Raw genomic sequence first — 72,089 nt, forward strand, 5'->3', positions numbered from 1 at the left:
ACATCATCCATCATCACTACATATAACACCATCCATAATCACTACATATAACACCACCCATCATCACTTCATATAACGACATCGATCATCACTACATATAACACCATCCATCTACTGATCGGTAAAGTAGTTTCCGAGATTCTCGTGCAGACACACACAAACAAACAAACACACAGACATACTTCTTTGTTTTATATATATATATATATATATATATATATATATAATATATATATATATATATATATAATATATATATATATATATATATATATATATATATAAATATATATATATATATATATATATATATAAATATATATATATATATATATATATATATATATATATATATATATATATAAATATATATATATATATAAATATATATATATATATATATATATATATATATATATATATATATATATATATAAATATATATATATATATATATATATATATATATATATATATATATATATATATATATATATGCAAGATCCGATGAAAGACAGACACCATTATTCTAATCACAAGTTAAGTTTAAGTCTTAAGCACCGTTACCAAAAATATTAAGAATTTGGCATGGCAGTTCATGAATTATTTATTATCGCTTTCATCGTACCATAACATTCTCTTTGATCAAACTTTAGTGATTGATTATCTGTCTACTTCAAATTAATTCAAGTGTGTGGTCGATATTGCACTAAATGCCATGAGAGGTCGGGGACGTCTGGAGGTGTATCAGTATCCAGCAGAAACATCCTATTGTTGCCAACATCGGAAACAAACACTTAGATATTGTGTTCATTTTCCTGGCTGTACTTGATCCATTCATTTTGTCCTCGAACTCATTTCCGGACGTGAGCTGTCCAGCAGACTCGACAGGAGTGATCTTATGTGTACTCCTGAAGAGAGATCTAGACGAATGTCGAGAGAGTTTTTCCTGCATCCTCTTGTTCTCGATGAGCACAAGCATTACGATGATGAGGAAGTCGGTGATGATGAGGGTGACGTACCAAATGTCGATAAGCTTGAGGTAGGCGGTCTTAGGGATGGACTGACTGGTCTGTGTGAAGAGCGCCGCCAGCACCAGTAGGGACGTCAGTGAGACCATTATGCGATCCTGTGATAAAGTAAATCTTTAATAAGTAACAGACATACGGACATATGGATAATTTGAGGTAGTATGAAATAGACAGGCTTACGCTGGATTTCATTCTGTAACGTTTATGACAGAGGGATAATTGAAGAATGGGCGTTAAAAACTCTTTTTTGCTAAATAGGGAAAAAAATTGTTGTAATTATTTTTGAAAATTAATAAAAATTAATTCGTGTGTATGTGTATCTGTGTATCTGTACACCAAAAACAAGATTGTACTACACCGTAAAGTCGTCGAGGTCGAAGAAGAAGGTGAGGTAACAGATGGTGGCCATGAGCAAGCTGGGCACCACAGCGTTGCCGATGTAATAACCATATTGGTTCTGGAACACCAACCGCAGCTGTTGACAAGTAAACCAACTGTTACCACAATAGACAAATGAACCCTAGGAGAAGAATCAATAGAACAATTAATGTTCGAGCAGTTACATGGTAAATTATATATCAGTTAAACGAATAGTAATTCGAATTATGACAGCATAGCATTAAGGGTAAGGAACATCCTTGGAAAGTCATGGAGAATGGAGGAAAATGCATTGAGAAGAAATTCGCCAAAGAAGATTATGATATGATAGCACATTATAACAAATTCTGCATTTGACGCACTATGGCACTCTGGTTGACGACTGTGGGGAAACCGGTTTCTGACAGCCCTGAGTTGTTGAGGTAGTTGTCGTAGTAAGATTTGTCTCCCATTTTTCTTATTTACATACAATATATATATACTGTATATATATATATATATATATATATATATATATATATATATATATATATATATATATATATATATATATATATATATATATATATATGTGTGTAATATTCAGAAATTTCAGAGTAATTTCAAACGCCGCGCCATTGGCGATACTGAGTTTTCAAGGTCGTCTGAGGGAAGAGAGCGCTCCCCGCTAGCACATAGCAAGAGGTTGTGGAACTAGGCCTATATGAGATTAAATGTAATTTGCCGAATTAATAATGACGCGATTCATGAAGTTAAGGGACTATTATTGAATTTGAAATTATTTTAGATTGTTTACCAGTCTGAATAATGTTAGGGTGTCCCGAGAAAGTTATTAGTTAAGCAGAAAATATGTCACTAGGCCTAAGCTAGCGCCTTGGAGAGACGCGACGCTGGCTGGTCCTCAGTCACGTGAAAGCGATTAGACCTACAGGACATCCCTGCGCGTCCGTCCACAGAAATAGTCACGTGGTCTAGTCACCTGTGTTGCGCTATTGCAGTATAACAAGTAAGTCTCATTCGATCTCAGACAGGGCTTAGATAGGGCAGTGGGAAAGTTAACAAGAGCTAACAGTGAGTTCATTTCAGGGTTTCCGTCAGAACCCACTTGACTGCGAGAAATTGACTGTGAGAGTGATGACTGCGAGAGATTGACTGCCGTTTGAGACTGCCGTTGATGATTGAGGGTGGCGATTGTCGCCATTGGACCGATCAGTGTAGGCCTGTCACTGTTTAGCGGGGTATCAAAGGATCTCTGGAGGGAATCTAGCCGTCTGGGTGCCCAGCTGACGACGGGACGATCGTTGGGGTGATCAGCTCTCCTCTACCTCGGCTCACAATACCACATGTCTCAAGCAGCTTAGTGAAACCCTCTTGCTAACGGGAAGCTAAAGCTTCTCTCAACTGTACAAGGTCTGATTGGCTCACTCCCTTCCGCTTCATGCATGTACTGGGGGTAAAGTGAAGCCAGCTGAGTGATACAGGGCCGGACACTGGGGCCAAGAGTCAGTGGAGTCTAGAGGTACACTTTCCAAGGTGGAGAAAGGCTGATTTGGGCCTTAAACTACGGGTGCCTGTTGGTTGTGCCTTAAACGACTACGGAGTGCAGGTGGAATCTGTGTGTGTGTTAGGATAGGAAGCATGGTTCAAGGGTATTGGTGGACTCAGTAACTTCTTAATAATAGTGACAATATTTTGTGTGTAGTTAATACTATTTTTTCAGTTGCTAATGTATGCTGTGTGCATTTAATATTTCTTTATAATCTCCATCTCAGATATAACCTTTGTTCCCCAGAGTAGTGTTTAAGTTAGGTTAGGAGGTGTGTATCTGTTGGGGTAATATAATTTTGTTGAGTGCCCTGAAGGCGTATTCAGGGTGGAGTTAAAAAGCTCTGATTTTTATCCCATTTTCTCAGTGCTGGATATAACTTTGGTGAATGCCCTTAAGGCCTATTCATGGTAGAGTTATTAAGTTCTTATTTTTTTAATACCATTTCCTCAGTGATTGATATTTTGTTGAAAGCCCTTAAGGCCTGGTTCATGTGTGCAACCAACATCTCTTAATACTTTAAACTTATTATCCTCTAATGAGACATTGCCTGAGGTTCTAATAATTTCAACATCATGTATAACTTTTATTCCCCAGAGTAGCATTTTAAGTTCAGGTTAAGAAGTGAGCATATTGGTGTACCACTATTTGATTGTGTTTGTAGTGTTGGAAGGAATATAAGTGTAAATTTTACAGTGTGTCTCATTCATCCCAGTCACAGACGCTATCCTTCCACGGGTCACGGACAATTCATTTTGTTTAGTAAAGTTAAGTGCTCTTGTGCTGGTTCGGGATTTCTCACTAAGGGGCGCTTCCACTGCAATTTCCATCTAATAATCTTTAATAAACCCCAAGTCAAGTGAGAAATTAAAGTCCAGTAATTCCGACCGGTTACATACATATATATATATATATATATATATATATATATATATATATATATATATATATATATATATATATATATATATATATATATATATATATATATATATATATATATATATATATATATATATATATATATATATATATATATATATGTATGTATGTATATGTATGTATGTTGAATGCTTCGCATGTTTAATGAGACTAGATTCTATGATGTTCCATTGTCAATTGTATTACATGGTATTATTGAGGAGGCATTATCCTGAATTTTGCCAATGCTTTGTTATCCTCAAATGAATGTAAACAGAGCATTGATCTTCGGCCTGTCCTAACACTATATTTTTGTTGTTTAAGTCTAGTTACAAGATCTTTACCTGTCTGGCCTAAGTAAAACATATTACATTCCTTGCAAGGAACTTTATAAATGCAACCAATTGTGTTGTTGGGGGAGTTCTTGATTAACATTTGTTTAACAGTGCATAAGTTTTTAAATGCCACATTGACGTTACAGGTTTTTAGTTGTAAAGGAATTTGAGAGAAATTTTTGTGAAATGGTAATACTAAGAGATTCTTATGGTCATGGGTGGGCTTGGGATCAGTTCTATAAAAAGATTTCTTAGTAATGTTCAGGCATCACTACAGATCGGTAAAGTAGTTACCGAGATTCTCGTGTGGACACACTCGGTAGGACGCCACCCACCGGGAGGCTCCATATTGTCTCACTGTAGTGAATTAAGGTAGACCACATTTTTGGTTTTGCCATTAGCAGCAAGTATGTACAGATTTTTGCCAGTTCCCACTCTGGAGCATCCAACATAGAACTGTCCATGAGAGAAGCATCAAAACACTTGCTATCTATGCCAAGTTTGGTCCGGGCGTCTCATTCGCTAGGCCACAGAAGGACGCCACCCTCCGGGAAGCTCCACATTGTCTCACTGTTCACTCCCCAAAACTTCTTCCATCAATATTTCATTAACGGTGTATATAAGTTCCAGTACAACGGTACAGCAAAGTATATTTTTTTTAGCATTAAACTGCATATAACACCATTCATCATCACTATATATAACACCACCAATCATCACTACATATAACAACATCCATCATCACTACATATAACATCATCCATCATCACTACCTATAACACCATCCATCATCACTACATATAACAACATCCGTCATCATTATATATAACATCATCATCCATCATCACTACATATAACACCATCCATCATCATCAGTACATATAACACCATCCATCATCATCACTACATATAACACCATCCATCATCACTAGGTTCCGAGATTCTCGTGCGGACCCACAAACACACATACTTTGTTTTATATATATATATATATATATATATATATATATATATATATATATATATATATATATATATATATATATATATATATATATATATATATATATATATATATATATATATATATATATATATATATATATGTATATATATATGTATATATACTGTATATGTATGTATATGTATATATATATGTATATATATGTATATATATGTATATATATGTATATATGTATATATATGTATATATATATGTATATATGTGTATATATATATGTGTATATATATATATTTATATATATATATATATATATATATATATATATATATATATATATATATATATATATATATATATATATATATATATATATATATATATATATATATATATATATATATATATATATATTATACGATACTGGCCTTAAAATCGTGGAGATTTTCTCCTGTTCTGTACAGTATTTTCCATGGAGAGCGGGAGGGAGTGGTCGGAGGGGTGTTCATAATTATCTAATATATCTCAGTTGGAATTCCATTAGGTCCACTTGTCTCCATCTCATTGATGGAGGGTATCGAAGTGGACAAGCTCTTTTTGCTCTTTTGGTTCATTAGAAAATAACAGTGCTCTTTCCAGCGCTGAAAGATACCATATTATCATTAATTAGGGTGTTACCAACAGATGAGCGAAGAAAGTCGGTACCGTTGGTAGTAGAGCCAAAAATAATTTTGGTGGAAATGAAAAATTCTAGCTTCTGGTGTTGATCTGCAAACTTTTATGTTTACGTCGTCCTTTTAATGTGTACCCCTTACTCTTCAATTCAAGAATTTTGCACTGGGCCATTGCCTTCTACTGGCACAAAGAGGCAATTTTTGTCTGAGAAAGAAGGTTGTTTTTTAGTCAATGACACCAGCATGTTTGTTATAAATGAAGACCTGGATTTCCCAATTTGTGTGTGTGTGTTTGTGTGTGTTCTGTTCTGTCATATGAAACAGCAATCCGTCACTTGGAAAACAATCGCAGGTGAAAATAATATCTACCTGGACGGCGGCAGACATGTTACCATGGGCGGTGAGAGTCTCGTTGACCAGCTCGTACTCCAGCAGCCGGCGCTCTCCTGTGAACTTCACCTCCTCCTGTAATGAGTGATAGCACGAAATCAGCTATTCTGAAGATCAAGATTTTCTATTATGATGATAGTAAACGAAGGTGGTGGTTGAGTATGAGGTGTGGCGCTGAAGAAAATGGCATTATATGGAAAAAGTAATCATACAAAATTCATAATGTTATATTTTATTGTGTATGGGAGTGTGTGTAATATTAGTAATAATAATAATAATGATAATAATAATAATAATAATAATAATAATAATAATAATAATCACGTGTGTGTGTGTGTTTGTGTGTGTGTGTATTTTGGTGTTAAGGTGCAGGCACTGCTTGTTTCCTTTCGCTTTCAACTTCCGCTGCTGGCTATCCCCCGGGGTGAACGGGAAAGCAACCTTGCGTAAGTCTTCCCCTGCCAGCACACAGCCTCTTCACCATCAAGACTCCTTTTGGGCCTACTTGTGCCAGCACACAGTAACTGGGTGCCTCGCGGCCCCAGACTAAACAACAAGGGCTCTCGTAGCAGCAGTGTGTCTATCGATATGCGGACATGCCCTGGCACCTACCAACCACTGTCCCGTGGCCTTGCTGACTGATCTCGGTAGGTATAAGGTAACAGGAGTAAACCCAGAACGAAAAATCTACACTGAAGCTCCACATTAGGCAGGCATGCTTACAGAGCTCCAGTAAGACCCCAACGCAAGAATAGGCGGAAGAGGTGACAAACACGGGAACTCACCGACTACAACGGCGGATGAAGGCAATGCAAGGTGGACATGTGACAAAGGCGAAAATCAATAAAGTGGGCAATTGGAAATCCATTGCAACTCTTCCCTCTCCTCTGTAGTTGCAGCTACCTGCACCACTGGATCAGAAAAAAGCCAAGATGTGTGGTTGCACTTGTACACCTGCATCACCACATAAGTCAAATCATGCATAGCCTTCATTTAGCTCATCATACATTCAATCATTATCAGAACCCTTAAGCCCCCAAAAGTCCTATGATATCAAACGAGTGACGACGAGGACAGGCAGAGATGACTGCAGGAAATCACTAGACATAATCTGCACATAGGCAGCAGTGCAATCCGGCCTTGTCTGTGCGACTCAGCAGTCCTTTCCAGGAGTCACTCTGCTCATCCCACATACAGGGAGGGGGTAGAAAAGTTGCCCTAAACATAGCCTGTCCCCCAAAAATCAGACTTGGCAACCGCACCTAGTACGGTCATCCCAATGGAGTCGAAAAAATAAGCACATATCAAGGCAAAAACAAATTATACAACCTCTTATGGCCGTTGCATGAAATGTCAGGACGTTTTGGATACTAGCACGAATGTGTTTCCTGAAAGAAGAACCGCCCTTGTGGCAAAAGAGCTGCCTAGATATAACATTGACATAGGTATCAGTGTGACCCAGTTCCCAGATAAGGGATGACTAACAGAACAGGGGTCCGGCTATACCTTCTTCTGGAAGGGTAAAACTGCTGTGGACAGAAACGCATTCATGTGGTTGGCTTTGCCATTCGCTAGTCGATCCTACATGGGCTAACTGAAATGCCTGATAGGGTCAACAAGCACTCTGCCGGTCCCGTTTCAGCCTCTTGAGTCAACAACAAAGGGACACACTAAATAACTCATATCATTGTATCATAGCTGGATGATCATCATTCTCGATTGCGACTGACAGAAAATAGTAGTAGTAGTAGTAATAGTAGTAGTAATAGACCCTGTTGCAATGGCAATGTACGCAATAGGCCTAACAGTGCTCTAACACACAATAAAATTTGAAACAACTGAGGTCAAGCAAATGGCGTTCGCTGATGACCTTACGGGAGCAGGAAAAGTGGAGGACATCAAAAAGTGGTGGGACCTGGTAACATCACGAGGCCCACAAATAGGGTACCACCCAAACGCCAGCAAGTCCTTCCTCATTGTGAAGCCAGAACATTATGGACGGGCAATGGAGGTGTTCGGTGGAAGTGACGTCAAAATAACAAAGGATTGCCAAAGACACCTAGGCGCAGTAATTGGCACGGCGGACATCAAGACCGAGTACATAACGGGAAAGGTGAATGAGTGGGTTAGGGAGATCCAAGCTCTGTCTTAGATTGCTAACACAGAGCCACATGCGGCTTTTGCGGCATTCACCCATGGAGTCAAGCATCGCTGGAACTACCTGATGCGAACTATCCCTGATATCGGAACCCTCCTCCACCCTCTGGAGGAAGCTATCAGCGTCAATTTCATTCTCAAACTAGTGAAACACCCTCACTTAACCCCAACAGAAAGATCACTCCTTGCATTACCACCGAGACTGGGAGGAATGGGACTGACCAATCCAGAGGAGATTGCTGCCACCGAACATCAAAACTTAGTTAAGCTCACGGCAGCCCTCACGGACCACATAATAGCTCAGAACGCAACAGGGGAGGTGGATACCAGTGAAGTAAACAAGATTTAAAGGTCCATTACGACAGAACGACAGCACAGCCAAAGTGATAAGTTGCAGCAACTGTTGCTGCAAGTACCAGAGAATTTGAAAAAAAAGAAAGTAGCTATAGAGCAGGAGGTCAGCGTCTTGAATTGGTTAACTACGTTACCGATAAGGGCAAATGGTTTCAGTCTCAATAAACAAGAATTTACAGATGCCAATGCTCTAAGGTACGGAAGGCCAGTAGAAGGTTTGCCCTCCCAATGCATATGTGGCTCTTCCTATGACGTCGATCATGCCATGGTGTGCATGAGGCACGACGAAGTAAGGGATCTCACAGCAAATTTGGTGAAGGAAATCTGCCGTGATGTCAGGGTAGAACCGACCCTCCTTCCATTGCAAAGTGAGAATTTCCAAAATAGGACTTCAAACACATCCAACGAAGACCGGGTTGACGTCAGTGCTCGAGGATTCTGGACGTGGGGACAGCAAGCCTTCTTTGACATGTCACCATAACTTAGCTCTCGATGCTACACACAGGAGGAACGAGAATGACAAGATAAGGGCATACGGGGAGAGAATTCAGAATGTTGATCAAGGCAGCTTCACTCCTCTAGTGTTCAAAACCTCTGGTGGGATGGGACCAAGTGCAAGATGCTTCTACGCCAGACTCGCGGAGGTTTTATCCGAGCAGAAGCAGCAGCCCAGAAGTCATGTTACAGCCTGGATGAGGTGTCGACTATCCTTCTCTCTCCTTAGGTTGGCTTAACGATGCCTCAGGGGAAAGAGAGCATCGGCCCCAAGACCGACAACAGTTACAGATGTTGACTATGAGGCAAAAGTCACTGAATGCCGCATAGATCTGCGGCTCAACTAACTCAACACAGCTAGGATAGCTACTTATGTATTAGGATATTTAATTTTAAGGTAACAAAATGGCGGCGAAGGTATGGCTATAAGGGGAGGATGGAGGCCATTTAAAAAAAAAGTAGTAGTAGTAGTAGTGTGTGTGTGTGTGTGTGTGTGCGTGTGTGTGCGTGTGATAAGAATGTTCATGAGGTTTACTTTTTAAAGATATCAATGCAAAATTGGCAAAGGCTATATTAGTCATTCTTATTTATGATGAGTTGAATTCTTTGTAAACAAAAATACTAGAACTTATATTTGAAAGACAGATAATCTTACACTTTTAATTGGCTGATACATATATCAAAATCTCCTAAATAATACACAAACCCGAAGAATATATTTCTACAACAATTGAATACCAACCTACCTGAAGAAGCAATATCTTGCCTATTGCTTGGTCAGGAATGGAGTAGACCAGAGAACATCTCTGGGAGTCAAAAGGGTAGGCATGAAGCAGGAACTGGCACATAGCTCTTACTGTATACTGTTGCAGAAGTTTCAAAGTGCTGTTCACCCCGCGGTACAGCTCATCTAAAGTAGAAGCAAAAAAAGAAAAAAATGGATGGCATGCCTGTACAAGTATTGGAAGATATAATTAAATTGAAATTTTCAGGGACATCTTCATGGGTTTTCTATCGAGAAGTTTATCTGAATAGACGAATCATATAATTTTTAAGCTGAATAAAACTCAATATAAAATTGAAATGAAGTCCAGTGAAAAGTAATTCCCGAATAATGTAATCTAATGGATTCTGGCTAAGAGTCAGTCTGATTAACGTAAAATGAGGTTCATGTATTCGTCAACAAATGTGTATATACATATATATATATATATATATATATATATATATATATATATATATATATATATATATATATATATATATATATATATATATATATATGTAACCGGTCGGAATTTACTGGACTTTAATTTCCCACTTGAATTGGGGTTTATTAAAGATTATTAGATGGTAATGGCAGTGGAAGCGCCCCTTTGAGAAAAATCCCGAACCAGCACAAGAACACTTAAATCTACTAAACAAAATGACTTGTCCGTGACCCGTGGAAGGATAGCGTCTGTGACTGGGATGAATGAGACACACTGTCATATTTACACTTATATTCCCTCCAACACTACAAACACAATCAAATAATGGTACACCAATATGCGCACCTCTTAACTTGAACTTAAAACACTACTCTGGGGAATAAAAGTTATACATGATATTGAAATTATTAGAAACTCAGGCAACAATAAATTTAAAGTATTAAGAAATGTTGCTTGCACACATGAAACAGGCCTTAAGGGTTTTCACAGAATAATATCCACCACTGCGGAAGTGGTATAAAAATAAGAAATTATTAATTCCACCATGAATAGGTCTAAAGGGCACTCAATATAATTATGTTACACCAACAGATGCAGGCCTTAAGGGTTTTCAACAAAATAATATCAGTCACTGAGGAAATGGTATTAAAAATTAAGAAATTAAATACTCTACAAGAATAGGCCTTAAGGGCACTCAATATAATTATGTTACACCAACAGATGCACACCTCCTAACCTAACTTAAACACTACTCTGGGCAACAAAGGTTATATCAGAGATTGAAACTATAAAGAAATTTTAAATGCACACAGCATACATTAGTAACTGAAAAAATAGTATTAACTACACACAAAAATATTGTCACAATTATAAAGACGTTACTGAGCCCAATACCGGTGAACCATGCTCCCTAACCTAACACACACACAGATTCCACCTGCACTCCGTAGTCGTTTAAGGCACAACCAACAGGCACCCGTAGTTGAAGGCCCAAATCAGCCTTTCACCACCTTGGAAAGTGTACCTCTAACTCCACTGACTCTTGTCCCCAGTGTGTGACCCTGTATCACTCAGCTGGCCTCACTTTACCCCCAGTACATCCATGAAACGGAAGGGAGTGAGCCAATCAGACCTTGTACAGTTGAGAGAAGCTTTAGCTTCCCGTTAGCAAGAGGGTTTCACTAAGCTGCTCGAGACATGTGGTGTTGTGAGCCGAGGTAGAGGAGAGCTGATGACCCCAACGATCGTCCCGTCGTCAGCTGGGCACCCAGACGGCTAGATTCCCTCAAGAGATCCTTTGATACCCCGCTAAACAGTGACAGGCCTACACTGATCGGTCCAATGGCGACAATCGCCACCCTCAATCATCAACGGCAGTCTCAAACGGCAGTCAATCTCTCGCAGTCATCACTCTCACAGTCAAACTCGGGTCAAGTGGGTTCTGACGGAAACCCTGAAATGAACTCACTGTTAGCTCTTGTTAACTTTACCACTGCCCTATCTAACCCTGTCTGAGATCGAATGAGACTTACTTGTTATACTGCAATAGTGCAACACAGGTGACTAGGCCACGTGACTATTTCTGTGGACGGACGCGCAGGGATGTCCTGTAGGTCCAATCGCTTTCACGTGACTGAGGACCAGCCAGCGTCGCGTCTCTCCAAGGCGCTAGCTTAGGCCTACGTGACATATTTTCCGCCTAACTAATAACTCCTTGGTACACCCGTGACATTGTTCAGACTGATAAACGATCTATAATAATTTAAAATTCAATAATAGTCCCTTAACTTCATGAATCGCATCATTATTAATTCGGCAAATTACATTTAATATTACTTAGGCCTAGTTCCACAACCTCTCGCTATGTGCAGGGAGCGCTCTCTTCCCTCCGACGACCTTGAAAGCTCAGTATTGCCAATTGCGCAGTGTTTGAAATTACTCTGAAATTTCTGAATATTACATATATATATATATATATATATATATATATATATATATATATATATATATATATATATATATATATATATATATATATATATATATATATATATATATTATCGCCGCTGGCTTCAACTACAGTGCTGGCGTTGCCTTACCCGAACAAACATTCAATCTATCAGCCTGGAACCACGTGCGCCCCCCCCCCCCAAGCGACCTGCACAAACAAGATGCCCTGATTCTGCTGAGTGTAAGGTTTAAAGTGTGGCGTGGTCACCCGGCCTCCAAGAGGCAGATCGCCTTCTCACGTGATGCTGTGAGGACCATGAAGCCACTGCTATGAGGACCATGCAGCCACCAGCCCTCTGTGGTAAACACCAAATCCCAATCCTGGCCGAGTTTTGTGCTGGAACAATTTACACAGTACTATTGTCCCTTGGAACACCATACTGGTTCACATTGACCCGCACTTGTAAGTACAGCCAAAGTGATGACATACCCCTCAGTACTGAAATATTGTGGACTAATTATGCCTACTCGTTTCTGCCTTATCTGCAGAAATAAGACAATGCAGAATGAAATGTAACTAAGATTAATAGAGTTATGAACTTTGTATCATGTCACTGTGCTTAATAATCGATTGTAATTAAGAAGAAATCGTCTGAGACTAACGAATTATGTATCAGAAAGATCACCATGTAATACTAATGAACGCCTTGTTCTCTGCGGGTTTTGATCACATCAATAAATAGTGAATGCGTCAAAAGGCGAGTTTCAATCATTCCCTTCGACTTGCCCGTCACCTGAACGTCCTTAACCAAGGCGTTTACAGTCATGACAATACGGGAAGGCTGCCGAAGGGAATTCTCAACTACCATGAGGACAAGAGGACCATGGGACGCGCCACCAACGCCGGGAGTTTCAGCGTGGGAGAGCGCAGGTTGTCAATCAGCCACCCGCCCACAGTGGGTGGGACGTCAGCACGGGAGGCAGTGATAGCGAGTGTTGTGTGTTTGAGTGAAGTGTTTTAAATACCCGGATAGTGTCGTAAAGCTTTGGTCTGCGCGTTCGGGGCTGTGAGCGTTCCTTTCGAACAGGGAGGCCGCTCACACAGTGAGCGATGGTTTCAAAACACCCGGACAGTGTCGTAATGTTTCGGTCTGGGCGGACGGGTAGCTAGCCTTAGCTCGGACACGCACACCAGTGATATACCATAGTGTATCAAATATCACCTTAAAAAAACTATGCTAAAATTTAAATATTATTTGCAGTCATGAAATATTTACTTCTATTGAAATTTGGCTCCGAGAATTTTTTAAATTCTTATTGACATTATATTGATATTGGAAGTTTATTAAGCCAGAAGAACACAGAAAATATTAATAATAATAATAATAATAATAATAATAATAATAATAATAAAAATAATAATAATAAAAATAATAATATTTATAATAATAACAATGATAATAAGGAACCATGAAGAAATACGTAATTGAAAAGGGCCCTCCTTTGAACATTTTCACCCAACTGACAGTTCCTAGCATATCTCGAAGACCGAAGGGGGGGCAGTACTCCAGATGGGGAAACGCTAGACTAATAATTTATTTACCTGATTTACCGTCGTCTTGCAATGGCCCGAGAACTTTAGCTCATTGTCAACATACACACCTAGGTCCTTCTCACATTCAGTCTCAAATAGTGCAGTTTCTTCAACCAGTTGGGACATAAAATTATGATACGCCTCCTTACCATTGGTACACCCCAGATGGATCCTCTTGCAATTCGTGACATGGAATTGCAGTAGCCATTTCTTCGACCATTAGAGCTCACAGTGATCCTTCTGCAGCTCTTTACAGTCCGCTTGGTTCTTGATTTCCCGAAATAACTTTGCGTCATTGGCAAACATTTGTATGGAGGAGTGTACAATGTCAGGCATGTCATTTATGAAACAAACAAACAACAGCAGGCCCAATATACTGCCCTGTGGTACCCCCGTTTGTGACGGGTACAGATGATGAATTATTGTCTATATTACCATCCCGTTCCAGAGTATAGCTACCTACAACCTACTACCCAACAACAACTCTTTGGAAAAAAAATATCACCGTTTAACATATGACTTCAAGCTTATCAAAAGAAAAGGACTGGTAACAACTGTAGCACCATCACATAATGGGAACACCACAGCCGATTCAATGCCAACACGTGGTAACAATACGTTATATCCACAATAATAATAAATCACGACATTAAGGATTTACAGTTTGTATACGCAGGCTATTTCTCTGTTTTCTTAATTAAATTCACCTTAGAAAAGGACGCTCTGCATCAACATTGGACGTCAGAAGTGACAACACTTCCATTGCAAATGTCCAAAACATTCATATTTTGCATCTCTCTCTTCATTTAAAACTCTCATAACATGTTTATAAGATTACTGACTCTTTTGGGGTGTAAATATGCCGCCAGTCTCCACAACTTATTAATTAGTTCGAATCTATTCTTTATTTCCCTGCACACTATTACTAGAAATCTCTGCACCACATCTTATAATTCTCTAGCCTTTGGAAGGTGGCATGTAATTGCGATCCCGAATATATATCTGATTGACTGGAACATGTAGGGAATCATCTGTTAGATCAATACCATGCATTTGGAGTTCGATACAATATGTAAAATGGCAAAGGGAGTTTAGCAATAACCGATGCAGTTGACATATGTGTATATGTTCTGGGTACCATGTTCTATCTCCAGGAGCGACCACAATCACCTGTAGAGTTTTCGTAGGTTCTATTTACTGGACAAACAGAGATACACAAGCGAAACGGCTCTCCCTACTCTGTCTGGGGGTCAACTGGCCTCTCAGGCGACATGTGGCAATTGATACATTAGCAGCTTCCATATGTCGCTAGGCACATTAATTAAGCATGTGGGACATGATAAATACATTGCCACACGCTGCTTGCTAGGCTGAATAAATAATGTATATAAATGAAGCACATACATAATATACATACAGCATATATTATATACATACACCTCCCTCCCCCCACCCCCTATATGCTCATAGCAAAGTCTTGGACGGACCTTTTTTTTTGGATCCGTTCTGAGCGTCGAGGGACTTGATCACTGGGGAGGGTATGGGACTCAACACTGGTGGCGGGGTCAGCAGAAGGCGTTGTTACTGGGCGGAGAAAACAGCGGTTCCTCCACCACACACGACCACTGGGTAACCGCACCTGGTAGTCCCGTGACCTACCGAGACCCATGACTACGCCCACTTTGTCCCAATGTAGGGAGGTCGGGTCCTGAACACGGACTTGGGTGCCAACACTCAACGTGGAAGAAGACGGGCGAGGTCGTCGTAGCGGGCGACGACATCATGAACACGTTCGGCGGCTCGGCGATCACAATCCTCTGTCTTGGCCTGCCACTCCTTGGGGAAGGATTGAGGGTGAGCAGGGACACACGAACGAAGGGGGCGTCCATACAAGACCTGGGCAGGAGAGCGTCCGGTGTAGTTAGGTGTGTTGCGGAGTTCAAGAAGACCCCGGTCGAAGGCCTCGCAGTCAATATTCCCAGATGGGGCCACCTTAAGGATGAGGTGCTTCAGGGATTTGACAGCAGCCTCAGCGTGGCCGTTGGACTGCGGGTAATAGGGCGATGACAACACATGCCGGACTCCCCATCGGTCAAGGAACACAGCAAAGCCCCGGCTTGTGAACTGGGGCCCTCCGTCGGTTCGCAGGCGCATAGGAACGCCCACGTCACGGAAGTAGTGGCGAAACTTGCTGATGGTGGCGGCAGACGTCGTGTCATTACCGCACTTGATGACAAACGGCCAACCAGAGAGATGGTCGACGATAATAAGGAAGGACTTTCCTGACACACAGAAAAAGTCGGCCGACACAGACTCAAAGGGGCGGGTGGGGTTTTCGTCACTCATGAAGGGTTCCTGCTGCTGGCTGGGTTGTAATACTTGGCAGGGCTCACACGCACGGACAACATTGGAGATGCCGGGCCAGAACACAGTCTGTTGTGCACGTCGTTTGGTGGACTCAGCTCCACGGTGACTGTCGTGAAGGCGAGCCAAGACGTGGGAACGTGAGGCAGCAGGGACAACTACAAGTGCTCCGTACAGAACAAGGTCCCCGTCGCAGTAGAGTTCATCGCGGAGTTTCCAATACGGGGGCAGGGTGTTGTGAATGTCGTAGCTGTTGCTAGGGAATCCATTCCTCACACACTCGACGAGTCGGACGTAGGAAGGGTCATCTCGGGCCGCTATTCGAAGGTCCTCCATTGCTTTGTCGTCATCGGGTGACAGGTCCGAACGAAGGGATTGGACGGCGTGGAGAGTGACCACAGTCCTGACGGAAAGAGCGAAGTCGGCGTCGAGCACATGGTCTTCTGGAGTAGGGCGGCTGACAGGAGAGCGGGATAAGGCATCAGGGATGCAGAGCTCCTTACCGGCACGCCACACTGCTGTGAAGATGTACGCCGAGAGCTTCTCTTTCAGGCGCTGGAGGCGAGGGTTCTCAACGGCGTCCAGCGTGTAGTGGTTGAGGATCGGGACAAGCGGGCGATGGTCGGTCACTAGGTGAAAGTGTTGCAGGCCTATGAGGTAAAACCTGCACTTGGACATCGCCCAAACCACAGCCAACAGCTCCAACTCAATAGTGGCGTAGCGAGTCTCGGTGTCAGAGAGGAAACGCGAGCCACACTGGATGAGCCGGAACTGCCCTCCACCATGATCCTGCAATAGGGCGTATCCCACGCCGTACAAGCGTGAGGCATCTGTCTGCAGAACCGTCAGCAAGGCTGGGTCAAATGTGGCGAGTACAGGTGGATTAGACAGGGCCTTGTCGTGGTCGGGGGTCCACAGGAATGTCCTCTTGGGCTCATCAGGAGGCGAAGTGGTTGGGCAGCTGCGGACAAGTCCGGCGAAAACTCTGCTAACTGGTTGACGAGACCGATGAAGGACCTCAAGTCGGTGAGGTTAGCAGGGGTGGGGAAATCCGTGATGGCGCGGACCTTCTCCGGGTCAGCTGCAATACCATTCCCTGAGAGGGTGTACCCACAAAAACCACTGAAGAGCTGGCCAGAGCAAACTTGTCGGCATTTAGGGTGATGCCGTGCTTCTGGCACCTGTTGAGTACCTCGTAGATACGGCAGAGGTGATCCATGTAATCCTCATCTTATACGAGTATGTTGTCAGCCACTTTCATGCAGTTTGCCAGAAATTGTAGAGCCATATCACCTCGAAGGCAGAAAGCATCTCCTGTCGCGGCGAATCGTATGGGGCCACGGCAATAACTGTAAGTCCATGCGGGGTGATGAAAGTTGTAAGTCTTCTTTGGCAAGCTCTATCTACCAGTATCCACACAGGGCGTCCATCGTCGTGAAGAAGCGTGCCTTCGGTTTCACACTGCGTATAGCTGCAAAGGGCGTGGGAGAAGGGTGCGCAGGACGAGACACCTGGCTGTTGAGCTTGGAGAGGTCAGTGGTGATCCGAACACCACCTTTGGGTTTTGCGACGACTACCATAGGGTGACAACATGGAGACGGGTCATCGCCGGCTGGTGCAATAATTTTTTGGGCGACCATGGAGTCCAGCTCGTTTTTGACCGCCTCGCGGAAGGCCAGGGGAACCAGTCGAGGGCTGTAGATAGCGAAGGGCTTCGCGTCGTCCCTCAAGTGGATCCTTATGGGGGGGCCTACCATCTTCTTGAGAGGCTTGGATTCCAGAGCGGACTTGGTCACCAGAACGTCGCTGAATTCCTTCAGGAAGTACGTCCTAGCATCCGAAGAAGAGGTGTCACTGGCAAGAGGTAGGGTAGGGCGACAGCAGGGTCGTTGCTGCTCCCTTCGTGCACCCTGTTGGCGTGTTTTACCTCGAGAATAGGTTTTAGGAAGTCCTGGGAGATGATAGCCAACTCTTGACAATGTCTGTAGGACAGCAAAGGAATCGGGACACCGTTATGCACATCAATCCAGGCTTGACACGACCTGTTGCCAAAGGTGACCTGTGCTTGGAGTGAACCCAGGGCCGGGGTCATCTGTGAACCATCTGCCATAAAGCGGAGATCCTTGGGGGACGGTCCTAGATCACTTGGAGAGAGCCCCAAGCATTGCAAATGCTGGGGACCGATGACTGTAGCATCAGCGCCGGTGTCGGGCAACATCTGAAGACGGGATGATACACTGCCTTAGGTTACGATGACGCTGATGTGCTGGGGAACTTTGGTCCTGGGACCCGAGGGGCAGTACACCTTCCTAATATGGCTCGAGCGTTGTCCAGGGTCGTCATGCTTCTGAGAAGACGACTGTTGGCGGCCCTCACTGGTGGAAGAGCGTTGCTGCTTCCGCCGACGCTGTCCCTTGAGTTTATTAGAAGGGCAACACCTGTCGTAGTGGCCCAGACGACCGCACACATTGCACTGGACGCGTTTGGCTGGGCACCGTACTGTGAGTGACCAGTGGCCCTTATGGTCACAACTTTTGCAGGTAGACTCAGCAGCTGGACACACCTGTGTTCCGTGCTGCTTACCACAGTTGTTACAAAAGGAGCCGGGAGTGGGCGTGGTGGGCGAAGGCGGTGGAGTAGACTTCTTGTCCTTCTTGTAGCGGGTCACAGCACGTACAGCTGTAGGGGGAGCTCGGATGGCAGAGGTGGCACACCTGGCAGCCTCATAGGAGCGACATATTGTCAACACATCCTTAAGAGAAGAGGAAGAGTCGAGGGAGGTGAGGCGTTGGACAAGCTCCTCGTCCTTAACACCCATCAGGATCACCTGCTTCAACTGGGTCTCCTCGCACTGCTGGTGGTGGCCTAGACATATATCTACCTCTTCCGAGGCTCTCTTGAGTCGTACATAAAAGGCATCAAAAGTCTCGCCCTCCATCTGTCTATAGCTAAACAATTCCCTCCTGCGTAGAGCTTCATTCCGCTGCCTTTTGATGTGTCGTTGTAGAATATCCAGTACCTCCTCTACAGACAACGAAGAGGTCGGAGGTACCTGCAACGTATGTTCCAAGACACGCTGAGTTTCCAAAGGCAGGCTCATACGCAGCTGAATAAGTCGTTTAGGCTGTGACAAGCTCTGGAGATCCACCATTGTAGCATAATCAGTCCACCGTCGCCGCCATTCACGAAAAGTCTGGAAATTCATATCAGGCTTCAAGATAGGTGGTGTTTGAGCAGCCGCTTTAGGTGGGGCTGGGGGGCGTGAAGAAAGCATTGATGAGGTATCTGAACCAGTAGATACCGAGGCAGTGTTAGAGCCAGGGGCTTGGTTAACATTGAGGCGAGATATCAAAGCTTCAAACCGTGCACTGTCTTCCAATCTCCGTTGGTGGTGTCTCTCTGTCTCAGCTTGCCTTCTTTCTTCATCCTCCACACGTCTTCTAGCTTCGTCCTTACGCCTTTCATCCCTCATAAACTTCATTAAAGCAATTATCTCTGAAGACAATGCTGAAGATCGAGGTGAAAGGCTGCACGATGTGGTGGGAGGAGCTGGAGCATCCTGTTCAGCCTGGTCATCTAACTCTGCAGAGCTGTCATCCGACTGACTCATCCAGGCGTTGGCTCCACGACTGCGTAAGGCACGAGACATAATTACTTAATCTGTGTACTATGTTTTAAATCAGTGTTGACCGGTCAGCCCGTCGTATCAACAAGATCTGAGAAAAAAAAAAATATCTAAATGCACAGATAAGTAGATTACATATATAAAATATATATAAAGAAATGACTGCAGTCAATGTGTTCATGCGGTTGTGTATGTGTGCGCACCTTGGGCAGTGTCTCGCTGGGAGGGGGTGGAGGCGAGCAGCTCACAGTCAGTCAGTTACCCTCTAGGTATGGCCGGAGGAGGCTGCACTGAACTCTACTCCTCACAAATGCCCTGAACATGCCTTCCACCTTGGGAATCCTTTAGAACAAGGTCACACACTTATGGCACTACACACACAATGCACTTATACACTTCACAGGAACTTGCTGTCACTGACACTGCTCAAAGTTGCTATAAATTCAAACAAGTTCTTGGAGGAGACGGTCGATAGCGGTTGATCCAGTTAATTAACACACTGTGCCATGCATGTGTTCTGGGTATCAAGTTCTATCTACAGGAGCGAACACAAACACCTGTAGAGTTTTCGTAGGTTCTATTTACTGGACAAACAGAGATACACAAGCGAAACGGCTCTCCCTACTCTGTCTGGGGGTCAACTGGCCTCTCAGGCGACATGTGGCAAGTGATACATTAGCAGCTTCCATATGTCGCCAGGCACATTAATTAAGCATGTGGGACATGGTAAATACATTGCCACACGCTGCCAGCTAGGCTGAATAAATAATGTATATAAATGGAGCACATACATAATATACTTACAGCATACATAATATACATACAATATGCTTTATGGATTAAATGTAAAGTAGGGCTTTACTCTGGAAAATCTAATTTATTGTGTTGAGTTGTGGCAATATGTAATTCAAAATTAAAGTAGCAGAACATACGTCTCTCCTCGATTACCCTGGTATGGAAATACAGTTTTAGGGGGTTGCCACTGTTGGAGTATTCTTGCAACAGCTTCATGGAGTGACAATCACCTCGTGGCACAAGCATGAAATATGTGTGTGGTTTTGAGTTGACAAACCCTGGAATTTCTAAACTCACATATCCTTTTGGCACTATGGGAAAGGAAAATATACGCATTTCTCAACACGAGTACGTGGCAAGGACTTTGCTGCTTCGCTGGCACAGAGAAGCATACTATGTGCAATGCTAGTTACACAGTTATAATCGCCCATAATGTTTGATGCCTCATCTGCAGCAGACCCAATGAAGTTGTTCAATGGTATATCATGTGTAGTGAGGCACTGTAACAGCATGTTATATTTTCAACAGTAGAACCCTGATTACCTTCAAATATGTTAATCAAATCCAGCATCTCAATTTTGTCAATATCTCTCCGGATCAAAATACTTCACTATCATTGCACGTCAATAATTACACTAAAATCATTTGTAGTTTCCTAACCAAGTTTTGAGTTGTACATTCCCCTAAGGCTTGCACGACGACCTTGCACCTGGTCCGCTTCGTTGCCGTTTGAGCGGCTGTCTTGGAATCGGGAACATTCGCTTATTGAGGTCGACAAGGTGGTCACATAAGCTTAAGGAATATTAAATTTATTAGACTATACTTGCAACTGAAGATTGTGAGATCACATGTTGCTAAGCGAGTAAGGTTTCTGCCACCCTTACTTGGGACACATTAATCATGACCACTTATTGAGCAGTGCCATTACATTTGGGCTAAAATACAAGAGGAAACAAACACTAAGTCACCTAAATGGCATCATGTTCTGCCAAAAACGCTTCGAATAGGACAGTTGCCTTCGCCGCGGCGCTCAGTATGGCTCCGGCAGGGTGAAGACGTGTCAGGTTGATCAAAGGCACCGCCGCCAGGCTGACCACAATGAGCAAACTGTTGGGCGCCGGTGGTAGAGCGGTACCGCTCTTGCCTCGCAAGCGAGATGTCACAGGTTCGATTCCCGGGCCGGTGGAAAGTTGTTCGGACACACTTCCCAGCCTCCTTTGGTCCCTGTTCACCTAGCAGCAATGTAGGTACCTGCTGTAAATCGAAAGTTGCGAATTCGTATTCAGGGACAAGTTGTTGGAGCTTCCAATAACTTGCTTAGACATAAAACCATTGACTCTTCAGGCTTCTACGCCCTTAACTCATGAGACATGAAGGCATGCATGAACTTAGCATGCTTCCCTGTTGGGCGCTGTAAACGCTTCTGCGCGTCACCTTACACAAGGATGTAGGGGGATGCCCAATAAAAAAAAAAATATAAAAATGAGCAAACGTGCCACCCGGAGCAGAGGTGCTAGCTTTGAGGAGTTCTTCCTTACCCGCATGCTGTCTTGAGGTGCGGTGGCGTTTCAACGATGATGTCTCGGCACTTAAGTATTATTGGCAAACCTGACGATATGCCTTCGTCGGAGTTCCTGGTACTCAAGCTAGTCAAGAGCTAAAACGTCCTTCGATAGCCAATTTTCTTGGAAATGGTATGCATAGGATTACACCAAATATAGCGGTATTGCAGAGAACCGCTAGTTGAACATAAGTTTACTTGCACATACATGTAATGCACATAAAAGATATTAGTTATGTTTATCGAGTGTGTAATAACGACAGTAAATACACCAATTACCAAGACAGACTGATGACTACATCAATCAGATCCTCTTAATTCAAAAGCAACACCAAAGATGTTAGTGAACAGTGATCCTGAAAGAAGATTGTACTTTGAGATTAAATACATAGACAATTTAATCGGAGTTAATTTGTTACAGTTTGACATAACCGTGATCCAAGGTCATACCTTGGATCAGGTTTCCGTTTTCTATATATGAAAAGGCACAAACTGGTTCATGGAACACTTATCCAAAGGTAGTAAATAGACGAATTCATCATAACAAACACAATTAGACCAAATGTGAGACGATACTTGCCGATGATATAAGGAGCCTTACATAGTGGTTGCCTGACGAAAACCTCAGAAGTACTAATTCAGTGTACAATCCTTCTGCTTTCACTTCACGATGGTGCCAGAATGACCATATCCGTTGACCTGTCAACCTCATCGTCTTTTCTACTGCATCAGCAACGAATTATTATGTTACTAAACCTTACGTAAAATAAGGAAATCATCAAATGATATCTGAATTTCATGTCCTCCTCTGGTATTGCGTACTTGTACCCTTAAATTGGAAAACATACAATACAGCAGCACTGGTCGGGACACTGCCATGTGAGTGCGGATCACAGGTTGTGTTCCTTTTCGTACAGGCAGAACTGCCGCCCGCTACTGAGGTTACGAAGGAAAGGAAGATTGATTCATTGCCACCGATTTTAAGGTAACATATAACCAACTCAATGAAGTACACGGTAAGCGTGATTAAATTTAATTGTAACACCTTAAGCAATCGACAGTGAAATGCCACTTGTAGCACCGTAAGCAATCGGCAGTGAAATGCCACTTGTAACACCATAAGCAACCAGCAGTGAAGTACTACTTGTAACACCACAAGCAACCAGCAGTGACCTACTATTATCAAACATAAATACAAGCAGCGAGCTGCGCCACCAAATACAGGCGGTGAGCAGTGGTTCATCGAACAAACGTTGAGACCTAACCGGAGTTGTAAATTAACATCAATAAAAGGACAAGAGGTTGTGGAAATAGATCTAGAGCAACGAAAGGAAAGGATGAACATGGGCGAAGGTGACCGAGACCCAGAGGTAGAGGTTGTCCCTCCAGAGCTGAACGACCACGACTTTACGGCAACCGATGCTGAAGGGGGCCACCCTCTGCCTGAGCCTCAATGCTCAGCACCTGACCAAAATCCCAGGTTCAACATGATGGCAGAAGTGCGACGAACTGTGACTGAAATGCTGGAGGCTTATTTCACAAATGGGGAAGAAAGGGAAGCAGCACGACGTTTGGAGTTTGGGAATGGCAAATTTGAACAGTTAGAAGGTCTCAGAACAGTTCTGGGGACACAATTCCTGAATGAATACCGACTGCAGTGTGAAGTGGAAACAATAATAATTAGTCGAACCATCACACCTGCCTCGAGCGACATAAGATAACTAGAAGACACTTTCAGAAGAAAGATATAGAATGGGTATTCTACCCTCCAGCGGCTTCACACATGGGAGGAGTCTGGGAACGGCAAATCCGAAGTCATAAAGGTTCTTAGAGCAATTGTGGGGACCCAAGTCCTGGATGAATATCGACTGCAGAGGCTATTTTGTGAAGTGGAAGCGATCATAAATAGTCGACCCATCACACCTGCCTCGAGCGACGTGAGAGACATAGAAGCGCTTACACCAGCCTACGTCCTCCACGGTGGCCCACATGCTGACCTGTACCTGGGAGGATGACTTCTGAAGGACTCACTCCTCTCTTCTGGTTTGCCACAAGCTGGTAGTCCCCCTGTGAGCCCCCCCTGATCACGGCCTACTCCACCGCCGGCGGCCTTCACTACTGGTGTAGTGCCTACCGGGCCTGCCCTGGTTTGTCCTGCTGCCCCCGAACGAAGTCCTGCCCCATCTTCACGACACTTGGTGCCTCAACCTGTCCTCCACCCACCGCAAGCCGCGCCCGCTCCTGTGTCTGAGCTGTGTCCACCAAGGCTACCTGGACCTGAGGACACCACCCCCGGCTACCTGTACCCCACCGACATGTCGACGAACACACCATCACAATTACACTAAAAGGTATGTCCTCAATGTTATCAATGCCAATGTGCCTCCCCCCACCCCTACTGTACCTGCCCCACCACACCATATCACCTCCACCCCCACTGTACTTCGCCACACCTAGTACATTGGCATCCCTGAGCCTGGCCGCACTGTTTGTAAACTTTGTGGTCAACCGACTCTCACACCCTCTTTCACCACATCCTCATTTGCCCTATGACCTCCACCTACAGGTCCCTAGCCGTTACCAACACCTCTTCCCTCCCTGACCAGATATCCCTCCTCCTAGTGACGTGCCTGGCACTTGACATTATTAGGGACCTGCCACACTTTGCCATAAACAGATAAATTGTACGTGGAATTTTCCCCCCACACACTCATCATTCTGTCACTTTATGTAACTTGCTGACAAAACCCATGACCCTTCAGTCCTTTTACGCCCTTAATGCATGAGTCATAAAGGTAAGCATGAACTCCGCATGCTTCCCAGATGGACATTGTAAACGCTTCTGCGCTTCACCTTGCACAGGATGTAAAGGGGTGCCCAATAAACTAGCCCCCTCGTGGGCAATCTGTAATCTGTAAAATCATATTAACGACGGTGGTGGCACGTGCAGTTCCTAGCAGACCGCTTCTGGAAACGCTGGGTGAGGGAGTACCTTCCACTACGCCGCAAAAGACAGAGGTACATAGAACCAACCCAGAATCTCCTGGAAGGCAACCTTGTCCTCATCACTGAGAAAATCTTCCTCGCAACACATGGCCATTGGGCAGGGTCACGGCAGTGGTCCCAGGAGCTGACGATCTGGTGCGCCAGGTGCGTGTGCAAACCGTATCTTGGGAGTTCCGAAGGCTAGTGACCGTGTATGCCTTCGTGAACACGCCACACCGTAAATCTTGGGCGATTGCCCAACGCCGGGAGTGTTATCGCCGCTGGCTTCAACTACAGTGCTGGCGTTGCCTTACCCGAACAAACATTCAATCTATCAGCCTGGGACCACGTGCGCCCCCCCCACCACGCGACCTGCACAAACAAGATGCCCAGATTCTACTGAGTGTATGGTTTAAAGTGTGGCGTGGCCGCCTGGCCTCCATGAGGCAGATCGCCTTCTCAATTGATGCTGTGAGGTCCATGCAGCCACTGCTGTGAGGACTATGCAGCCACACTTGGAACTCCATACTGGTTGGCATTGACCCGCACTTGTAAGTACAGCCAATGTGATGACATACCTCTCAGTACTGAAATATTGTGGACTAATTATGCCTACTCGTTTCTGCCTTATCTGGAGAAATAAGACAATGCGGAATGAAGTGTAACTAAGATAATAGAGTTATGAACTATGTGTCATGTCACTATGCTTAATAATCAATTGTAATTAAGAAGAAATCAATCTTAGACTAACTAATTATGTATCAGATAGATCACCATGTAATATTAATGAACGCCTTGTTCTCTGCAGGTTTTGACCACATCAATAAATATTGAAAGCGACAAAAGGCAAGTTTCAATCATTCCCTTCGACTTGCCCGTCTCCTGAATGTCCTTAACCAAGACGTTTACACACACACACACACATATATATATATATATATATATATATATATATATATATATATATATATATATATATATATATATATATATATATATATATATATATATATATATATATATATATATATATATATATATATATATATTTTTTTTTTTTTTTTTTTTTTTTAATAAAGCACGCAGATTTCTACATGTAACCAACACCTCACCCCGCAAGGATTCGAACCCACGATCTTATAATTGTGACTGGGGAACGCTACCTCTGGGCCACCAGGAAACTAAAAGCAGTCCTAGACTCTGTTATATTTCACACAAAGCCTGTTCAACGAGCTTATGGCGCCGTGAACCTCAAATGGGGACCACCCGTGCCACTTAGGTGATCAGAGCAACGTTTTACCAAATCCGGCTTCGAAACACGAGGATCCATATATATTTCATTAGCCCAAGCTCGTTGAACAGGCTTTGTGTGAAATATAACAGAGTCTAGGACTGCTTTTAGTGTCCTGGTGGCCCAGAGGTAGCGTTCCCCGGTCTCAATTATAAAATCGTGAGTTCGAATCCTGGTGGGGTGAGGTGTTGATTATATATATATATATATATATATATATATATATATATATATATATATATATATATATATATATATACTGTATATGGGGTGGCGGGAGGGGGTCCTGCACCATAAAATTTTTTAGGACAATTTGACCTTCATTCACCACCACCAATACTCTACCTCTTCTTAAACATTGTCTTCATGATTTCATTATCCTTACCTGCCAGCTTCTTCATATCCGGTATTCCTAAATCATTATCTTGTTTACCACAGTGTCAGTATCACCAGCATCCTATCTGTGTTACAAATTGGTATGACACTTTTTGAAACGCATGAATGCAGAAAGAATTGATGTTCATAATACAGTTACAATGATCAAACTCAACTTCTCGAGAAATGACTGCAAACCAAGATAAAACAAACCAATATTTTAGAAATCCACAAAACACTTGCCGGACCTTCTGAAATGTTATAATCATCATCTGGTAGAGGATCCGCGTCTCGGCGCACTAACAGCCTCACTCGTCTCATCTGCAGGTCGGTAGGGCTGTAGGTCCCATCTTTCACCAGAATGTCCGGCAGCCACAGTTTATCAAAGCTCTAGAATGCACACCAAACTTCCCTTAATATATTAAGTACAAAATCATATAACCTTAAATATCACAGATTATTGTAGGAGAAAAAAGGAATAAACAAGATGTAAAGCAACTTTAGCGTTCAAACTTTTGCTTCGTTGGGAAAGTTTCCTTGACGGAGGTTCCTCAGGACAAGCCTCGCGTCTCTCCACTTGATGCTTTGAGTGATGTCAACTGCCACCACGAAACCTAAGATGTCAAATTCTCTGATTGAGGTGATGTCGAGACTTATGTGTAGAGATAACTGAGAGGAGTCTATCGCCGGTGGGGCAAGTTGTGCTGAATATCCCTCAGGTATATTGATGACATCACAGTTAAGTTCGTCCGTGTTATCTGGACAGTCAACCTCTTGGTCACAGCGTTTGATCTTCTTGATGCATGACCCGTCACTGCATGTGAAGTCAGTAATGCCACATGATGTTAGCAGCAACTGTACCTGTATGCGATAAATTTAGGGTCAGACCGTCACACTTCATAATGCAGTGGCATATTAATGTCAACCTACTTATCGTCCAGGAGCAGAGGTCAGAAAAAGACGGGGAGGTGGGGGGGGGGGGAGAGTACCCAAGTCAACAGGGTAGCATTTTTCTGTATAGCTAAAACTAAGCTTTCGGGTGTGGAGATCATAAAACCATATAATGCCATTTTAAAAAATGCGTTGGAGTTGCTTACGGCGTCATTTTCCAAAATGGCCGACTTTCCGTCGAAAGTCAGCATCTCTGGAAGTATGAGACGTAAAGTGATAAGTCGGTTCTCGGAGTTAAGGAATCTGATAAAGATATTATTAGACCAACCATGCTTATGTATATGGAACAAAATAATGAAATGACAGAGTCATGTTGCTGATTTTTCAATGCCAGTATTTTGCAGCTTATAACTATGGGACATAATAAATTACCCATTCATTATAAGTTATGCTTAACATCTGTATTCCAAGAACCCTTTAGGAAACCAGGACATTTAGGCAGCGTTATTTTATTTTTATTAAAAATGGCGAGAAAAAATGCAGGCAATATTGCACTGAGAAAAAAAAAATAAGCATTTTGTGTAATTTAAAATTTTGTTAGCAAAGAAAATAATGGCAGAAAACATATTTGTAAAGAATTTCAAACATAAAAAAAAGCATATTGTTAAATATAATGAATTTGGAAAAAATTAAATCGAAATTTGGTGTTTTATCTTATTAGCGAAAGTTTGAAAGAATCTTTATCATTGTAATTCTATGGTAAATGAAAAATGGCACACAAAAGATAATCAGTCATTCACTCATAAATATCTGTTTGTAGAGGTCTGCAAATCAATGAATGTAATCAAGAATTTAGCTAGTGCACGGCAAAAAGTATGCCTTCCTATGTTATAGACATACATAGAAATAAGCATAGCTTTATAAATCCTCTGATTCACTGCCTGAGTCGCTATCACAAAACGCAGCTTGTGTTAGAAGATATCTACACAGAAATATCTTCTCCACTTGATCACTCGCACACAATGCCTCATAATTACATGATGCAGTGCATGGTTGTTCATTGGTAAGACACTTGCACTGTAGACCACAAGATTAGGAGAGCATTTACATACAAGGTTATTCAACAATTCTGGTGCAACTGGAGGCTGGCTCATCATCTTAGGTACCACAGACGTTCCATCTAGTGTCTTCTCATATCCAAAGGATGTCGGATCACTGACTTCGTGCATTGGTATGACAGCTTCTCGTCATATTTTTAGTCCTTCCCTTCCCTTCCAATAAGGATAAATATTTCACTGGCATGAATTGCATAACGGTGATGTAAAAGCATCACATCGGTGTCTGGACTGCTTACAACAGTATGCTTCGCTCCATTCTCAGCAGCAAATCTCGCATCTACACATATTCTAGTGATTTGATTTAAAAGCCTCAATTTCTTCACTGCCCTGCTTTGTGATCATCACAGCTTTGTCACCATTTCCACCGCTGACATACAAAACGTGTTTTTAAGCCAACATGCCACCATATACTTTGTGTAATATTTTGTTAAATTAGGCCTGTTTTGACCTGTAGCTAAAAAAACGTTTCCAGTTATGTGAGATTGCAACGTCCGGTTGGATGTGGTACGCTATCCCACTTTGCACATCACCACCTTTCCTCCCGGTATGCCTTTTGACACTAAATTCCAAATACTTGTCAAATATGACATAAGTCTCAGTTTCTTCAGTTGGTCTCATGTGTCCAAGTGTCTGCGAAATGTACATCAGAAAACGTGTGGCCATGTCTCGAAATGTGATGGTATTATTTGATGTGGAAGATAGCTGCATCACATACATTTACATGGCTGAACTCACCTGGAACGAGTTCCTCAAGCTTGTGCATAAAATCATATTTTTTTTACCAGAGATCAAGTGCCATCTTCCGTAAAGAGACTCAGGGCCATTGGTGAATTTTCATTTGAAAGGACACGTTGAAGAGGGACTTTTTATTGCTGTTCACTGCCAACAATCTCAGGTACATAATTTCAGCCTCAATGGATAAATTTTTATTATTTACTTTTATAGCTTCTAACGTCAGTCCTTTTTTTAACACTGAACGAGGTCACAAGAGCTCTTCTTTCTACCTTTCTTTAGATACAATTCATTCATCTTTGAACTTTTCAACCAGAATGGTACCCGTCTGCACGGCAATCAGTAAAACTTTTGAATATCACATGGTACAGCAGCACCATTAGCAATGTTCACGACTTCAGTAGGCGGATTTGATATATCAAAGGTGTCAATGTACGACCCATTAAACATCTCGCTCATCCTGTTGATATCTTCATCCCAACGTTTTGCTGCCTGGGCGCCAAGGTGGTAGGACCCATCGTTCTCTGCACACCCATTTACATTCTAACGAGTTTGTTCTGAGAACTGTTCTGTTATTGGTTTACTTAAGAAACATTTTATTAATGTGGGTCCTCTAAGAGTCAGACCATTTATTCCACATACTCCTTTAAGGGCTTTGTTCTGTGTTGCCTCAATTGTGTAGTCCACGCAAACAGAATTAAATTTCCTCTGTGAAAGCTTGCTTAAGAAATGATCCCTTCAAAGGGCTTCAAGGATCTGACGTGGTAACCTTTGTAGCTGTTAAGAGAAATACTAGTATGTATTTGCTTCTACGCCCTAAACTCGTGAGACATAAAGGCAAGCAGGAACTTAGCATGCTTCCCTGTTGGGCGCTGTAAACGCGTCTGCGCTTCAGCTTGCACAGGGTGTAAGTGGGTGCCCAATAAACTAGCCCCCTCGTGGGCAATCTAAAAAAAAAAATCTATGTATTTGGAACGATTAGTGTTGATTAAAAGTGGTAAGAGGCGTACTGCAGCTGATTCATGCATACCCCATGATCCTTGTCTAGTTGCACAGGGCGTAAAACCTTGAAAAGAAAGTCTTCCCAGAACTTGAATGTTTGTGACATATTTTTCCCATGTCCTCTGAACTCTTCCAGCAGTGGCATAATCTTCTCCTCAATCTCTTCAATGAGTTAGTATTTGTCTAATTGATCTGAATTTATCTTTATCAGAGTCCTTGATCCCAAAACATATAGTTTGATACCATAATCATCACCTCAAGTCGCATAGTTCTAGAGACAATGCATCACATGGTTTCAAAATCTCCACACCCCAAAGCTTAGTTTTAGCTATACTGACAGATGTTACCCTGTTGACCCAACCTACTCGAAAACTAAGGCCCTTTGGGGATCTTGCTCTTGGACTATTAGGATGAAACTAGCTCTATATAAATATTCAAAAAATCTTTCATCGGGAGTTAGCAGATATATTATTGAAATGTGCTTCACTATTTATCTTTTCCTATGTGCGGGTATTTTAGATAAAATGAAAGAGGAAAATTAGGTATTATAAAGAAGAAAAAAAAATCATGATTCCTCATACTAATGATAGATTAACGTATAATGTTCCACAAGTAAAATATTAACATACCTGATCCTGACCACACGCGTCGCCCTTCACGTCCCATGTATGTAAGCCGAATGGGTAGTCATTTGGCTTGTTGGATTTCATGCGGGCCTCCACCGCCCTGTCGAGGCGGCTCTTGATCAACCAAGTATGGTTATTCCAAGTCATTCTGCTCAAGAAGAAGCCTTCTAATACTGGTTTCAAGTTGTAGTAATCATATGGAGAGTAGAAGCGATCAAATTTTGAGAGGTCGCAAAGTCCACGCAAATGAAGTTTAGGAGTTGATGTGAAGTTGCATATTGGGCATTGGAGGATGTTGCAGGGTGATGCAGCCCACTTGTATTTGACGTTGATGGCCACAAAGGCCAAGCAGCTATGTTCTTCAGTGGGCACCATCCAGCCAGGGAGGAAATCGGCCCAGATTAGGGGCTTTCTTTCTGGCACTCTTGTCCACCCACCATTTGTATGATTTGCCACTACGCCAAGCCAAAATGAGGTGCCCCAACTATCTGCACAGTAGTTGTTAAATTCTTCATACTTGTCGTATATAGCAACGTTTTCCTCAGGATTTGTGGGAATAATGATGTCTCCAGTAAAAAAGTTGCACATTGCTAGTGACGTCTCAAAGTCAATTCTTTCGGGTATTATCATCACCAAATCAGGTTCTTGAGTGCAGATATCCTCTAAACCCATTTGATACAACTCGATATCTCCACTTGGTTTTAAGTGAGTCATGTTTAATTCAAACTCATAAATAGGATAAAGTAAATCATTCATTGCGTTGCAAGATGCAAAGTCTCTCAGGTCTTCAAGCGATAAGGCAACATCATAAAACCTAAAGTCAGCCAGATCACCGTGAATAGCCTCGATGAACATAAGATCAGCTGCCGGGTTATAGTTCTGTCCCACCAGAAAGCGGCCGCCGCCCCTCACTTTGTGAAGCTGTTCACTTGTGACGCCAGGACGACGAATTAGCGCCATATGAACCTGATATATACAAATATATATATATATATATATATATATATATATATATATATATATATATATATATATATATATATATATATATATATATAAAATCACAATAGGAAAAGGGAACCAATGGAGCACCTTAGCTTTTGTCTTTATTCAAGACATCTTGAATAAAGCAAAAGCTAACGTGCTCCATTGTTTTCTTTTTCATGTGTGATTGTATCAAGATTTATCTTATCCACTTTTTCAATGTATGTGTGTTTGTTTGTTTGTGTCTCCGGACGAGAATTTCGGAAACTACTTTACAGATCTGTAGTAATGATGGACGGTGTTATATATAGTGATGATGGACGGTGTTAAATGTAGTGATGTTGAATGATGTTATATGTAGTGATAATGGATGTTGTTATATGTAGTGATGATGTGTGGTGTTACTTGTAGTGAAGATGGATGGTGTTATATGTACTGATGATGGGTGGTGTTATATGTATTGATGATGGGTGGTGATATATGTAGTGATGATGGATGGTGTTATATGTTGTGATGATTAGACAATAAAATAAAATCAGTTTATGCTAAAAAATATACTTTGCTGTACCGATGTAGTGGAACTTACATACACCGTTAATGAACTATTGATGGAAGAAGAAGTTTTGGGGACTGAACAGTAGTTGCAGAAAGGGAGTTACTCAGAGACTACTCTGTTGAAGTTCTGGTGAATTTTCTTGAAGAAAATAAGCCTCACCTGGTGCCTCATCAAGCAAATGCTTATGAACAGATCTTGCACCTGGCGGGACAGGAAAAACATTCCTGATCAACCTTCTGTTGGCCAAAGTACGTCATCAGGGGAAAATTGCTCTTGCTGTGGCATCCTCAGGCATTGGTGCAACAATAGTAGAAGGAGGACGTACTGCACACTCAACTTTTAAACTGCTTCTCAATCTCGCTCACAATGAGAATCCAGTGTGCAACATCAAAAATGGATCGGCAAAGGCAAAACTCTTTGAAAAATGCAGCCTCATAATCTGGGATGAATGCACTATGTCTCACAAGTTAGCGTTTGAAGCATTGGACAGGACCTTGCAAGACATACGAGAAAATGACCAGCTCATGGGTGGCATTACAATGGTCATTGCTGGAGACTTTCGCCAGACCCTACCTGTCATTCCTCGAAGCACTCCAGCTGATGAACTGAATGCGTGCCTCAAGGCATCATACCTTTGGAGAAGTGTTCAGACTCTCACCCTATCCACAAACATGAGAGTACATCTGCAAGGAGATCAGGATGCTGGACGGTTAGCAAACCTTCTACTACAGATTGGGAATGGAACTTTCCCTGTTGATTCAGAAGGACAAATAATCATTCCTCAAGGATGTGAAAATGTTGTAAAGTCCTCAACTGAGCTCACTAACATGGTCTACCCAAACATTATCCACCACTACAAGGATCACAATCGCTGCGTGAACGCGCAATTCTGGCTCCAAAGAATGAAACAGTGGCTGAAATCAACATGACTCTACTCAGATAGTTTCCAGGCAGTGAGACCTTATTCAAATCTGTTGATACAGTAAACGACCAGGACCAAGCAGTCCAGTACCCTGCAGAATTCCTTAATTCCTTGGAGCGTGCTGGAATGCCTCCTCACCACCTAACTCTCAAGATTGGAACTCCTATAATGCTCTTAAGAAATCTTGAACCACCAATCCTCTGCAATGGCACAAGACTGGTGGTGAAGAACATGATGCCACATGTACTGGAAGCTACAATACTGACAGGAAAACCTAAAGGAGAGGACGTTTTTATATCAAGGATACCTCTCATCACCACTGACCTGCCATTTGAGTTCAAGCGACTTCAGTTCCCGGTTAAAGTGAGCTTTGCCATGACCATCTACAAAAGCCAGGGACAGTCCCTAAAGATAGTTGGCCTAAACCTGGAGTTTCCTTGCTTCTCTCGTGGACAGTTCTATGTTGGATGCTCCAGAGTGGGAACTGGCAAAAATCTGTACATACTTGCTGCTAATGGCAAAACCAAAAATGTGGTCTACCTTAATGCACTACAGTGAGACAATGTGGAGCCTCCCGGAGGGTGGCGTCCTACCGTGGCCTAGCGATAGAGCCGCCCAGAGAGCGGCGATTCCGATAGTATATATATATATATATATATATATATATATATATATATATATATATATATATATATATATATATATATATATATATATATATATATATATATATATATATATACTGATGACCACAAAGAAGCAAGAAAACACTCATTTATTTATTCATGCCTGAAAAAACATATTAGTAAAACGACTGCGACCCCCAAAATATACGCATGGTAAAAAGACGAGACCCTACTCTGCCATAGGTCTAAATAGTTTTACCTCTGCCACATTATCAAATTCTCTGGAGAATAAAATACACTTTCCTTATAACTATAAAACGAGAGTAGTTTCTGCACTAATTCAATGGAATACCCTGGTAAAAGTAAATAACAAAAGGTCTACGAATTTAAATTACAATTACTGCAGGTATTATAAATTTATCTGTGTCACTAATCTTGTACTGTATGGCGAATGGTGTTCAATGTAACCCTAAATCAATATGTTATACCGCAAGAATGTTTTATACTACGAGAAATGTTATGGCCAAAACAAACAACCCAACTAAATTGTTCTTGCAGATTATAGCACCGGAGACAATAATAAGTATTGATTAGACAGTTAAAAATTTTACCAATACAATTAATAAAAGGATTTTGTATGTTAGTCATGAAAGATGTGCATCCCTGGATCACCAGGCAGGTGATGTTATACTCTATCATAGCTTCGGATGACTGGTTGGCTTAGGCGTTATATGGTTTTCTCCTAAACAACAAAGCTAACTTTTTTATATTAAGTAATTTACTATGATGTAGTTTTCTAATAACTTTTGTTAAATAATAAAATCTTAGTTTAGGATATAGATTGTTTTCCACATCACGCTGAAAACAAAGTTTCTGACGTATTAGTAACTCGAGAAAGTCGTTCAAATTCACTTATTGTGTCAACTAGCTTGAGATATTAAGTGCGTAAGCATTTAAATAACTTAATAAAATATTACTTTGAATAAAGAACATTTTCATGTATATTCTACTTAATTCTACTTATTATATTTACATTTATCGCGTTACTTTTCTCTTTTCGCGACACACACACACACACACACACACATACACACACATACAGTCAATCCACTTACTATTGCTAAAGGTATAATCAACCTGGAAAAGAGTAAGTTGATAGATGTTACAAGTGAGGATATTTCCATAGCTAAAGGTTGTATACATAGTGTTTTACGTAAGAAATTGGTTTCAAACATTCCAAAAATGTTTGAAAGAAGCCTTGAAAATTTTGAAAAATAATGAGATTATCCATATTACCAAGGCTAATTACTCAAATGCTATTGTAATTTTGGATAAAAGTGACTATAATGATAAGATGAATTCATTACTAAGTGATGAAAGCACTTATTGTGAGCTTAGAAAAGATCCCCCGGAATATTATAATAAGTTATCTAACTCCAAAATGAAGGAGTTTTTGAAAAAGAACCCAAATCTCATCAAACAGCTCTCTCAAATCAATCCCACTTTACCTTCTTTTTTTATCAAATTCCATAACATCCTATCGTGAGTTCTGTGGGTTCTGTTACGTACAAATTATCCAAGTGGTTGGTTAGGATGCTATCCTTGAAATTAGAGGAAGTAGTAGCGAGGATGAAGGAAGAAACGAGACAAGGAAAGCCCGTGTCTGACGAAGACTCAGGCGAATGGAAGGTTGTGAGGAGAGGGACGACCAAACTGGAGGTGAAAAAACACACCAAGGATACGACAACAACGACAACAACAGCTAAGTGTACCAACTCTTTCAGTCCTTTGATAGATGAATTGGACGTTAGCATAGTCAGGAACAAGGCTGACAAGAAAGTTAAGAAAACATAAATTGTTAGCGATTCCCAGGTACAGTACCTGCACAGAGCTTTTTGTGGTAAGAATAAAAATAGGATGAGAGTGTGTTTGCCAGGAGCTGGGGTGGGGGATATAGTTGACAGAATGGACAATATCTTGTCTGGTAATGGGAACAAACCCATTATCTGCATCAGTGCAGGATGCAATGATATTGGCTGGTGTAGGAGTGAGGAGCTTCTTGATAAGTTCAAGACAGCTATAGAACATATTAGGTCGAAGGAAGGGATCCCTATCATATGTGGTGTCCTACCTAGAAGGAGAGTTGGCAATGAATAGTTGCCAAGGGCATTTGGTGTCAACGGCCGTCTTGAAAAATATTGCAAGTCAATATCATTCCCATGCATTGACAACTGGGACAACTTTTACGGTAGAAGGGACCTTTGTGTTAGGGATGGGGTGCATCTGTCTAGGGATGGGGTGGCAACCCTGGCTGACTCTCTCGAGAGGGCAGTTCAAAAGATGTCGAAGTCTTTAAACAGCTAGGAGAACATATGATCACAGGGGTGGAAGAGACTGCATTGGGAGCGGGTAAACAAAGTGAAAGGTTACGGGAAATAGTGCTAGGAATGATGACACAGCTAAATTAGGCAGATAGTTAATATCTATACGCTAAAAAGAGAGGACTCAGAACACGACTAACTTAAATGTCTACTACGCAAACAGTAGAAGCATGAGGAACAAAATGGATTAAATTGGGGCGATGGTATGTACCGAAAAAATCGATATAATAGCATTCACTGAAACATGGATAAACCTAGGCTCACGTGAGTTACCTGTCGAATACCAAATTGCAGGTAACAAATTATTCCATACCGATAGGCAGATTAAGAAAAAAGGCGGAGTAGCAATCTATGTCAGGGATAATCTAAGTGTGAAATAAATAAGGAAATAAAAACTGAGCGGAATACAGAAACAATTTGGATATAATTAATCGATAGTAGGGAAAAATTAATCATAGGAGAAATATATAGACATCCTAATCTTGATAGAGTTAATGAGCGACTTATTTGGGATGAAATGCGCAGGGCTTCCATACATACCAAAGTCTGTATAATAGGCGACATCAAATTTAGCCAAATAGAACGGATTGATCTTACGGATAATTCAGAGTCAGAGGATTTTCTTGAAACAGTCCAGCACTGTTTCCTAGGCCAACATATAACCGAACCCACCTGGGGTAATAATATACTCGATTTAGTTCTGTCAAAGAGAGAAAACCTCATTAATTATGTCGAGGTAGGGAACGAAGTTGCTAACAGCGATCGCAAAGAAATATGATTCCAATATCAACTTCAGGGCAGCTGCAAGGAAAATTCCTTTAAAGTCCCAGATTTCAGAGGGGCAAACTTTGATAGTTTGAAGACGTAGCTGAGAGAAGGGGGTATCACGCTTGGGGGTGAATTACATAACCTCACACTATGTACCCACAGAGGGCGACCACACCTTACCTGGAGACCTGACGGTTGAGGATGACCTGAAAACGAGATCTGAGGTTGACGAGTTCCACAACAATTTAAATAATGAGTTACTTAATGCACAAAGGCAGAACATACCATACAATGACCCTAAATAGATAACTAAGTATTAAAAAAAAACAATATTGGACAAGGGAAGGCTATAGGTACGGTAGGCGAATAAATTGTGGTGAAGTTTACCTCTGAGATTATCATAAGGTATTGGCCGGTAGGGTTAAGACCGAGATAAGAAAAGCAAAGAGGAATAATGAGTTGAAGGTAGCAAGGAAGGCGAAGTCAAACCCCAAGGGATTCTAAAACACGAGAAATGATTGGACCAATACAGTCAGACACCGGCGAGCTAACTGATAACGACGGAGAAATAACAATAATCTGAATAAATATTTTTCAACAGTTTTCACCACCGAAAATTTAAACATGGTACCCAAGGCAGAGATAGTGAAGGAAATAAATTAAGCGAGATAGTAGTGACTAGTAACGATGTTTGAAAGCAAATAGACAAACTAAAGCCTAATAAGTCACCAGGTCCTGATGAGATATTTGCCAGAGTATTAAAGGGATGTAAAGAAGAGCTTAGCAAAGTTGTTTAACATGTCCTTAAAAACGGGTGTAGTATCAGAATCCTGGAGGATAGCGAATGTAATACCAATTTTCAAAAAGGGAGATAGATCACTATCCTCTAACTACCGTCCAATCAATCTAATATCAATTGTAGGCAAATTACTGGAAGCAATCATTTCAAACTTTATTCAAAACTAGCGGACTCACTGCCCTCCGGGCGGCTCTTTCTCTAAGCCAAGGTACTCGTTGGAAGGCATGTTTTCCAGTGCATTTTTAAATGACTGTACATACGTGTTGCGCTCATGCAGCATTTCTTGGATAGATAGGACAATGTCATGTCTGATACATTGAATGTTGCCACACCTGATAGTAGTCTGCTTTTCATGATCTCCCATGAAGTAGATTTGGAGGAACTTTGCCTGCTCATCTTCCAGTGATAAGACGGATCCTGCTTTGTGATAGACTTGACCCTGGACTTTGAAGGTAGGCATGTATCCGTGCTCACGAACTACTCTGGTAGCTCCAAAGGATGTCATCTGGAAGCATGAATTGTACTTCCGTATATTTTCCAAGAAGTGTTTTGACTCTGGTGTTGTTCCCAGCATGAGAGTTTTCAATGGTAGTGGTGGTTTTTCCAAATTTGGCAGTCGTACTTTCCCATGAGAGCAGCAGAGTCCAGCAGATTCTCCTTTGTACTTCTTTGCACCGCAGTATTCACATTTCTTATCCACATTGCCAATGACAACAGAGGGATACTATTCATATTCTATATATAACATTATCCATGATCACTAAATATAAAACGATCCATCATCACAACATATAACACAACCTATCATCACTAGATATAACAACATCCGTCATCACTACATATAACATCATCCATCATCACTACATATAAAGCCATCCAACAGCACTACATATAACACCATCCATCATCACTACAGATAGGTAAAGTAGTTTCCGAGTTTCTCGTGCAGACACATAGACAAACATACAGACTTCTTTGTTTTATATTGATATAGATCATCACTACATATAACACCATCCATCATCACTACAGATCGGTAAAGTAGTTTCCAAGATTCTCGTGCGGACATACAAACAAACAGACAGACTTCATTGTTTTATATTGAGATAGCAGAAACGCCATCCTCCAGGCTGCTCTTTTGCTAGGCCACAGTGTGAAATATCGTAAGTTTGGCAAACCTAGTTAGAATAGATACCTACCTACCTTGTTAGAATGGACAGCCTAGAAAAGTTAGAGATCAACGAAAAGTAAGCTGTAATGAGAGAGAGCATAAGGATAAAATTAGCTATAATACAAGGGATGGGATACGACTCTTCAACCTCTGTGTAGTGTAAGAGATGGAGGTTAAATGCAGAGAAAAAAAGGGCCATAATGAAAGAGAACCTAAGGATCAAGAATAGCTGTAAATGATAGGAGGGAATACGACTTTTCTACGTGTGTGGGGTCGGGCTGTGTCTGATAGGATTGTTTGGAGTTTTTTTGAGATCACTACATATAACACCATCCATCATCACTATATATAACACCATCCATCATCACTACATATAACCCCACCCATCATCACTACATATAACACCATCCATCATCACTACATATAACACCACCCATCATAACTACATATAACACCATCCTTCATCACTACATATAACACCACCCATTATCACTACATATAACACCATCCATCATCACTACATATAACACCATCCCTCATCACTACATATAACACCACCCATCATCACTACATATAACACCATCCATCATCACTACATATAACATCATCCATCATCACTACATATAACACCACCCATCATCACTACATATAACACCATCCATCATCACTACATATAACACAATCCATCATCACTACATATAACACCATCCATCATCACCACATATAACACCACCCATCATCACAACATATAACACCATCCATCAGCGCTACATATAACACCACCCATCATCACTACATATTACACCATCCATCATCACTACATATAACACCACCCATCATCACTTCATATAACACCATCCATTATCACTACATATAACATCATCCATCATCACTACATATAACACCACCCATCATCACTACATATAACACCATCCATCATCACTACATATAACACCACCCATCATCACATATAACACCATCCATCTACAGATCGGTAAAGTACTTTCCGAGATTCTTGTGCGGACACACAAACATACTTCTTTGTTTATATATATATATATATATATATATCATATATATATATATATATATATATATATATATATATATATATATATATATATATATATATATATATATATATATATATATATATATATATATATATATATATATATATATATATATATAATATACTCCATTTCACATTGTGTATGATGTGCAAAGCTAAAGTTAGGTTAGCTTAGGTTTAGGTCAGGCTAAGTTTAGTGTGAATTTTAATGCGATTCTCACCTATGCACAACATATCAATTCATTAAACGGAATATTTTTACAGGTACTTCATAGATAGTCCGAAACATGGCCCGCAGCTGTCTGGGATCTGAGTGTAGGCCAATTGTGTCAATCCTGTAAGCCCTTAAGGCTCACTTTGGTGGGAATGGAACCTTGAGCTACAGAGAGTAGTTAAGGTTATAAATGTTTGTCCCATCATGGTTTAGTGGGTAAGCCTCTCGACTACCATTGGTATTGGTCCGAGATCGAAACCCGGCACTCGGAGGTGATTAATTTTTATAATGATTTGCATGTGTATACTATAGGTAGATAGACAGTTTTACATTTTTATGTATATAATATTTTCTTGAACTGCTGTATATTACCCGCGAAATCAGTTTTTTTAATATTATAAATGAGCATATATTATTAATTAATGATAATTTCATAACTGTAGTAATATACAACTATAATTAAGGAGGAACTCCAGATTTAAAGATAATATCTTTGAAAATGGGTGACTCACCAGGTCATCGAAGATCATGTACTGGACGTCCTTGGTCATGTCCGCAGACAGACATATCTGGTGCCAAGTGTACAGGCGGAGAGGTACCGCCATCTCCATAAACCCCGTGTACTTACAACACTCCAGCCGCAGGTTGGACTGAGGCCAGTCAATACCTTCAGACAAAGAATAATTTGTAATAAGCGCATTCGTTGAAGAGGCTCAGAGACATAATTAAAACAAAGCAAATTTTTTGTTTTAGTTTATGACATCAAAACTTGAACATAATCTGATCAGAACCGGAATAGTCTGTCTACCTTTACATTGACCGGATTATCGTCCTATTAATAAATATCCTTTCTTCTCCAAGTAATTGGAAGGTTCTGGTTCCCAATAATTAACTAATTAAATGTTTCATGAATATTCATCTTCAACACAACTATTCTCGCTTTTCATACAACTTCCCTCAAGTAAACATTGTTTTCATATTCGTCAGCCATGTACTTTACTGACACTCCTTGATAGCATCATCATCAGTTTGAGAGGGAAATATATAGTCTCACAACAGAGCAATAGACAGACATTAAAAAGGATCCATAATTTTGTTTTTATTTCAGCCTACAACTGGCCACAACAGTTTGAGGAATTCTCTACTAAAAAATAAATTAGGCATCAAATGAAATTAGGTATTATTCATCAGGTCGGAGTAGTACTCAGTTATCAAAGTACAATAAATATAAACATAAATACGACAAACCAAACAGTCCCCAAACCAGAAAAAAAAATTTAACCATAATAATCATACACTGACCTAATGTCTAAAATCAGAACGAGCATAACCCTGAGGTTGCTAACAGTACAATAATTCTTACCCAGCATAATCTCCTGGTAGTGCTCGCCAGTGGTGTAGCTGAAGATGGTATTGAGTCGGGATAAATGGAACAGTCGAAGCCGCACACACACAGTCCACTGAGGGTGTGATAAAAAGTGGTCGGTGGAGTTGTGCTAGTTTTAAACACAAAGTGTACGATAACGGGCATTTTTATCACTATTATTAAAACAACAACATACGGTTGAGTGGGTTTTTCCTTTGAGAAATAGTTTCAATGTACTGTAAGTAATAAATAAAATATGTTGCAAGCTAACAATAGCTACATCTATTGTTTTGTTGTCTTTTCCAGTAGTAGTTGTCATTAGTTTTTGTTAATGAAGTGTATTGTAGACAAGATGCAGTATTGGCATTGAAAAAAGTCGCTGAATTAACATCACGTACACAGAAATATACAATTTTCACATGAGACTGGCGGTGATTATGTGTAGGGATATACCTTAATATTAATGACATCTGTTGCGTGTCAGTTGTATTAACAATGTGTGTTAAAACAAATTTATGGATATGGTAAGAATTGATACATGATAATCTTCTCATGGTTCTGCCATATGTGTAATATTTTGTTTTCTCGTGTCAACACCTGAATATGTTAAGCCCGTGTAAAGAATAACATTTTCAACTACTCCACAAAATTTGAAAAATAACGTATTTACAACGTGATTAAACAAATATTTTTACACCGCATTTAAATTCATAAGCCTCTTGAGCAGTTAAATAATTAATATTCTTATATATGGGGATCATGAGTAAATAGATAAATCATAACACAGTAAAATACATATATTGATATGAGTATAGCATCTTTCAAAAGACAAAACTGACGATTTTAGTTATGAAATTACACGCAATTGAATGGGTAAGATTTTAGTGTGAATATATACAATCCTATCACGTTCACACTACCTGAGACAGGTCTGGGAGGGCATTCTTCCCACTATCCAGAAAACTATCATTGGATGCCACGTCCATCCTCTGCAACCTCACCACTGTCACCTCCTCGGTCACCCCTGAAGAAACCAAAATGAGAAGATTCAACGACCTGACTCTAGACTTACCGAAATTATGTATATCTTTGTCCAGGTAGGATTCATTTATAGTCCAAAGAACAAGATAATATCCAAATAAACATGAAACTTTCAGATATTCTTGGGCAATATAACAAGAATACCAGAAAGACCATACAAATGTATGAGACAAATTTGATTCTCCTATTTTTCGCTAAATTTTTATATTAATAAGTATGTTAAGTTAGTTCTAGGGAATAGGAATTTTTTGCAGGTATACCCTAAACTTTCCATTCAATGAACAGATCATGAATATGAAGTATGGTGTCAAACTTACCAGGTAGGATGAGTGCCTGTAGGATGGCCAGGTTGTAGATAACGGTGAATCCTAGTGACATTGTTGCTTATAGAGACAACCGCCTTCACGTATGAACGTGAAACATAGCTGTAATAAGGCAGGGCCATTTTCAATGCGATAATCGTGGAAATTGAGCATGATTTTTTTAACAGACATTCTGCTTGGTGACAAAAAATAATAACATAATCTAATATTTTCATATGCAGAGTCACCTCCAGTTCGATGTGTTTTTCCTAAATTTCTTCTCTTTTTAATATTTGTTTATAAAAGGGAAAGTTTCCCCAAATGATTAATATAATTACTTGACACATTCCTTTAACCATCTGAATAAAAGTATATATAATTATAATCTTCACGATGTAGAGTTATATTAACTGATTATCTCTACTACCTGTACAGTTAAGGACACTTCCGAATAGTTCACTCAGTGTTGTCAAGCTACCATCTCTATAAGTTGTGAACCCCTAGGCCCGAATTCAGAAAGGTAGTTTGAGCCAGGGGGTTTGAGTTCGGCTCAGGCATGTAAATCAGGATTCTTTGATCCGAGATTTCCTGCAGTGGATTACCCATATTCTGAACATCGCCTTGAACCCCGGATCGGGTAATCTGCTGTATTTACTTCAGTTACAGGCAGGGATTCGAACACTGAAATTCCAGCCAATCACGTTTCATCTGCACCATTACAACAGCCAATCACCATCGAGAGTAATGTTTACAAGATTATGGCGGCAACTATGACTGGAAGAGTTTTTGCGGAGGAGAAGAAATCTCTCCTTGCACATCAGAAGTTACTTTTATTACTATAGTTTTGATCAAATTGTGATCAATTATAATGATTTATGGTACTGTGTTACAACGTGGCTGTGTTGTTTTTTGATAACAAAGAAATTCATAGAGGAAGAACAAATACATAATTTTTTTTATATAATCCGGGACGGGTGTTAATAATCATAACCAAAGCAAGATGAATCAATGCAGGCCGTAGTAACCTGGCTAGGTTCGGTTAGGTTAGGTTTCTTTCTGTTCTATTAACCCCACACTTTCCCTGATTAATAATGTTAAGGAAACACCTTCCTTTATAAATAAATAAAAATAAAAATGCATTCAGCATCGATTCAATTATATTGAAAATACATCAGAATATTTTTCCTAATGAATAACACTCAAAATAAAGAAGCGTCAGTGTTCTTTACATTTACAGACTTGATCTTCATGGACCCTAAACACGAAAGTGTTGTAACACATTACCATAACTCATTCAGTAATCAGAATCTTTCTTACCCGGAAACTATTCGTTGCGAAGAATCTCAAAATAATCATCAGCTGATGAATGGGAGGTAGAGGTGAACCATAGCCAACAGGTCTGTCAAGTAGATGCTCCATATGACGGAATATATCAAGGAAATCTCCTTTGCTGAACCTATATCGTTGTTTAAATTCCGTGTCATCATAAAAAAATTATAGGATTCCGCCTATCTACCATCAGTCTTCTCTCTATAGAATTTCCAATTTGATGATATTGTCGAAAACCGCGCTCTCTGTCAAAATTCATGTTGACTTGCTTGAAGGATAGACCGCCAAACCTGCCTCCTGGCTGGATTAACGAGAGGATCGACAATTCCGATCTTAAACCCGGTTTGAATCTTTGTGTTGGTTCTAGTCAGCGTTCTGAATACCAGCAATCTTCAATCTTCGCTCGATCTTTGGTTTAAACCTTCATGCGGTTTGAAATCACTGTTCTGAATTCGGGCTAGAGTCCGACGACATGAGGTGCACATGGCAGCCTGGGACCAAAATATTCTAAAAAAGTTGCATATAATTTGTCTCATTACAAGGTCCGGTAACGGTGATGCTTTACATGATCTTTCGTTTACTTAATACTTTCGTAAATTAATTGATGTAATATGAGCGCTTATCATGTTATAACCTAGCAGCGTGTGGGCCTAACCTCCACCAGGGTCAATCACGATTTTATTGATTTTTGTGTCATGCTTTGACGCTTACGAAGTATATTGAAAGAAAATTTTAATCATTAAAGGCAGCAAAACGATATTTAATTAACATTAATCTAAAGAATCACAAACTTTATCATCTCCGAAGTCCAGTACAAAATTAATTATATTATTAACAGCTTTCTATGCAAACAGTGAGCCATAAAGGTCATATCTCCTCAGTTTATGGATAATCCTAATATCGCAGCTCCACAAGGTGACCAGGAGACAGGTTACTTCTAACCCCAACCCCTCCTTTGTGACCTCACTCCACTTAGAATTCGGGTTGTGTTGGTCGAATTATTGTAGGTATACAGGTATTTTCCTTTTTAGACTTCAATTAATTTGTAGCAACTCTGTTTTAAGAACATAAGAACATAAGAATGGAGGAAACTGCAGTGGGCCTATTGACCCATATTAGGCAGTCCCGTTTATACCCAACCCCTATTGCTCATATAAACATCCAACCTATGTTTGAAGCTATCCAACGTATTCGAGTTAATGATGATATTTGGTAACTTGTTCCATTCATCCACTTCTCTATTTCCAAGCCAGTGTTTACCTATTTCACGCTGAAATCTAAATTTGTCTAATTTAAAACCATTGTTACGAGTTCGCTCCTGGTTGGATAGTTTGAGTACCTTTGCAATGTCCCCTTTGTTTACCCTGACTTTCATTTATACACCTCTATCATGTCGCCCCTCGCTCTACGTCTCTCGAGGGAGTGCAAATTATGATGCTTAACCTGTCTCTGTACTCAAGGTTCCTAATGCCCGGGATTAGTCTTTTCATTTTTCTCTGTTTGAAGATTATGAGTGATAATCTGCTTCTCGCGTCATGATTAAGAGAGGACCTTTGGTAGACTCCACTGAGCTATCAGTGTTTTTCTCGTTTTTTTTTTTGGCTGTTGATGTTGTTCATCACTGTACGTTGGAAACCTCCTCCTTCTCTTCTCTTCACATTTCTGTCTTAAAAACATACGTACTAATACATGTAAAAGAGGTTTCTATAAATTAGTTTATAACAGACCATAACTTTGCTGCTTTTAGTTATTAGAAAAAATATGTAGTACACAACGCTGATGCGATGTAGAGATATAGGATGTAAACCTTCGGTGATAGAGTACAATAGTTATAATCCTCATAGGGTCATCACGATACTACTTGTAGTAATATTAGTCTGGACAATCAGGTAAAGAAACACATATTGAACTTATGAGTGGAGGGATGTTTCTCTCGGTGAAAATATAGCCATTGATACGGAAGTAACACTGAGACAAGCATTTTTGGTTTAATCGACCAATGCATTGATGTGAAGTGTTCTATATATATATATATATATATATATATATATATATATATATATATATATATATATATATATATATATATATATATATATATATATATATATATATATATATTTATATGTAGATCCACAATGAAAACGTGGATAAGATAAATCTTGATAAAATCACACGGGAAAAGGAAACAACGGAGCACCTTTTGCTTGAATAAAGACGAAAGCTTCCCTTCAAGTTATATATATATATATATATATATATATATATATATATATATATATATATATATATATATATATATATATATATATATATATATATATATATATATATATATATATTGCTCACTGTAGTAACGTCAACAAATATTAATAACACTTGACACACGAAATGCTATATTATGCTACGAAATTAGATTTATGTCAATAAAGACAGGCACAGGACACTCACAAGTCTGCTATACTTTGCTTGATCTGCAGGTTTCAGATAGATCTTGACAACGGGAGGCGCAATTGAAGAATGCTCCCTCGGTCCAAGTGTGTTGCTGACTAGCCAAGCTGCGTGAGCTAATTCATTGATTATTTTATGACTAAAATCAAGTTGAACGTTTACCATTGGTCTGCACCTTTAAAAATCGATCTTCTCATACGTCATTGGATGACCAAGCAGATAGATAAATTGCGATTGGTCCACGCAAATTACTATCGTTTGTAAGTATAAAACGAAGCAATGAGAGTGTACGATATCACGAGAAAAAAAAATGTAGCTGATGTGGCCGAAAATAGTATACTTAATTGAGAAATCAGGCTAAGTTAATTTTAGCTAGCAAAAAGAGAAAATAAACTGAGGAAAAGATAGCGAACAAATTTTTAAGAAAATAAAAAAAGGTGCGGTGCATGAAAAATAGAAGACGAAAGTAGCGAAAAGAAAGGATTAAATTGAGAGGGATGGAAGAGAATAAAGTGAAATTTTGAAATTACAATTACCTACACATGAACGTACTATGGGCTAGGTGTGTGTTAGGGTGCATGCAAGATGCAGAAGCATAGCGCCATAGTCATGGGCGTGGAACCGTGGAACATAAGAACATAAGAATGGAGGAAATATCAGCGGGCCTATTGGCCCATAACTGGGCAGTCCCGTTTCCACCCAACCCCTATCGCTCATTTATTCGTCCAACCTATATTTGAAGCTACCCAGCCTGTTCGAGTTAATGATGATGTCTTATAACTTGTTTCACTCATCCCATATTATATTTGAAACCCAGTGTTTACCTATCTCGCCCCTCAATCTAAATTTGACGAATTTAAAACTAATGCTCGAGTTCGTTCCTAGTTGGATAATTTAAGTAACCTTTGTTATATGATCTTTGTTTAACTCAGACTTCCATTTATACACCTCGATCATATAGCAACTCGTCACATTTAATTACAGACCCTATTTTAGTGTCGTCAGCAAATTTAGTTTAGCTGCTGTCTATGTCGTTTATGTATATAATAAATAGCACTGGTCCAAGTACTGAGCCTTGGGTACTCCACTAGTGACATCACCCTAATCGGATTTAGTGCCAGTAACGCTGATTCTCTGTTTCCTGTCCTGTATCCACACCCAAATCCAGTTTAAAACATCTCTAATACCATGGGTCTCCACTATACGTATTAGTCTTTCCTTTCGTGGGAGACCCTGTCGAAGGCATTGCTAAAGTCACGGTAAACAACATCACGCCCACTTGTGAAACCATGCTGGAAATAATTGATCAATTTGAATTTCTCGTGGTGATTTTGAATTGAGTTTGAAATTATTGATTCCAGGAATTTGTCTACAATTGATGATTAACTAATTGGACGGTAGATTTAAGATAGTAATCTATCTCCCTTCTTGAAAAAAAAAATCATATTCGATACGCTCCAGGATTCAGTCTTTAATCACTCGGTCGTGGCTACACAACTTGCTGCAAAATTCTTATTACAGGGTTTGTTTATCTGTTTGCCTCCTATATTATTTGTATATTAGCGTAAGCAGGGCAAGTTCACTGTTTCACGCCGATTCATTCAACTACATCTCGTACATCAATCCTAACAAACACCCATTTGGCGGCAACTGTACACAAGGAAGGGACAAGGAGGTGATGAGGTGATGGAGGTGAAGTGTGTGTGTGTGCAAAAATAATAATGATACTCCAACAACTTATTTCAGCTGAAAGTGTACAAGGTTTACCGGGCAGTAACATTAGTTTATGGAAGATTTTTAAAGTTATCCTTAATGAAAACTAAATATTGACTCATTATTATCTTATTAAATAAGTACATATAAACTAACTATTGAATAGCACATTGGTACACTAGTAAGACAATAGTTATATACTCTATAGTACACAAATTGTAAAAAATCACTGAATTCACACAATTTTATGATACATTATGATGTCTAGTTAAGCATCCATAATGGTACTTCTGGATGTTCTCAACATACTATACAGTCTATAAACATGAGGAATACTTTTCAGCTGACGATAAAGTTTCATTTATTTAGCAACTGCGGTAAACACTGAAGAAAAATGTCAAACATAATTCATAACGTTACTCAGATGTCCTTTAAAAGAAGGAGTACCAGTGGGCCCCAGAAGGACACCACGTAGGCCCACTTGCAGATTGACCTTGGCAGGTATAAGTGGCAGGTATAAGGCTACGGGAGTAGACCCCGAACAGAAAATCTGCGGTGGAGCCCCGTATCAGGAAGAAATGCTTAAAGAGCTCCAGCAAGACCCCAACGGCGGTATAGGCGGAAGAGATGACCACCATGGAAACCCAACGACTACACCGGCGGAAGAAGGCAATGCCTGATGGACAGGCTACTAAAGCGAAACCCAATAAACAGGGCTATCGGCAGTCCGTTGCAACTCTCCGTCTCCTTGGGCGTTGCAACACTTGCACCACTGGATTAGGAAAATGGGGAGCCAAGATGTGTGGTTGCAGCCTGCGTTCCTGCCTCACCACATAAATCAACTCACGCGCAGCCATCATCCAGGTCATCATACCTCTCATCATCATCAAAACACCTATATCCCCAAAAGTCCTATGGCGACGGACGAGTGGCGACAGGGACAGACACCGATGATTGCCGGGAGTCTCTAGTCACAACTCTGCACATTGGTGAAATAGATAAGATGGTCGTTTATGCACTGGGATCGAGGCAGCAGTGGCATCCTGTCATGTCTGTGCGACTGAGAAGCTCTTTCAAGGAGCCACTCCGCTCACCCCACATAGCCTGCCTCAAAAACCAACCTGACTGGGCAACTGCACCCAGTAAGGTCATCCTTATGCAGTCGAAAACATAATAAAAATCACAGACAAAAAACAAAGCAAATAATTATTCAGCCTCTTATGGTCACTGCATGGAATGTCAGAACCCTTCTGGATACTGGCACAAATGAGCGTCCTGAAAAAAGAACTGCCCTTGTGGCAAAATAGCTGGCTAGGTATAATATCGACATAGCAGCCATTAGTGAGTCCTGGCTCCCACACGAGGGTCAACTCACAGAACAAGGTTCTGGCAATACCTTCTTCTGAAAGGGTAAACCTGGGATGGAGAGAAACCGCTTTTATGGAGTTGGCTTTGCCATCCGCCACCGCATTCTAGACAGGCTAACTGAAATGCCTATTGAGATCAACGAGCGTCTCAAGACGCTCCGAGTCCCACTGAATCACTCACGTCATGCCTTTTTTATCAGTGCATATGCTCCAACGCTGGATGCAGAGGATGATATCAAGGAGGCCTTTTACTCCGACCTCGACGGAGTGCTAACCTCTCTCCCCAGAGAAGATAAGGTTGTGCTCCTTGGTTACTTCAATGCCAGAGTTCGCATAGGTATTGCATTTGGCAGAGAACCATAGGAAGATATGGACTAGGCAAGAGTAATTCCAACGACCAAATCCTCCTCAGCAAGTGTGATATACACAACCTCACTATCACCAAATCCTTGTTTAGGCAGGCCAACAAGCTTGAGGGTTTGTTGAAACACCCACGATCTAAACACTGGCACCTCATTGACTACATCATTGACAGAAAAAGAGATCGCCGAGATGTCCTCATCGCCCGTGCCATGCGTGGCTCAGACCACCACGACACTGATCATTAGGTCGTCAGAGCCAAGCTCTCACTTCACGTCCCCCAAAACGGCGAAGGCAGAGAGCCTCTAAAAGATATTTTAACACTAGGCGTCAGGAGGATCCAGATGTAGCACATCCTTTCAGAGAGCACCTCGAGCATGGGCTCTTAAACAACCCGACAACGAGCAAGCCAAATTCCAGTGCCAAATGGAATATTCTCAACACTTTTATGACAAAAAACTGCAGAGAGACCCTCGGCCAGATCGAAAGAATACACCAGGACGGGTTTGATGAAAATGACCCGGCAATCAATGTACTCATCAATGATAAGCGTGCCGCTTTCACTGACTGGCAAAAAAACCTTCAATCTAGTACAAAAGCTGATACCTTCTGCAAGAAGAAAGCTGTGGCCCAGGGAGAACTTCGCAATCAAAAGAATGACTGGCTTAAAAATAAAGAATGTGAAGCACAAAAATTTGCAGATCAGCACAAGATGAGTGAATTTTTCAATTTCACCAAAACTTTTAATGGACCAATCACTCGTGGCGCAGCCCCCCTCCGCTCATCCGATGGTAAATACATAATTAAAGATGATGAAGGCCTACTCCAGCACTGCCAACAAAAACACCGATGTGGATGTCCTGACTACCCAGCAAGGGCCTCAGCATCCAGAGCTAACCCATCTCAGCTACCCTCCATCCCCGGATGAGGTAGCTACTGCCATCAAACAGATGAAAAATAACAAAGCCTTAGGGCCTGATGGAATCTCGGCCGAGGTGTATAAAGCAGGAGAACCTCTGCTTAACAGCCGTCTCCAATCTCTCCTGGAGAATATATGGAAAAAGGAGGAAATCCTCTAAGCTCTTAAAGATGCAAGATTATCGCCCGAGTCCTCCTAAACAGACTTCTTCCTGAGGCGAAAAACTTCCTCCCAGAATCTCATTGTGGCTTTAGGCCATCAGGTGGCACGACTGAACGGCAGTGTCCTTCACAATGGCATCCAATCTGAGTTTTTCCCTATTCAAACGGGGGTTAAACAAGGGTGCGTACTGGCACCAACTCTCTTTTCCATTTTCTAGGCTGCACTTCTTACTCGTGCCAGCAAAAATTTAGCCGGCGGGGTGGACATTCGGTACCGGATAAAGGGTCTTTTCAACATATAACGACTACAGGCAAGAACAATGGTGTCGGCAGCTTCCATTACAGAACTTCAGTTTGCAGACGACCTTACCTTTGTTGCTCACACTGAACGCGACCTACAGGAGATCCTGGACATCAATGCAGATGCGTATGCACACTTCGGCCTCTAGGTGAATGTACATAAGACTCAGATTCCCTTTCAGCCTGCCCCTGGTTCAGCCACACCTCTACCATCCATCCAGCTAAACGGTACTACCCTCACTAATGTTACCCATTTCGGTATCTCGGCTCCCTCGTCTCCACCACCTAAGACATAGATGAAGAGATTCAGCATCGGATCAGATGTGCATCTCAAGCCTTTGCCAGACTCCGAAGCCGTGTCTTCATCTGTAGGGAGCCGAAATCATCTACAAAGTTACACGTATATCGAGCAGTAGTCCTCACCATATAGCAGCGAGGCATGGGTCATACACAGGTGGCACATCAAGGTACTTGAAAACTTTCACCAACGTAATCTACGTTCAAACCTTCAAGTTCGCTGGGAAAACAAGAGAACAAATGCCAGTATTCTTGTTGACACCAATTGTAGAAGCATCGAGGCTACCATTACTCATGGACAACTACGCTGGACTGGCCATGTTACCCGCATGGCCAAAGCCGCTACTTTACTGTCGCCTAACGAATAATAAATGTAACGCTGGCGGGCAACTCAAGAAGTATAAGAATAATCTTAAGTCAAACCTGGAAAACTGCCTAATCGACCCCCTCACCTGGGAGACAATTATTCTACACCGTAACGCTTGGAGGAGCACCATACAAGAATGTGACAATACTTTCGATTTAGCCCGACTACATAACGAGGTAGATAAGCGCCAACGCCAGGAAGAGTCTGCCATCGCCCCTCCCGCACTAGACGTATCCCCCTATATAAGCAGTTTCTGTGATCGACCCTGACAGTCCCGTATCGGCCTCTTTAGCCACCTCAGAACTCACCAACCTGGGTGACACCCTTAATAACTCATATCATTATATCATAGCTGAATGATCGTCATATTCGATTCCGAGTGACAGCAAAGTAGTAGTAGTAGTAGTACTATAACAGCAAGGTTGACAGAATGTCATACTAAGGCATTTCAAGATTGTAAGAATAAAAAAAAAATGATTGGCTGGGAATGAACACACTGGTTGACTACTAGTTGGTAATAATTTTTACAATGGTTGGGACTAGAGTGTTCTTCAAGCGATCAGTGTGTGGTCGTTTGGGCTGGATGCAGTTGTGGTGTCAGACAACAATTCGCGAAAGAGGGATCTCGGGTGGCGGAAGGAGCTTATGTCGAGGATGGTGTAGAAGCTTCTCGCCAAATTTGCAAATGAGGTCGTGGTGATGAACAAAGAAAGCTGAGAGCTCCTTGTGTTAAGCGCTTCTTGATATGTGGAGTAGGAGGGGATAGAATAATCTTGCATGGTCTCTTGTGCACTTTTTTCTAGTTGCTTCTTTTGAGTGGCATTTAGGGAGGAAGGCCAGTGAGGGTAGGCATAGATGAGCTTGGGAAGTATGAATGATGAGAAAGTGCTGAGAAGCTCGGGCACGGGAACTCCGAGGGACTTGAGTCGGTGGAGGTGGAGACGAAAACTAATGGATTTGAGACTTATTTTCCTGATGTGTGTTTTCCAATTTACTTTATTATCTATAATGACGTGAGAAGCTTGGTGAAGTCCGCAACCTGGAGTGTGTTGGGGACCAAAGTAATGGGACATAGTCAGAGGAGAGTTTGATGTGCATAACCATGATCCTGGTATGGTTGATGGTGACATGGTTGTCGGTTGCACGATTCTGGAGACGGTTCTATATATTCTGGAGGGCGCTACGGTCGGGAGCCGAGTTGTTCACACTGATCCCAATGGTGGAGTCGTCGACACATTCCAGTACGAGGAAGCAGAACGGTCGCATCTAGGTGCTTTGGGGGACGCCACAGGTGAGAGAATGAAAGGGGGAAACAGCCCCTCTGAAGCGTACAGCTTAGCGTGGGTCAGTAAGGAGGTATGTATGTATGGTATAAGACTTATCCGAAACCCGAGGTCGAGAGCTTTGTTGATTATTAGATTGTGGTCAACTAGGTCAAATGCCTTGGTGAATTCAATGAAAGCGACAGCCATAGACGTCTTTCGACTTTCCAGATAGCTGTATATGTAGTCCAGAAGTCTGACAAGACAATGAGTCGTTAATGAAGTTTTCATATTGCCAAAATGCTGAGGATCTATGGCACCTGCAATATCACCATACTGTAGAACCAGTCAAAAACGAAACTTTCGCATATTAAGCTGGGTATTAGGGTAATAGCAATGGGTCATAGCTATTTTAAGGATTGTGGGCTTGTTGACTTGGGCACTAGTGACACATATTTTGTCTTTCAGTCAGCTCGGCATCTTGCTTTACTGAGGGAAGCATTGATGGTGAAGCAGAGGGGGTTTATCTAGTTCCGGGGAATACTCCTTGTACAGTTTCATTGGCACATCAATGGGGGTGGTGGAGCGCTTTAACTCCCGTTTGTCCAAACGTTTTTCTGCTCCAAAATCTTCCACTAGGTCAGAGGGAAAGGGGGCTGGTAGGTAAGCAGGGAGATTGGTTGTGTCAAGCTGGGATAGTGTTTGGCATATAGTTGCGAAATGGTTGTTTGGTCGCTCAGCTGCGTCACCATTAGTGAGAAGGCTAAGGAAGGGGAGGGGATGTATCTTATTGTTCTTTAAGCTTACAATACCACTGACTAATGTTGGCTTGCTTCAGGTGTTTCAGCTTGGTTGGATAGCAAGATTTCTTTGCAGTGCGTATTTCACAGATGACTTGGTTGCTCTGGGCCCTGTAGCGGTTTTGGTCATTGAGACTAGAGGTGCTCTATTTCTGTGCATAAATCTTTTGATCCGAGGGGTGATCCAGGGCAGGTCAGCTGGGTCTAATCTGAGGGACTTCTCAGAGAAGAAGTGGTGGTGAGTTTCCGTGGAGATATTGGTGTAATTTGTCCATTTGGTTTCCACGTCATCCACACTTATTACTTCAATCCAGGGATGGTGAACTATCCACTGCCTGAAGAGATGCAATGCAGATTCAGTAATATGCCTGTAGGTCTTGATATAGAGACTCTACACTTGGCTGTTAGTGGGAGCTGGAGAATAGAACACTGATAGGTGTGTCCTACTCCCGATAGGAGGCATTGATTAAGGAGGGTGGTACTGGTGCGCTAAGTCAATTAAGATAAGGTCACGGGTGTTTTGACCGTGCATAGGGAAGTTCGCAGCTTGTGATAGCAGCAGCTGGTCCTCGATATCATTGGTGTAAATTTCGTTATAATCCCTGCATAGTACTAGCTTGGCACATAAGCATCTAACTCTGAGGTGGTCTGACGTACTAATGAAGTGATTGATAACAAGGTCTCTGGTAGGTGAACGAGGCGGATGGTATGCCACACAGTATAAGATAGAGGCAGTGTGGCGAGGGTGGGCATGTGGTACAACATGTACTGGAAATACCTCCATATCAGCTGGGATTAAAACATCCAGGCATGGCGGGCATAGTTCATCTTGAATGAAAAGGGCAATGCCCCTTCCATGTCCAAGTGTACGAAGGTGATGAAAGAGTTGATATTGCTCAATATGTCAAGTTTTGGGAACAATTTGTCACACCTCTCAGAGGGCAACGACATTAGGAGAAACTGACTTGACTGTGGTAACAAGGTCGTCAAATTTGTTGGCGAGGGAGTTGACATTGGAGAGCAGTAACGAGAGGAGACTGTACCATATTGGTACGGTCTGTCAGGAGCAGGTTTCTCTGGTGTTCTACTGGAGGTGATAGTCCCAATGGGCTTCTGTATACGAAGCCCTTGTCTATGAAATATGTTCGGTGATTTTAGTAGTGCAATAACACTGCCATCAGGATATCCATTCCTTGGCTTTAAACTGTACTGGGTGTGCCTGGAGTACTTTACCATTGTTTTGGATGCAGATAATTTCAGCTCCCTACAGCTGACAACACAGATATGGAGTCTGCCAAAGGCTTGAGATGCACATCTGATCCGATATTGAATCTCTTCATCGATGTCCGCGGTGGTGGTCAGGTGGGAGCCGAGATACTGAAAGTGAGTAACATTAGAGAGGGTAGTACCGTTAAGCTGGATGGATGGTGGAGGTGTGGCAGAACCAGGGGCAGGCTGAAAGAGAATCTGAGTCTTACTTACATTCACCTCAAGGCCAAAGTGTGCATAGGTATCTGACCACATGTTCAGGATCTCCTTTAGGTCGCCTACAGTGTGAGTGATAAGGGTGAGGTCATCTGCAAACTGAAACTCAGTAATGGAAGCTGCGTCTCATGTTGAAAAGACCCTTCATTCGGTACTCGATGTCCACCCCGCCGGCTAAATTGGCAATGGCACGAGTAAGGAAGGCAGCCAAGAAAATGGAAAAGAGAATAGGTGCCAGTACACATCCTGGTCTCACCCCCGTTTGGATGGGAAAGAACTCATCCTGGGTGCCATTGTGCAAGACACTGCTGTTCATGCCACCGAGGAGTTGCCTCACAATGGCGATGAATTTTGGTGGGCAGTCAAAACGGCTGAGGGTCCACCAGAGGGCTTACCTGTTGACCGAGTCGAAGGCCTTGGTTCGGTCGATGGAGGCCATGTACAGGTAACGAAGCTGTTTTCTGCACTTTTCCTATATCTGGCGGGCAGAAAAGATCATGTGAGTGGTGCCATGTGATAGTCTAAAGCCACATTGAGATTCTGGGAGGAAGTTTTCCATATCAGGAAGAAGTCTGTTGAGGAGGACTCGGGCGATCATCTTGCCAGCTAAGGGTAGCGATGAGATCCCGCAGTAGTTGCCACATTGTGACCTGTCTTGCTTGATCTTATAAATATTGATGATGGAGGCGTCTTTTAGGGCTAGGGGGATTTCTTCCTTTTCCAAAATATATTTCAGGAGAGAGTGGAGACGGCTGGTAAGCAAAGGTCCTCCTGCTTTATACATCTCTGCTGAGATTTCATCAGGCCCTGAGGTTTTAAGAATATGAGAACATAAGAATGGAGGAAACTGCAGCGGGCCTATTAACCCATACTGGCCAGTCCCATTTACACCCAACCCCTATTACTCATATATCCATCCAACCTATTTTTGAAGCTATCCAGCTAATTAGGGTTAATGATGATGTTTGGTAACGTGTTCCATCCATCCACTATTCCATTTCCAAACCAATGTTTAACCTATTTCCCGCCTAAATCTTAATTTGTCTAATTTAAAGCCATTGTTACGAGTTCGCTCCTGGTTGGATAGTTTGAATACCTTTGTTAAGTACCCTTAGTATAGCCCTGACTTCCATTTTACACAGCTCTCATGTCGCCCCTCACTCAGCGTCTCTCTAGGCGGTCTAGGAAGTGCAAATTAAGATGCTTTAACCTGTCTCTGTACTCAAGGTTCGTAATGCCCGGGATTAGTCTTGCCATTCTCCTCTGAGTTCATTCTTGGGATTCTATATCCATTCTGAAATACGGTGACCAGAATTGAACTGCGTGATCCAAGTGAGATCTCATATGCCCAAGATATAGTTTTAAGATGACCTCTCTAGTCATGTAACTAACACTCCTTTGTAAGGACCCAATTACTTTATTAGCCTTGTTTCGAGCGAATTCATATTGTTTACTTGGCTTAAGATTCCTACTTATCATTACTCCTAAATCTTTCTCACATTCGGATTTCTCTATAACATCATTGTTCATCCGATATCTGGTTTCCCTGATTACATCTCCTATACTGAGTACTTTACATTTGTCGACATTGAATTTCATCTGCCATTTTTCAGACCATTCGAAAAATTTGCTTAGATCTTCCTGTAGTTTTGTGGAGTCCTCGTCAGATTTAATTACACGCCCTATTTTAGTGTCATCTGCAAATTTACTTAAGTTTCTGTCTCCGCCGATATCTATGTCGTTTATGTATATAATAAATAATAATGTCCCAAGTACTGATCCTTAGGGTACTCCCCTAGTAACGGTACTCCAATCGGATTAAGGTCCAATTGTTGTGGTAGCCCTCTGGTCGGTTTGCAAAGCACTCTGGGCTAAAAAAAAAAAAAATTATCTAAGATTCGTTTTTGGAACGTGGGAGATTTCCGTGGTACTCTCACCCACGCCCGATGACCACTACGATGGAACTATATTTTGAAACCAAAAGAAAAGAAATAGAATTGGATGCACATAAATTGTATAAATCTGCTAAGGAATACTATTTCTTATAAGATATCTTTCATATTGAACAACACATGAAGAATTTTATTGTTCTTTTTAAAAGAATTCCATGTTTGTGTAGGAACATCCGCCAGCCTCTACTTGCCTCATCAACGCTTATGTCCTCCAAATTCTCCTAACCATCATAAAAGGTAAGTCTTTAAGATCTAATCCAAATAATTTATGTGTAGAAATGTATGGAAATCAAATTAAGCAAAAAAAAAGTCGTGGTGAGAACTGCTCCATCTGGAATGGTGAATGACATCCCTTATCAGAAAAAATATCGACCCAATATTCGTGATGAGCGCAATGTAATAACCGTCCAGCACTACCAAACTAATTATTTCATTAGTATAAATATTTAGTAGCCTAATTTTCATATTTTAATAAGTCCAAATATGCCAGGTAACCAGTGCCAGGTAGTTCCCAGGCATGTTTCATTTGTGTATCAGTATAACCACAATGTGTTACTAATAAGATAAATTCAGTGACATAAATTCATGTTCTTTTTTTAATTCCCTTAGTGACTCAATGTATTACAAGTTGATCGATTTTTACCAGTTAAGTCTGGTTATGTAAGATTAGTTAAGTTGGGTTAGGTTAGGTTTCGTTACAGTGAAATTATGTTTTTTTCAAATGAAAAGTAGGTGGATGACCTAAACTATAATTTTATGTTCAACTGAAGATTGATCTAACAGCGCCTCGTATTAAGGATGGTACTGATTAGTTGAGACTCATGAGTAAATTTATTGATCCTTTAATCAGAGCAAGATCAAATTTAAGGTTACTTTTTTTTTTTACGGGAATTAGCCCATCCGGGCACAGGTCAAACGACCCACAACGGAGCCTGGGGGGCGAAAAAAAAAAGAACGAAAAGAAATTGTAAATATAGAAAAAAAATATACTGTATTAATCTACACCACGAAGATGCCGGAAAACCAGCTTTTTAAAATGAGACAGATTGTGAGAGCATGGAAACACAGAAGAAGGCAGAGCATTCCACAGTTTGGCTGTGTGAGGAAAGAAGGAGGTACTATAACGGGTTATTCTCGTGTGACCGACATCCACAGAGAAATGGTGGGCACCGCGGGCAAGACATGTGTTACTAACCCATGGCCTTGCCGGCGGTACACAGGATGCCAAATCCACCGAACATTGCCCGTTAAAGTACCTGTAAAAGAGAGAGAGTGAAGCAACATTGCGGGGAGGGGAAAGGGAAGAGAGAATATCGACTAAAGGAGGAGAGTTAATAAGACGAAATGCCTTTGATTCCACCCTATCTAATAGTTGGACAGAAGAAGAGCCACCCCAGATATGAGAGCAGTACTTCAAGTTAGGACGAATGAATCCCTTATATACTTGGAGCAACTGCTCAGGAGTGAAGTAGCTGCTGCATCTGTACAGCATTCCCAACTTTCGGGAGGCAGCTTTAGTTATACTAAGGATATGTGATTTCCAGGACATATTGGAGGAAATGGTGAGGCCTAACATATTTATTACAGAATTTGGGAGGATGATGGCGTCCTGAAATGTAATTGGTGGGCGATTGTCTAATTTACAAAGTGTAATTGGTAAATATTGAGTTTTATTACTATAGAACTTAACCAAGTTTGTACCTCCCCATTCAGAGATGCTGCACAGATCCGCGTTGATAGAGTAATGATATCAGTTCTAGAAACAGATCTAGTTTGAGAGTTAGGAGGAAGGGGAAAATGTGAGGAAGAGTGAAGAGTAGAATCATCAGCGTAAGAATGGATAGAATTAGTTGTAGTGTGAATTAATCATTGATAAAAAGAAGGAAGAGAGTTGGTGAAAGAACAGAACCCTGTGGGACGCCACTACTGGTAGAGAAAGAGCGAGAAATCGATCCCTCGACAACAACTGCCATGGATCGGTTCTCAAGGAAGCTAGAGATGAGAAAACAAAGTGGGGGAGAGAAACCAAAAGAGGGAAGTTTAGATAGCAAAGACTTGTGCCATACCCTGTCAAATGCTTTGGAGATGTCGAGGGCCACGACAAAAGTTTCCCCATAATCCCTAAGAGAGGATGACCAAAGATGGGTGCAATAGGAGAGCAGATCACCAGTAGATCTCGCCTGGCGAAAGCCATAATGGTGATCCGACAAAGGAGAAAGGCGTTCAAGGTGACAAAGAAAATGGGAGTTCAAGATAGTTTCGAAAATCTTAGAGAGGGATGAAGTTAGGGCAATGGGGCGATAGTTAGAGGGATTAGAATGGTCACCCTTCTTCGGGAAGGGCTGAACCAAGGCATGCTTCCAAGAAGAAGGAAAAGTTTGGGTTTTGAGGTAAAGGCGAAAGAGGCGAGCAAAGGGGAAAGGGCTTCAGCACACTCCCTCAGAACACGAGAGGGTATTCCGTCCGGTCCATGCGCCTTACTCACATCCAACCTGGATAACACACCGGCAACCCTGCGAGTGGAGATTGTAGGAAAGTGCATAGGTTCAGTAGGAGGTGCAGGGGTAGGAGGGATAGAGTGGGAATCGTCTAAGGTAGAATTAGATGAGAATAAGGTGCCAAAGAGGTGGGCTTTATGAGGGGGAGAGTTGGCTATAGAGTTATTGGGACGGAAGAGGGGAGGAAAAGAAGGCGTGCAGAAGTTGTTACATATGTTTTTAGTTAAGGACCAGAAGGATTTACTAGAGGAAGAATGAGTCAGGACAGCGGTCTTTCTTTCAATAAAATTCCACTTGGCCCTATGAAGAATAGCCTTACAACGATTCCCAGAAGTAATGAAAGAGCAGTGGGTAATAGGAGAAGGAGATAGTGTCATAGGTCGGCATGCCCTATCTCTCACCCTGCAAGCAACAGAGCAGGAGCGATCAAACCATGATTGTAATGTGAAAGTTTTGGTACAAGATGGGATAAATGCACTCATACCGCCCTGTATAACTCCAGCAATGCTGTCAGCACATACCGAGGCATCCCGAATGGAAAAGCAACATTCATCCCAAGGAAAGTCGGTGAATAATTCTCGCAAGGATTGCCAGCTTGCCCTCCGATAGTGCCATAGTTGACGTTTAGAGGGGGGTGGGGGAGGTGGTCGTGCCCAGTTTGATTTAATAGAAATAAGGTTGTGATCAGAAGACCCTAAGGTGGCAAAAATTGAGTATGAATAGTGTGAGGGGTTAGAGGTAAAACAAAGATCAAGAATGTTAGCAAGTTGATCGTGTCGATCAGGAACGCGTGTAGGGTGTTTGATTATTTGTTCCAAATCACTAAGTAAGAAAAAAGAGAGTGCCTCAGCTCCACCTGGGTCATCCCTTGCAGAGCCAAGCCACTCTCTGTGATGTACATTAAAATCCCCTAGGTAGAGAATCTCGGTGTTGGGAAGTGTGGATAGCAACGACTCATGGCAAGAAGTGAGATAGTCAAAGAGTTCGAAATAGTTGGTAGAGTTGGGAGAACAGTATAGAAAACAAAGAAAAATAGTCACAGTAGGTAGAGATATTTTGAGCCAGATGACATCATAAAGGAGAGATTCAAGATCCGTGAGTCGGGCTATAGGGGTACGTGTGTTGCTGTAGGCGCATACCCTCCCTTAGAACGGAAGTAGGTATAAAGGTTGTAGTTAGAGACTTGAAAAGGTTTGGATGAAGCTGCTTTGGTCAACTGAAGTTCGGAGAGTAGTAAGAGGTCGGGGGAAGAGGTTGATAAATGGTGCTCCACAGAAGAAAAATTGGATCTCAGTCCGCGAATGTTGGAAAAATGAAGTGTGAAAAAAGCCGATCCTCCAGCAACCGCGGTTGAATCAGCCTTAAAAGGTTTCCTTCTGATACGTCGATCAGTGATCTATATGTTAAAGTTACTGTTATTGGCAAAATTTTTGTCCCATGTCCAGAGAGTATGCCACGATGGTAATGTACACACGTTCCATACATATATATATATATATATATATATATATATATATATATATATATATATATATATATATATATATATATATATATATATATATATATATATATATATATATATATATATATATATTGATAAAATCACGCAGGGAAAAGGGAAACAATGGAGAACCTTAGCTTTCACCTTTATTCAAGACTTTTTCAGAGGCAACTGAATTACAAAGACTGAGAGAAAGCTTTTGAGCACAGAATGACCTTAGAAAACACAAAACATGAGGACAGGTTAAAAAACATTACATCCACTAATCCACACACCAACCACCACAGCAAATATAAGAAGAGATTATAAGAACGGCGACATAACTAGTCATGTCACGTCAAGTAAAAAACATGAGACCCACTAATCATCTATCATACATCTACCTTAAATGTTTTCAAAGCATTTTTAACCTTGGACCACTGACAAATAAATATGTGTAGCATATTATCCACGTTTCCATTGCATATCTACATGAAATATATATATATATATATATATATATATATATATATATATATATATATATATATATATATATATATATATATATATATATATATATATATATATATATATATATGTGTGTGTGTGTGTGTGTTTAACCGGTCGTAATTACTGGACTTTAATTTCTCACTTGACTTGGGGTTTATTAGTTATTAGATGGAAATTGCAGTGGAAGCGCCCCTTTGAGAAAAAACCCGAACCAGCACAAGATCACTTAAATTTACTAGCAAAATGAATTCTCCGTGACCCGTGGAAGGATAGCATCTGTGATTGGGATGAATGAGACACACTGTAAAAGTTAGACACTTATATTCCCTCCAACACTACAGACACAATCAAATAATGGTACACCAACATATGCGCACCTCTTAACCTGAACTTAAAACACTACTCTGGGGAATAAAAGTTATACATGATATTGAACTTATTAGAAACTCAGACAATGCCTCATTAGACAACAATAAATTCAAAGTAGTAAGAAGTGTTGCTTGCACACATGAAACAGGCCTTAAGGGCTTTCAACAAAATAATATCAACCACTGAGAAAATGGTAATAAAATAAGAAATTATTAAATCCACCATGAATAGGCCTAAAGGGCACTCAACAAAATTATATCAAGCACTGAGAAAATGGTATAAAAAATAAGAAAGTACTAAATCCACCATGAATAGGCCTAAAGGGCACTCAATAAAATAATATTACCCCAACAAATACACACCTCCTAACCTAACTCAAACACTATGGGGAACAAAAGTTATACCTGAGATTGAAATTATAAAGAAACATTAAATGCATTAAAGGAACTAAATCACAGTATCACTTGCAACATAAGAGGGAAAACTCATCTGAAAAAGTTCCCTCATTCTCTGGCATCAATTGGTGACACAACATTAAAAAAACAATACTATCAAAAATATTTAAGAAATATTAACTACACACAAAAATATTATCACTATTATAAAGAAGTTACTGGTCCACCAATACCCGTGAACCATGCTTCACCCAACTCAACATACACCCATAATAAGGGAGATAAAATGTTTCTCAAGGTATCCCCTAGACTCCTGGTCTCAGTGTGTGATTATTAATTTACTCAGATAGCCTCAGTGTACTTACTCTCAGTGCATCCATGGGTGGTAAGAGAGTGAGAGAATCAGCCCTTGTTCAGTGGAGAGAAGCTTTAGCTTCCTATAGTAAAAGGTTTTCACTAACTGCTTGAAGATATGTGATATTGCGAGCCGAGGTAGAAGAGATCTGGTGACCCCAGAAGATCGTCAGTTGTGCACCCAGACAGCTGGTTTCACTTCGGAGATCTCTGGCTAACCTCGCTGACCAGTGATAAGCCTGCACTCATCGTTCCAACTGCCACAATCGCTAATCATCAATCATCAACGGCAGTCTCAAACGGCAGTCAATCTGAATTGAAACAGTTTATTTAGCCAGAATAATACAGATACAGAGTGAATAATAATAACAATATTAACATGGCTGAGCCAGTTGAGAACCTGAGCTCTCTTTGAGGCACCTGATATATACTATACATTTATCTCAAGGAAATATTATGAAACATTTAGTGTCATCTGGAATAGTACAATAGCATGGTAGTAATAAGTACATCTCATATTGTTACCACGGTTATCACTTCAATATTTATTTATTTTATTATTTATTGTTTTTATTTTTTTATTTATTTATTTATACATACATATACATATACCTATGCATATATACACATATATGTGTATACACATATATGTGTTCTGACCTCACTAGGGGAAAGGTCACGGCAGGGTTAGCTCCGGAGGGATAATTATCAGATATGGCCAGTGCTATGTACGGTCTTGGGTATGAGAGTTTGTTGACCAAACTGGAGTGGTCCAATAAAGAATTGGCGAGGGCCAAGTTAGAAATTGAGAGGGCCACGTTGGAGAACCTGAAATTAAAGAAAGAGCTGGCGAAATTAAAAGGAGAGGCAAGACGAGTAAAGCCAGTGTCTGACGAAAACTCAAGCGAGTGGAAAGTTGTGAGTAGTGGGAAGACGAAGCTGGTGGTGAAGAAGTACACCAAGGATACGACAACAACGACAACAACAGCTACGTGTACCAACCCGTTCAGTCCCTTGATAGACGAATTGGACGTTAGTACAGTCAGGGACAGGGATGACAAGGAAGGTATAAAAGCTTTAATTGTTGGTGACTCACAGGTAAGGTACATGGACAGAGCCTTTTATAGTAAAAACAAAAATAGGATGAGGGTGTGTTTGCCAGGAGCTGGGGTGGAAGATATAATTGACAGGATGGACAATATCTTGTCTGGTAATGGGAACAAACCCATTATCTGCCTCAGTGCAGGAGGCAATGATATTGGACGGTGTAGGAGCGAGGAGCTTCTTGATAACTTCAAGGCAGCTATAGATCGTATTAGGACTAAGGGAGGGATCCCTATCATATGCGGTATCCTGCCTAGAAGGTGAGTTGGCAGTGAATGGTTGTCAAGGGCAGTTGGTGTCAACGACCGTCTTGACAGATATTGCAAATCACTATCAGTCCCATTCATTGACAACTGGGACAACTTCTATGGCAGAAGGGACCTTTATGCTAGGGATGGGGTGCACTTGTCTAGGGATGGAGTAGCAGCCCTGGATGGGGCTCTAGAGGGGGCAGTTCAAAAGATATCGAAGTCTTTAAACTGCTAGGAGAACATATGAGCACGGGGGTGGAGGAGACTGGAGTGGGAGAGGGTACACAAAGTGAAAAATTACAGGGAAATAGTCTTAGGAATGATGACAAAACTAAATTAGACAGGGAGTTTAAAACTTAACGTGGTAAGGGGAGGACTCAGAACACGACTAACTTAAATGTATACTACGCGAACAGTAGAAGTATGAGAAACAAAATGGATGATATTAGGGCCTTGGTATGTACCGAAAAAATCGATATGATTGCATTCACTGAAACATGGATCAACCTAGACACACGTGAGTTACCAGTCGAATACCAAATTGCGGGTTACAAACAGTTCCATACCGATAGGCAGACCAGGATAGGAGGCGGAGTAGCAATCTATATTAGGGATAATCTGAAGTGTGAAATAAATAAGGAAATAAAAAGTGAGAGGAATACAAAAACAATTTGGATTGAATTAAGCGACGGTCGGGAAAAATTAATCACAGGAGTAATATATAGACCCCCCAATCTTGATAGAGTCAATGAGCGACTTATCTGGGATGAAATGCGCAGGGCTTCCATACACAACAAAGTCTGTATAGTAGGCGACTTTAACCTTGGCCAAATAGATTGGACTGACCTTACGGGTAACTCAGAATCAGAGGATTTTCTCGAGACGATCCAGGACTTTTTCCTAAGTCAACATATAACAGAACCCACCCGGGGTAATAATATACTCGATTTAGTTCTGTCGAACAGAGAAAACCTCATTAGCAATGTCGAGGTAGGGAACGAACTTGCAAACAGCGATCACAAAGAAATTCGATTCCAGTTAGATTTTCAGGGCAGACGTAAGGAAAATTCCACTAAAGTACCAGATTTCAGAAGGGCAAACTTTGACAGTTTAAAGAGACAGCTGAGAGAGGGGGTGTTGCGCTTAGCCGTGAACCTGACAGATGACACTGACGTGATAACGAGATCTGAGATTGCCGAGTTCCACGACAATTTAAATAGTGAGTTACTTAATGCACAAAGGCAGAACATACCATACAAAAAACTCAGATCAGACAACAATGACCCTAAATGGATAAATAATTATTTAAAGAACATCATTGGCCAAAGGAAGGCTATATGTAGAAGGATAAATCGTGGCGAAATTCACCTCCGGGACTATTATAGGGTATTGGCGAGTAGGGTTAAAACCGAGATAAGGAAAGCAAAGAGGAATAATGAGGTAAGGATAGCAAGGGAGGCGAAGACAAACCCCAAAGGATTCTAGCAAATGTATTAAACTAAAACACGAGAAAAGATTGGACCAATACGGTCAGACTCCGGCGAGCTCACTGATAACGACAGAGAAATGAGCAATAATTTGAATAAATATTTTTCAACAGTTTTCACCACCGAAAATTTAAACATGATACCCGAGGCACCGACCCTATTCAGAGATAGTGAAGAAAACAAATTAAGTGAGATAGTAGTAACTAGTAACGATGTTAGTAAGCAAATAGACAAACTAAAGCCTAATAAGTCACCTGGTCCCGATTAGATATTTGCCAGAGTATTAAAGGAATGTAAGGAAGAGCTTAGTATGCCCTTAGCAAAGTTGTTTAACATGTCCCTAAAAACAGGTGTAGTACCAGAATCCTGGAGGATAGCGAATGTAATACCGATTTTCAAGAAGGGGGATAGACCACTATCCTCTAACTAACGCCCAATCAGTCTAACATCAATAGTAGGCAAATTACTGGAAGCAATCATTTCAAACTCTATTCGAAATCACCTGGAGAAGCACGGATTGATCAATAATTCCCAGCATGGCTTCACAAGCGGACGTTCTTGCCTAACTAATCTATTAACATTCTTTTCATCAGTTTTCGAATCGGTGGACGAGGGGCGCAATTATGATGTGGTATATCTCGACTTTAGAAAAGCCTTCGACAGAGTCCCCCACGAAAGACTAATTAGAAAGGTAGAAGCTCATGGCATCAAAGGTGACATCCTTAAATGGATTAGGGCGTGGTTACAGGACAGGAAACAGCGAGTGAGCATTAACGGCACTAAGTCCCATTGGAGCAACGTCACAAGTGGAGTTCCCCAAGGCTCAGTACTTGGACCATTATTATTTATTATATACATAAACGACATAGATATCGGCATAGACAGCAACATAAGTAAATTTGCTGATGACACTAAAATAGGACGTGTTATTAAATCTGACGAGGACTTGGCAAAACTACAGGAAAATCTAAACAAATTTTTCGAATGGTCTGAAAAATGGCAGATGAAATTCAATGTCGACAATTGTAAAGTACTCAGTATAGGAGATGTAAACAGGGAAACCAGATACCAGATGAACAACGATGCCATAGAGAAATCCGACTGCGAGAGAGATTTAGGAGTAATGACAAGTAGGAACCTTAAGCCAAGTAAACAATGTGTTTTTGCTTGTAACAAGGCTAATAAATTACTTGGGTTCATACAAAGGAGTGTTAGTTACAAGACTAGCGAGGTCATCCTAAAACTGTATCTTGCTCTTGTGAGACCACACCTGGATTACACAGTTCAGTTCTGGTCACTGTATTACAGAATGAATATAGAATCCTTGGAAAGAATTCAGAGGAGAATGACAAGACTAATCCCGGGCATTAGGAGCCTTGAGTATAGAGACAGGTTAAAGCATCTTAATTTGCACTCCCTCGAGAGACGTAGAGCGAGAGGCGACCTGATAGAGGTGTATAAGTGGAAGGCAGGGCTAAACACAGGGGACATTACAAAGGTACGTAAACTATCCAACCAGGAGCGAACTCGTAACAATGGTTTTTTATTAGACAAATTTAGATTTTGGCGTGAAATAGGTAAACACTGGTTTGGAAAGAGAGTAGTGGAAGAATGGAACAAGTTACCAAATATCATCATTAACTCGAATACGCTGAATAGCTTCAAACATAGGTTGGATGCTTATATGAGCAATAGGGGTTGGGCGTAAACGGGACTGCCCAGTATGGGCCAATAGGCCCGCTGCAGTTTCCTCCATTCTTATGTTCTTATGTTCTTATATATACATACATATATACACACATATACACACACATACATACACACACACATATACAGTCAAGTGGGTTCTGACGGAAACCCTGCAATGAACTCACTGTTAGCTCTTGTTAACTTTATCACTGCCCTATCTAAACCCTGTCTGAGATCGAATGAGACTCACTTGTTATACTGCAATAGAGCAACACAGGTGACTAGACCACATGACCGTTTTGTGGAGGGACGCGCAGGGAAATCCTGTCTGTCTGATAGCTTTCGCATGACTGAGAAACAGCCAGGCTCGTGCCTTCCCAAGCCTAGGCCTACGTAACATATTTTCCCTCATAACTAATAGCTTCGTTGGGACACACGTAACATTTTCAGACTAAGCACCGATCTTTAATTATTTAAATTTACTAACTGATATTTCATTTCATAATTCGCCTCCATATTAATTCGGTAAATTACATTTAATATCGTATAGGCCTAGTTCCAGAAATTCTCACTGTCCTCATGTGCTGAGAAGAAGTATGCAACGACCCCCCCAGAAAAGACTTGTTCTAAATGCTGCATCTCACCCCTGTAACGTGCTAAACGCAGCATTCCCGTCTTCTCTTCTCCCCTTCTTTCTCCCGTTAAGACTAGACCCCGCTGAAAAAAAAGCACTGTCCTCATGTGCTGAGAGAACAACTTAGAAACCACCTTCACATCTGCACTATTCCAACTCGCAGCCAGCAACTCCATTTCTTGCCTAGCCCAATTCAAAACCAACCAGAGCAACACGCTCCTTTTTTGCCTGTTAAACTAGAGAACGACTGCCAAAATTAATACCAAGGCCAAAACAAACATGCTCTCCTTTGCCTGGCCCTTGAACTAAGAGGAACCAATGTCAAAACAATACTCAGTCCAACTCAAACATGTTCTCCTTTTGCCTGGCCCTTGAACTAAAAGGAACCAGTGTCCCTTTTCCCGTGTAATTTTATCAATATATATATATATATATATATATATATATATATATATATATATATATATATATATATATATATATATATATATATATATATATATATATATATATATATATATATATATATATATAGATATATGTAACCGGTCGGAATTTACTGGACTTGGGGTTTATTAAAGATTATAAGATGGTAATGGCAGTGGAAGCGCCCCTTTGAGAAAAATCCCGAACCAGCACAAGAACACTTAAATCTACTAAACAAAATGAATTCTCCGTGACCCGTGGAAGGATAGCGTCTGTGACTGGGATGAATGAGACACTGTAAAATTTAGACACTTATATTCCCTCCAACACTACAACCACAATCAAATAATGGTACACCAATAGGCGCACCTCTTAACTTGAACTTAAAACACTACTCTGGGGAATAAAAGTTATACATGATATAGAAATTATTAGAAACTCAGGCAACAATAAATTTGAAGTATTAAGAAATGTTGCTTGCACACATGAAACAGGCCTTAAGGGCTTTCACAAAATAATATCAGTCACTTAGGAAATGGTATTAAAAAATAAAAAATTAAATACTCCACAATGAATAGGCCTTAAGGGCACTCAACAAAATTATATCACCCCAACAGATGCACAATTCCTAACCTAACTTAAACACTACTCTGGGGAACAAAGGTTATACCTGAGATCGGAATTATAAGGAAAAATTAAATGCATTAAAAGAATCAAATCACAGTATCACTCTGGTTCCACTTAGTGACACAAACATTCAAAACAATACTATCAAAATTGTTTAAGAAATATTAAACTACACACGTCACGATAATATTAGTAACTGAGAAATGGTATCAACTACACCCAAATATATTGTCACTATTATTGGTTTGTTACTGGGTCCACCAATACTCGTGTACCATGCTCCACCCAACTCAACATACACCCGTAATAAGGGAGATAAAATGTTCCTCTAGGTATCTCCTAGAGTCCTAGACTCATGGTCTCAGTGCGTGACCATTAATTTACTCAGATAGCCTCAGTGTACTCCCAGTACGTCCATACAGCGGAAGGGAGTGAGCCAATCAGACCTTGTACAGTTGAGAGAAGCTTTAACTTCCCGTTAGCAAGAGGGTTTCACTAAGCTGCTCGAGTCATGTGGTGTTGTGAGCCGAGGTAGAGGAGAGCTGCTGACCCACGATCGTCCCGTCGTCAGCTGCACCCAGACGGCTAGATTCCCTCAAGAGATCCTTGATACCCCGCTAAACAGTGACAGGCCTACACTGATCGGTCCAATGGCGACAATCGCCACCCTCAATCATCAACGGCAGTCAATCTCTCGCAGTCAAACTCCGGTCAACTCCGGTCAACTCCGGTCAAGTGGGTTCTGACGGAAACCCTGAAATGAACTCACTGTTAGCTCTAGTTTACTTTACCACTGCCCAATCTAACCCTGTCTGAGATCGAATGAGACTTACTTGTTATACTGCAATAGCGCAGCACAGGTGACTAGGCCACGTGACTATTTCTGTGACTGACGCGCAGGGACGTCTTGTTTGCCTGGCTGCTCCCCGTGACTGAGGGAGAGCCAGCGTCGCGTCCTCTCAAGGCTTTAGCTTAGGCCTACGTGACATATCTTCCGCCTAACTAATAACTCCTTGGGACACCCGTAACATTATTCAGACTGATAAACGATCTATAATAATTTCAAATTCAATAATAGTCTCTTACTTCATGAATCGCATCATTATTAATTCGGCAAATTACATTAAATATCATAAGGCCTAGTTCCACAAACTCTCGCTATGTGCAGGGAGCGCTCTCTTCCCTCCGACGACCTTGAACGCTCAGTATCGCCAATGGCGGGGCATTCGAAATTACTCTGAAATTTCTGAATATTACAATCGACCCCCCTAAAAAAAAGACAGCACTGTCCTCATGTGCTGAGAAAACATACATATGACCCCCCTAAAAATTTGTTCTAAGAAACTGCATCTTTCCCCTTTTGCTAAACGCAGCATTCCCGTCTTCTCCACTTCTCTCTCCCGCTACCATTCGACCCCCCTGAAAAAAAAACAGCACTGTCCTCATGTGCTGAGAGAACAACTTAGAAGCCACCTTCAACTCTGCCGTATTCCAACTCGCAGCCAGCAACTCCATTTCTTCCTAGCCCAACTCAAAACCAACCAGAACATCACGCTCCCCTTTTGCCTGGACCTTAACTAGAGAACCAATGTCAAAATTAATACCAGCCCAAAACAAACATGCTCTCCTTTGCCTGGCCCTTGAACTAAGAGAACCAGTGTCAAAACAATACTCAGTCCATCTCAAACATGCTCTCCTTTGCCTGGCCCTTGAACTAAGAGGAACCAGTGTCAAAACAATACTCAGTCCATTTCAAACATGCTCTCCTTTGCCTGGCCCTTGAGCTAAGAGGAACCAGTGTCAAAACAATACTCAGTCCACGTCTCCGAACCTCATGCCGGCAGACCAACCCTCTGACAATGTACCAGTCCATATTAGTGAGGCCCTGGACATTACAACCGTACTCTCAATCCCGCTCATGACAGCAACTCA

The 72,089-nt window shown here is 41.2% G+C and overlaps 1 protein-coding gene across 1 annotated transcript; it reads right to left on the reverse strand.

Annotated features, from left to right (window-relative positions):
* Nucleotides 1-509: 509 nt before the first annotated feature.
* On the reverse strand, nt 510-47,424 carry LOC121873920. Its single transcript, XM_042377799.1, has 12 exons — nt 47,345-47,424; nt 43,580-43,687; nt 43,142-43,245; nt 42,219-42,315; nt 41,368-41,522; nt 31,366-32,328; nt 27,507-27,854; nt 27,242-27,383; nt 9,989-10,152; nt 6,216-6,311; nt 1,390-1,506; nt 510-1,129 (listed from the first exon to the last, which is right to left on the reverse strand). The coding sequence occupies exons 2-12, from the start codon at nt 43,638-43,640 to the stop codon at nt 710-712; spliced, it is 2,667 nt and encodes an 888-aa protein (XP_042233733.1). The 5' UTR covers nt 43,641-43,687; nt 47,345-47,424; the 3' UTR covers nt 510-709.
* Nucleotides 47,425-72,089: the final 24,665 nt, after the last annotated feature.

Source organism: Homarus americanus, unplaced genomic scaffold (assembly GCF_018991925.1).
Source record: "Homarus americanus isolate GMGI-L3 unplaced genomic scaffold, GMGI_Hamer_2.0 scaffold25827, whole genome shotgun sequence".
NCBI classification, from domain to species: Eukaryota; Metazoa; Arthropoda; class Malacostraca; order Decapoda; family Nephropidae; genus Homarus; species Homarus americanus.

What these genes read in the sequence shown, in the direction of transcription:
- LOC121873920 (XM_042377799.1), bottom strand. Translation starts at nt 43,640, where the DNA reads ATGTCACTAGGATTCACCGTTATCTACAACCTGGCCATCCTACAGGCA. An exon ending in ACATGATCTTCGATGACCTG is followed by an intron (nt 32,329 to 41,367) that starts GTGAGTCACCCA and finishes TGTATATATCAG; the next exon opens with GTTCATATGGCGCTAATTCG. An exon ending in ACTTTCCCAACGAAGCAAAA is followed by an intron (nt 27,384 to 27,506) that starts GTTTGAACGCTA and finishes TGTGCATTCTAG; the next exon opens with AGCTTTGATAAACTGTGGCT.